The 71,012-nt window shown below is 50.8% G+C and overlaps 1 protein-coding gene across 1 annotated transcript; it reads right to left on the bottom strand.

Annotated features, from left to right (window-relative positions):
• Window positions 1–17,194: 17,194 nt before the first annotated feature.
• On the bottom strand, window positions 17,195–65,450 carry TLL2 (tolloid like 2). Its single transcript, XM_074999403.1, has 19 exons — window positions 65,332–65,450; window positions 62,642–62,759; window positions 60,437–60,615; window positions 58,686–58,791; window positions 54,776–54,900; window positions 50,536–50,651; window positions 47,457–47,559; window positions 42,159–42,275; window positions 38,231–38,376; window positions 36,130–36,325; window positions 34,137–34,262; window positions 32,983–33,143; window positions 32,652–32,654; window positions 31,683–31,863; window positions 30,140–30,265; window positions 27,953–28,080; window positions 25,353–25,566; window positions 21,520–21,770; window positions 17,195–17,682 (listed from the first exon to the last, which is right to left on the bottom strand). Exons 2-19 carry the CDS (start codon window positions 62,728–62,730, stop codon window positions 17,548–17,550), a joined length of 2,502 nt encoding a protein of 833 aa, XP_074855504.1. The 5' UTR covers window positions 62,731–62,759; window positions 65,332–65,450; the 3' UTR covers window positions 17,195–17,547.
• Between the last annotated feature and the right edge of the window lie 5,562 nt (window positions 65,451–71,012).

Raw genomic sequence — 71,012 nt, 5'->3', positions numbered from 1 at the left:
ATACTGTATAACCACCCCTGCTAGCAGAGCCCTCCCTTTCTCTTTCATGAAAAACAATCCCATTCCCGACAGATCCCATTGTGCTGGCACAACCAAACCCTGGCCTTGCTTTACGTTAGGAGGAAGCTGCATACTGAACACGGTGGCTCTGTCTCTTGCTGTTCAGGGGCAGTTCCCAGACATACACACGGGCAGACTCACAGACAGACTTACTCTCTCAACTATATGGTGGATTGGCTCATTCCCAAAGGGGACCTGGAACTGAGTCCAAGACAAGATGCAGAACAGCATCATTGGAGGGAACGCAAGCAGGAAGGGACAGCTGGGGAGATTACCTAGCACAGGACATGTCCTCACACCTGCAATCGGTTTTTATCACAACTCCACTGACCGGGCCCAGTAAAAGGACTCCTTGCCTCAGACTCAGGAATGCTTCCCCTCCGGCACTGCCTCTGCGGTACAACGCTAGTACACCCAGCTGTGTGTCTCTGCTTCCCCAGCCCACTGCCAGGGACGAAGGTTATAGCAAAAGCCTCTAAATCGCCTGGACTTTGCAATACACATGTGCTTACAAGCTGCCCCACTCAGCCACAGCCAGACAAGCTCCACCACAGACAACAGTCCCTACTGAGTCAGGGCAAGTGTGCATTTAAGTCCAGAGGTTTGTGACAGACCTGTTCTAGTGGATAACCCTGCCTCACTTTGCTCACTGAGAGAATAAATATGGAACGGCAATGCCCCATTGCCATCACTGTTCTACATGGAGGAGCACTGGGCGATTTAAAATGGATGGAAGTTTTCGCAAGTCCATTCTGCTCTACCCCTGTCCCGCCTCTCCCCGCCTGCCAGTCCCACAGGACTGGAGCCCACTGGGACTGAAGACTGGCTGGAGGAGGCATCGCGGCCCTACCCTCTCAGGAATAAAAGACACACATGCAAGATTCATTGTTACGGGCTGGGGACTGACTGGCTCAGCAGCAGTAGGATGGAAAGGGACCTAGGGGCTATGGTGGATGAAAGGCTGGATATGAGTAAACAGTGTGCCCTTGCAGCCAAGAAAGTTAACGGCATACTGGGGTGCATTAGGAGGAGCATTTCGAGCAGATCTAGAGAAGTAGTTATTCCTCTTTATTCGGCACTGGTGAGGCCACATCTGGAATATTGCGTCCAGTTTTGGGCCCCCTAGTATAAAAAGGATGTGGATTTGCTACAGCAGGTTCAGCAAAGGGCAACAAAAAGATTAAGGGGCTGGAGCACAAGACCTATGAGGAGAGGCTGAGGGATGTGGGCTTGTTTAGTTTACAGAAGAGAAGACTTAGAGGTGATTTAATAGCAGCCTTCAACTTCCTGAAGGGGAGCTCTAAAGAGGAGGGTGAGAAACTGTTCTCAGTGGTGTCAGATGGCAGAACGAGGAGTAATGGTCTGAAGTTGAAGAGGGAAAGATGTAGGTTAGACATCAGGAAAAACTTCTTCACCAGGCGGGTGGTGAAGCACTGGAATCCGTTGCCTAGAGAGGTGGTGGATTCTCCATCCCTTGAGGTTTTTAAGTCCCAGCTGGACAAGGTCCTGGCTGGGATGACTTAGTGGGGGTTGATCCTGCTTGAAGCAGGGGGCTGGACTAGATGACCTCCTTAGGTCCCTTCGAGCCCTATGATTCTGTGATTCTAGGCACCCAGGGATATACTAATATTACAAGTATCAGCGAGGAAGCGGCGTTAGTCTGGATCTTCAAAAACAACAAGAAGTCCTGTGGCACCTTATAGGCTAACAGGGCAAAGACCCACATCGTCAGACCAGCTTTTGCCCATGCAAGCTTATGCGCCAAAATATCTGTTAGCCTACAAGGTGCCTTCTTGTTGTTTTTCAATATTACAAGGTAACCTCTCCAGGGATTAAAAACCATCCAGCCCTCTGCCAGCCCTTCAAGAATTTCTCCACACCTTCACTCCTGCAGGACACCTGCTTGCATCTGTCGCAAATAACCCAGCAGTGAATACGTCACCTTCTCTTCACCCAGCTACTTACAGTTCCATTGGGCCAGGCAGCCACGGACGCTTTTAAATTCTATAAGGAAATATATGAAATACAAAGAGCTTGGTATTAAGAAAGTGAGATGGGCCTGGTAATCCTGTCCGTCTATCCTGCAACTGCTGGCGATGGACTGGGGGAAAAAAAATACACCCTCGAGTTATTAGGAGAGAAATGTTAGAAGAAGCCATGCGCAGAGGATAAGGCCGGTCTGAGATTCACACCAGAGTGATAATAGCTGGGGACAAAATAGCATCCTTTGCTCAACATGCCCTCACCCACACCATCTGAGTGAAGTCGGGCCTTGCATCGGAGCGTGCCACAGGCAGGGGAAATAGCCCTGGTGTCTAAGCTCTGGGAACAAGCATACGTCTGTCTAAGGGCTTGTCTACACTTACAGCTTTGTCTTGGTGTTAGCAGTAATAGCGGCGCTGCATGGCCACAGCTGGAGCGCCGGGGGGAAACTCTCCCAGTGCTCCGGGTAAACCCCCTCTGTGATATGGGAGGTGCTGCCACCCATCCCAAGAGCCGGTGTCCTGCACAAGAGGCTCCCAAGTCACGCAGCCGTACAGATCCCAGCTCTGCTGTCAGCAGCACTTGGCCACGAGCTTCCCCCTCCAGGGGCGGAACACATTTTATGTGCATCGGGGGATGTGCAAATGGGCACTGCCAACAGAAGCACCCGCTGCTGGCTGCAGGCGCTCTGCTAAGGAGCCAGGCAACACCTGAATGTCTCCTGGGTGACTGCCCAGGGAGTGCTGGGTACCACCGCAGACGGGAGGTGAGGTGTGGGGCGGCTACAGCCACGTGGCTGGGAAGCGCTGGCTGCCTGGGGGGGCCCTAGCTCCTGAGATTAGCAGCATCAGATGCGCCTCCTTTGGCCATGGCGTCTCCCGGGAGCAGAGCCCTGCGGATCAGCCCGCACTCATGTCCAGCTGCAGATAGCTGGATCTGTGGCTAACCATTCATGTCCCTGCTGGGGGGTCTCTCCTCCTCCCCCCGCCAGGTCTCTGCCAGTCTGACCTGGGAGAAAATCCCTTCCCCACCCCCAATATGGTGATCAGTTAGAATCCAAGCAGGAGGGCAAGACCTGCCCTGCCCCTCCCAGCTAGATACAGGGGGAGAATTCTCTGTACTAACTCCACACCCTCCCTGTCCAGAGTCCCATCACATCACCATCTGAAACACATTTCTGCTCCCAATGCCCCTGGAAGGTGGGACAGGCCTCTTAGCATCATTGCATGTGTGGGGAAACTGAGGCATAGAGCAATCAAGCAGCTTGCTGGAGGTCGCTGAGGAAGCCTATGGCAGCCCAAGGCATTGAACCTGGATTTCCTATGCCCGAAACTAGCAAGTGTAACAACCTGGCCCCTGCGTCTTGTTCACGTCAATCGAATAAAACGCGTTAATGATGTGAATTGTTTCCCAGCCTGGAGGGAGAGGTAGCCATAGGCGCTGCCATCTGCCTAGCACGCTGCTGCTGATGATGAAGCGGAGGGCCAGCTGTGCTCAGGCCAAAGGCCGTGAGCCGTCCCATGGCCAGGGGTTTCTGCATAATCACTGTTGCCATTTCTACTGGGTGGACTTGTCGGCACCAGTCAGAAATCAGGGCCTTGCTGTGCTAGGAGTGGTACAAATGAGTGACATCCAGATAGTACCTGCCCCAAGGGCATTCAATGCAAGCTGGCACTGCAGCAATGGCCAGACAGGTCTTTTCAGCTAAGTGTGATGCAGCTAGGGGTGGGGGTGCGGGTATCGACGAGGAGACGGGCAGCTGCCATCAAGAGCTGGTGAAACGAGCGCAGACTCTTTCCACACCTGTGTCAGAAATATCCCCTCTCTCTCTACCCCGGCTGCCTGGACCCTGAGCTACCTTACAGGTCCCAAGCCTCTGGCCAGGTGACCCATAGCTTCCCATGGGAAGCTAAACTGAGGGGAAAACTGGATGAGGAGAGTCGGCAGTTTTTCAAAGGGACATTATTACGGGCCCAAAAGCAAGCTATCCCGCTGCGTAGGAAAGATAGAAAACATGGCAAAAGACTGCCTTGTCTTAACCAAGAGATCTTGCATGATCTCAAACTAAAAACGGAATTGTATAAGAAATGGAAACTAGGACAAATTACAAAGGACGAATGTAGGCAAAGAACACGAGCATGTAGGAGCAAGATTAAAAAGACTAAGGCACAAAATGAGCTCAAGCTAGCTACAAGCATAAAGGGAAACAAGAAGGCTTTTTACAAATACATTGGTAACAAGAGGAAGACCAAGGAGAGGGTAGGGCCATTGGTCAGTGAGGAGGGAGAAACAGTAACAGGGAATTTGGAAATGGCAGAGATGTTTAATGATTTCTTTTTTTCGGTCTTCACTGAGAAATCTGAAGGAATGCCTGACATAGAGAATGCTAGTGAAAAAGGGGTAGGTTTAGAAGTTGAAATACGAAAAGAACAAATTAAAATTTACTTAGAAAAATTAGATGTCTGCAAAGCACCAGGGCCTGATGAAACGCATCCTAGAATCCTCAAGGAGCTGATAGAAGAGGTATCTGAGCCTTTAGCAATCATTTTTGGAAAATCATCGGAGACAGGAGAGATTCCAGAAGACTGGAAAAGGGCAAATATAGTACCCATTTATAAAAAGGGGAACAAGAATAACCCAGGAAACTACAGGCCAGTCATCTTAACTTCTGTGCCAGGAAAGATAATGGAGCAGGTCATTAAAGAAATCATCTGCAAGCAATTGGAAGGTGGTAAGGCGATAGGGAACAGCCAGCATGGTTTTGTTAAAAACAGATCATGTCAAACCAATCTAATAGCTTTCTTTGATAGAATGAGCCTTGTGGATAAGGGAGAAGCGGTGGATGTGGTACACCTAGACTTCAGTAAAGCATTTGACACGGTCTCACATAATATACTTATCAATAAACTACGCAAATACAACTTAGATGGGGCTACTATAAGGTGGGTGAACAACTGGCTGGATAACTGTACCCAGAGAGTAGTTATTAATGGTTTTCAATCCTGCTGGAAAAGTATAACTAGTGGGGTTCGGCAGGGGTCTGTTTTAGGACCGGTTCTGTTCAATATCTTCATTAACGATTTAGATATTGACATAGAAAGTACACTTTTTAAGTTTGCAGATGATACCAAGCTGGGAGGGGTTGCAACTTCTTTGGAGGTTAGGGTCATAATTCAAAAGGATCTGGATAAACTGGAGAAATGGGCTGAGGTAAACAGGATGAAGTTTAATAAGGACAAATGCAAAGTGCTCCACTTAGGAAGGAACAATCAGTGTCACACATACAGAATGGGAAAGGACTGCCTAGGAATGAGTACAGCAGAAAGAGATCTAGGGGTTATAGTGGACCACAAGCTAAATATGAGTCAACAGTGTGATGCTGTTGCAAAAAAAGCAAACATGATTCTAGGATGCATTAACAGGTGTGTTGTGAACAAGACAGGAGAAGTCATTCTCCCGCTTTACTCTGCGCTGGTTAGGCCTCAGCTGGAGTATCGTGTCCAGTTCTGGGCACCGCAGTTCAAGAAAGATGTGGAGAAATTAGAGAGGGTCCAGAGGAGAGCAACGAGAATGATCAAAGGTCTAGAGAACATGACCTATGAAGAAAGGCTGAAAGAATTGGGCTTGTTTAGTTTGGAAAAGAGAAGATTGAGGGGGGACATGATAGCAGTTTTCAGGTATCTAAAAGGGTGTCATAAGGCAGAGGGAGGGAACTTGTTCTTCCTTGCCTCTGAGGATAGAACAAGAGGCAATGGACTTCAACTGCAGCAGGGGAGGTTCAGGTTGGACATTAGGAAAAAGTTCCTAACTGTCAGGGTGATCAAACACTGGAACGAATTGCGAAGGGAGGTGGTAGAATCTCCATCACTGGAGATATTTAAGAAGAGGTTAGATAGATGGCTTTCAGGGATGGTCTAGAAAGTGCTTGGTCCTGCCATGAGGGCAGGGGCTGGACTCAATGGCCTCTCGAGGTCCCTTCCAGTCCTACTCTTCCATGATTCTATGCACATTCAGTTCTGGATTTCTACACCTCTCTCTTCTTTGAGGCTCAGTTAATTTACTTCACTTCCTCTTTCTCAGGGACTCAATCACTCTGGACTTTATGGGCTTTGCAAACGTTTCCAGGAACTCGGAGCATAGATCAGGTACAGGGTGTGTTATGATTATGAGGCTTAGCCAGCAGCCTGGGAGTAAAAGGGTTAACCTTCTTAGCCAGGTGGGGTTGGCCTATAGGAATGTAGGTAAAAAAAATTTTTGGCTCCTTTCTTTTTCGTTTTCTGTTTGTTTTTTTAGCCATGAGGGAGAAAGACACAGAATATCTCTTTCCAAGAATAGGCCCTCCAATCTTTTGTAAGAGGGGAAAGTTTAGATAGATTCGTTAGGCTTTATTGTTTTATGGTTTGGGAAGTGGGATTTAATGTTTGTACACTTTCTAGAAATGTTTTTTTACTTTTCTTGTAACTAAGTTTTAGGCCTATGGTGGAGACTTTCCATGCGTTTTACTTTGTAACTCTTCCATCTAGTCATAAGGCTTGCAACACAAATATTGTTGTAATAATAAAAGTTCTTTCTTTTTCTTTTTATTAACCTGGCATTGGTTAATGTTTGTGTCCTGGTTTTTACTTTTGGGGCTAAGATTTCCCAAGTAGTCTCTCCCTGGTTTCCTTATTACTACTTGGGTGGTGGCAGCAAATTTTATCCCCAAAATCTAAGGTTTTTAGGATTTTGGGGGGAAAATTTATACCAAAACCTGGTAAATATGGTTTTGGAGGTACGTTTGCTGGCCCCCAACTTCTGCATTTAGCTTACTAGAGTGGGGAAGGAGCCACGACAGGGTGTATGCAATTGACACAGGCTCCTGTGTCTACTGGTTTAGGAAGTTTAGGAAAGATGAGCCTTGGACTGGATTGAATCAAATCCAATCGAATCGAATCTCAGGAGCCACGATTCAGCTCCTTGCTGTGCCACAGGCTCCTTGGGCAAGTCACTTCGTTGCTTCATGCCTCCGTTTCGCAGCAGGAAAAGGATGCTATTCCCATCCTTTGTTTGTGTCAGGGGTCAGCAACCCCTGGCACAGGTGCCAAGAGTGACACGCCAGCTGATTCTCATCAGCACACGAGGCAAAAGCTCAACCTCTTTCCTCGTTCCCCATGCAGCCAGAACCAGGCCGCTTGTTATTAACGAAAGATCAGCTAATGCTATGGACCACCACCTAAAAAGGAAACCTCTGCATCTTAATTAATTTATTAACGAAGCTGTTGTAAGTAGGGCCATTAGTGACTTCAAAAAGGATCACCGGCATTTGGAGTGTCAAAAGGTCCCATTCTGGCACTCCGCCTTGGAAGAGTTGCTTGGTCTAGGTTATCTATTGAAAGTGTACGCTCTGGGTCTATATGGAGTCTGCCACACTATACGGAGTAACTAGTTGATGCTAGTAACACAAACACAGGGAGCTGAGTGAGTTAGAGACGTGGTGCATGTAGAGAGAAATTCTGGTTTGTAGGGAGAGGAAGGAGCTGAAAAACAGTGAAACAAACCCAGGAAGAAGCAACTAGCAGGGCTGGTCCAATTGATCAAGTGAAGTTCAGTTTCGCAGGCATCCAACACCCATTTTGCTGCACTTGTCCGGCTCTATAGCTGGCAAAATCCTGTTTGGTGAATGCCTTGTTCTGTGAATGCAGCTGGAATTTACTGCTTGCCACATTAAACCTGATTGGTGCTGCCATTTGATCGGCATTAGGGTTAAGTTCTCCATCGTGTGGGCAAATGATTCCTTTTCTGCCTCTCCTTTCCGTCTTTAAACAAGAACCCTGCGTGATTCAATGGCATTCACCCTGCAGGGGCGAAAGCCTCTCAGGGCAGCTGGAACTCTACGATCCCAGGGACCCAATATTCATCCCTGCGAGAAATCCACAGAAGTCATCACACACGGCCCTGCGGGAGAGGCGCATAGCTCTGGAGAGGAACTCACAACAGTGAGATGCACAGCTCCGAAGCAGACATCAGTTACAGGAAGAAAAACCACCGAGCAGGCTGAGAAGCACAGTGGCCTGTCTCTGGCAGCTCCGCTAGTGGGCTTACAGAAAGATCCGTCACTCCCTTGCAGAACTAAAAGGACAGCTGCCAAGTAACAGCTGCCTAACAAGGCAGGTGGTTTTATTAGATCTTTAAGCTATCAGAGTCTTCCCATGCCAGGAAATCTCTTTTCTGAAAAAAACAAACAAAATGAGGGACTATGGGAGAGAATTCAATTGTCTGGCTTCAGGCCAGGAGCAAGGGGCAAACTCTACCGAGGGCTCTGCACAAGCAGTCAGGCACACCTCTCTTGTATTCTCTCTTTCCCTGTCTGCACCTGTTAGATCCCCAGCAGCAGAAAGCCCCCCAGGGAGAAGCAGAGCTATTCTTACTCACCGGCTGTGATATGTTCATGCTGACTGGCTGAGTCTGAAGTTAGCGCTCCTCTTGTGTGGAGTGTATTGCTCTGGTGCAAAGCCAGTCGCAGCTCTAGGCAGGAAACAATGAATGGCATTCATCTAAGCCAGAGACAACCTGGCTTTATCCCAAAGCAGCTGAGCCCAGCAGTTCCTTAACCAGGCTGCCGGGCAGAACACCTGAATGGCTGGGTCTCTGCGGTACGGTGGGAATCTCTTTCCTGCCTGTCTTGCTGCTGCCTGGCCATGCTCCTCCTCAATTTATTAGCACCCAGCCCCTTAGGAATTCTGCCTTAAAAAAATAAAACACTTGCTCCATCTCCTGCCCTTGTACTTTTATGGTGAACATGTTTTATTTCATAGAATCATAGAACACTAGGACTGGAAGGGACCTCGGGAGGCCATCGAGTCCAGCCCCCTGCCCCAATGGCAGGACCAAGTACTGTCTAAACCATCCCTGATAGACATCTATCTAACCTGTTCTTAAATATCTCCAGCAATGGAGATTCCACAACCTCCCTTGGCAATTTATTCCACTGTTTGACCACCCTGACAGTTAGGAACTTTTTCCTAATGTCCAACCTAAACCTCCCTTGCTGCAGTTTAAGCCCATCGCCTCTTGTTCTATCCTTGGAGGCCAAGAAGAACAAGTTTTCTCCCTCCTCCTTATGATACCCTTTTAGATACCTGAAAACTGCTATCATGTCTCCCCTCAATCTTCTCTTTTCCAAACTAAACAAGCCCAGTTCTTTCAGCCTTTCTTCATAGGTCACATTCTCTAGACCTTTAATCATTCTTGTCGCTCTTTTCTGGACCCTCTCCAGTTTCTCCACATCTTTCTTGAAATGCGGTGCCCAGAACTGGACACAATACTCCAGCTGAGGCCTAACCAGTGCAGAGCAGAGCGGGAGAATGACTTCTCGTGTCTTGTTCACAACATACCTGTTAGTGCATCCCAGAATCATGTTTGTTCCATTGTTCATTTGGTTTACTTATTTACTTGTTTTGTTTCCAGTATTAACTTTATGGTGAATGTGCACATCATCTGACTTTTATTATAGAATCGTAGCACACTAGAACAGGAAAGGAACTCCAGAGGTCATCACACCGAGTCTCCTGCCCTCACGACAGGACCACACACCATCGAGAGCGTCGAGAGTGTGTTTTGTGCATTGCAAATGAGAACACAGGACCCTATGCGAAAGCCAAAGCCTTTACCCAAAGGCAATGTTAGGAATCATGGCCTAGTAGGTGTCTCCTTCAGGGTGCCTCATTGTTTATCATCATAGGGTTGCTCCTCAGTTCCCACTTCTCTGGAAACTGAACAGTTTCCAATAGAAAAACAAAAAGCAGTCCAGTAGCACTTTAAAGACTAACAAAATAATTTATAAGGTGGTGAGCTTTCATGGGACAGACCCACTTCTTCAGGCCCTAGCCAGACCAGAACAGGCTCAATATTTCAATAGCTGACAGTTGAAATGTGGAGACAGGTCCAGGAATTGCCTGTGCTGCGTGCACAAAGTTGGGATGATGGAAGCTGAGGGCATAGTACTACCCATGTTACAAACCAACCTGAATTAGAACAGGAAGTGAAGATCATCATAGTATATATTGCCTACTTTCACTTCCCCTTCTAAATCAGGTTATAACAAATGAAATAAAGGGGAAGTTGATAGTACAGCTGTGAATCAGAAGCTGTAAATTGTAGAAAATTGAGACGGGGAGACAAGAGAAACAAGGAGAAAACTATGGCCGGCAGAGTGAAAGACAATAAGGAGTTTATAAATGTCTGAGGAACAAAAAAGAATCCTGACAAAAATATTGGTGTCTGCAGTTCAAGAAGGACGTGGATACATTAGAGATGGGTCAGAGAAGAGCCATGAGAATGGTTAAACAGTACTAGATGGAAATAGTAATGCAGAAAATAAAAAAACGTTCAATAAATATTTATTTTCTAGGGAAAAAAAGATGATTATATGGTCATATCATATGGTAATATTGCTTTTTTCCATTCCACTAGTATCTTGGGAAGCTGTTAAATAGCAACTATAAAAGTTAGATATTTTAAAATCAGCATGTCCAGATAACTTGCATCCAAGAGTTTTTAAAGAGCTGTCTCAGGAGTTTTCTGGAAGATTAGTATTGAATCTTGAGTAGGAGCAGAGAGGTTATTTTACTTCTGTTTAGCACTGGTGTGACTGCTGCTGTAATAATGTACCCCATTTCAGAGTCTGCAATTCCAGAAGGAAAAGGATAAATTAGAGATGGTTCAGAGAAGAGCAATGAGAATGATTAAATAATTAGAACACACATCTTATAGTGAAAGACTCAAAGAGATGAATTCTTTTAGCTAAGCAAAAAGAAGGGCAGGGCAACAACTTGAACCCAATTTATAAACTACCTACACAGGGAACAAATATTTGAAAAAAATGTTTGATTGTTCATCAGTTTTGCAGAGAATGGTCTAACATGATCCAATGGCTGAAAGTTGCAATCTAGACAAATTCAAATGTGGGCACATATTTTGAACACTGAAGGTAATTACCTATTGGAACACCTTACCAAGGGACACTGGTTACTAGACAGGATTGTCAGGGATGCAACCCCTGGCAGTCCCCAGGACTCTGACTGCTGGATGTTGGGAGTGGAGGTTCTGAAATACATCCTATACACACAGGGAGCCTATTTTGAAAGTGCCATTGGATGCATTATGACTTATTTCAAAATAGGCACTATTAAGTGTTTTAACAGCACCTATTTTGAAAGAGCTATATCTGAATAAGCGCTATTCCAGGTACAACAAGGGTTATCAATTTCAAAATTACTCAACCGCTACTTTGAAATTATTTTGAAATAGTGGCTGCATCGTGAAGATGCTAGGGTAGTTATTTCAAAACAACAGCTGTTGTTTTGCAGTAACTATGTTGTGGAGCCCTCCCCTGATGGAGCTGTTAAGAGGGCAAACTTAGTCAAAGTTATAGCAATCAGAGAGCAAGAGAAGGACCCAGGTGCTACATATACTCATTGCAATGGCTAGATTTTCAATTTGGCACATCCCGATTCTTAAAAATAAGAAGTCCTGTGGCACCCTATGGACTAACAGATATTTTGGAGCACAAGTTTTGCTTATGCATCTGTTGAAGCAGGTCTTTGCCCACAAAAGCTTATGGATCCAAAATATCTGTTAGTCGAAAAGGTGCCACAGGACTTCCTGTGTTCGAAGATACAGACTAACACAGCCACCTCTCTGATACTTAAAAATTAGAGAGATTCTTGAAATTGTTGACAGAATCACACAAATAATTTAAAACTCACCCGAACGAGAGGCTGCATGTTAAGTTCCTTAACAGGGGAGATGGACTCTGAGTGGGGAAAGCCTCGCTTCACTTCCTGAGCACTGCCTTGCACGCTGCAAGGGGTACCACACGAGTTGTCCCGGTAGGAGCAAAATCAAAACAGAGAGCAGTCAAGTAGCACTTTAAAGACTAGCAAAATAGTTTATTAGGTGAGCTTTCGTGGGACAGACCCACTGCTTCAGACCATAGCCAGACCAGAACAGACTCAATATTTAAGGCACAGAGAACCAAAAACAGTAAGCAAGGAGGACAAATCAGAAAAAGATAATCAAGGTGAGCAAATCAGAGAGTGGAGGGGTGGGGGGGGGGGAGGTCAAGAATTAGATTAAGCCAAGTATGCAGACGAGTCCCTGTAGTGACTCAGAAAGTGCCCGTCCTGGTTTAAACCACGTGTTAGTTTGAATATAAAAGCCAGCTCCGCTGTTTGTCTTTGAAGAATAGTGCAAAAGTTCTTTTCCAGTAACACACATACCTTTAGGTCGTTAACAGAATGCCCCATTCTGGAGTGTTTTGATGTCTGTTTTGTGCCCGTTGACCCTTTGTCTAAGGGAGTTAGAAGTCTGTCCAATATACAAAGCATCTGGGCATTGTTGGCACATGATGGCATATCTGATGTTAGTGGAGGAGCATGAGAAAGTGCCCGTGATTCTGTGAGTAACCTGGTTAGGTCCAGTGATGGCATTTCCAGAGAAGATATGTGGACAAAGCTGGCAGCGGGCTTTGTTGCAGGGAAAGGTTCCAGGACTGGTACTCCTGGGGTATAGACTGTGACTGTTAGTGAGGATCCTCATAAGGCTGGGAGGTTGTCTGTAGGAGAGAACAGGCCTGTCACCTAGGGCCTTCTGGAGTGTGGCATCGAGAAATTCATGCCTCTTGGCACTGAAAACTGGGACCAAAATCTATGGGTCGCCATTTGGCTAATGGGAAAACCTCATTAACTGGTCCTGCTGTGATAGCATTTAAGGCCTGATGGGAGACCAGTCACCAGCAGCAAGAAGGTGACAGTGCAGTAGAACTAAAATAAGAACATTCACTACCAAACTGGCGTATGCGCCTCTGCCCTCTCCTGGATGGAATCAGAACTGCTAGGCTGGAGATCTAATGTATCCAAGAGGAAGCCGTGTTAGTCTGTATCTTTGAGAACAACAAGAAGTCCCGTGGCACCTTATAGACTAACAGATATTTTGGAGCTCTGCAGATCCAATGGAGATCCTCTCTGAGGCCAGGTCTACACTGTGGGAGAAAATTGATTTAAGAGACGCAGCTCCAGATACGTGAAAAGAAAAGAGGCGAGTGAGGGGCGATATGACAGAGGTACATAAAATCATGAATGGTGTGGAGAAAGTGAACACAGAAAAGTTATTTACTTGTTCCCATAATATAAGAACTAGGGGACACCAAATGAGATTAATGGGTAGCAGGTTCAAAACTAATAAAAGAAAGTTTTTCTTCACACAGCGCACAGTCAACCTGTGGAACTCCTTGCCAGAGGATGCTGTGAAGGCCAGGACTCTAACAGAGTTTAAAAAAGAGCTCAGTAAATATTTGGAGGTTAGGTCCATAGATGGCTATTAGCAAGGGGTAAGGTATGGTGCTGAGCCTTTTGTCAAAGGCGGGAGACGGATGGCAGGAGACAAATCGCTTGATCATTGTCTTCAGTTCACCTCCTCTGGGGCACCTGGCATTGGCTACTCTCGGCAGACAGGATACTGGGCTGGATGGACCTTTGGTCTGACCCAGTATGGCCGTTCTTATGTTCTTATAAGATATGCAGCTCCAGTGGGAGGCTGACCGGGCAAAGAGCACCAGAGCTGATGGCAGAGCCCTTGCTTGTTCAACCCCCACGCGGCACTCTAAGTCAAACCCCGACAGATCAACCGCCACTGCATCGATCTTCTGGCAAGTGTAGCTGCACCCTCAGCTCAGCTGGTATTTTGGAGCAGAAGGACTCGTGTTCTTTCCCTGCCGTTCCTGCAAAGTGTCACACGAACATGACACAGCCTGTGCACCATGGCGATGGCTGGAGATAAGTGGAGGCAGAGGAGGAACCAGGTCCTTTGGAAATGGAGCGGGACAGAAGGCAGCTGGCTAATAAAGCCAGGAGGAAAACTCTGTCGTTCTGAGGGCGCCTTGCCTTCTCCCCGCCGTTCCCTGTCTCAGCACATCGCAGGGAAACATCCTCCACTGACAATAGCTTAGCCATCTCCACCCAGAGCTCCAGGTGGCTGGATTCTGGCTGAGCTGCTTTGGGTAATCACCCCCCTCCCCACCACCATCAAAGCCGCTCACTCCTGGGCCTCAACCTTGATTGGATCCAAAACGACCGGGCAAGAGGCATAGCGGTGCATCTTCCTCTATTGCCAATGCTTCGGAGAGAAAGCAGCTGTGGTTTGGATCCGCTGCCTCACTCCTCCGGTGAGCCCCTCTAACGGGATCCACCCTCTCACGAGCACCCTTCTGTGGCAAAGGGGTGCCATGTGAGATCTTTGCCTGATTGTCTCCAGGGCTTGAGGGCGAGGATCTGACTAGCCCTGTCCACGGTTTTGCCAGTTCTTGCGTTCGGCTTGTGGCCAGTCTTCCGCGCTTGCCCAGATCTAGCTCACAATCAGAGCTGTCCAAAGTGCTGCTGGTCTCTCAGTAGAGCTCCTGTGGGGAACTGACTGGGCACAGCCCGGCCGCTTCTTGTTATATCGGCCTTCTAGGTCCCGACCGGCTGCTAGAGAGACAGCCATTCTGTCCTGCCAGCAGCACCTCCTTTCTGTTCCTTTCACTGGGACGTGGTGCAGCCAGCCCCCAGCCTCCTGTTGGGCACCCGGGCTTAGGTCACACCATCACAGCCCCACCCTTTACGCCACTGTCAGCCACCTTCATTAATTCAAACAATGAAGAAATACATTGAACCTGCGCGTTAAGCTCTGTTTCAGAAGCTGAAGACAGGACGTCGCAAAAGGTGCAGCCCAAGCCCAAGGCACGTCCATGGGGAATGAAACAAATGCTGCCAGAGCGACCGCTGTAGTACAGAAAATGGCACATTCCGAGAGGTAATTCTAGGCACAAATACACTTCCCCATGGACTTTTTAAAAACTGACTTTATTTCAGGAAATTTAAAACTACACAAAGACCAAAATATGGCTACATTTTAAAGAGTCAGGTGTTTTTTTTTTAAAAAAAAAAAGGAAACCTTTTAGGCATTTAGGATTATTGACTGTGAGCCCAGTCAAGACAGGAGAGGAATTTCTGCACGCATCCTTGGAGAAAGCACAGAGTAAAACAGTGGCTAATAAGCAGTAACACAACACACCTAGCTACTTGAACGCTAACAAATCTAGCAAATCAGGCAAACCACACTGCAAACTTTTGCCGTGAATCAGAAGACGCCATCAAATGGCCAGGACAAATCAGAAATGCTGCAAAAATGTGGAACGATAATACTTAATTTCAAAGAAAGCTTCTAAGGTAACTTTTATTTTTTAACCCACCCGCAGATTTCACTCCTACCAGAGAGCTGCTAGCATCTGAATCACAGCCTGCAATGCAATGCAGGACTCTGATTCCATATTGCTGCAGAGTTTTATTATATTCCTGGCCCTGGACTCTTTATTCATGAATAGCTACCATTGATCTCAACGGGCCTTTGGTTTGAATGGAGGTGTCAGGATCAGGCTCCAAATCAGAGGTCATTTCAACAGGTTCCAGTGTACCATAGTGAGAGATCACATGGCTATCAAGAGTAAAAAAAAAAAAAGCATCTCTAAGAAAACAAGCACCACGCAATATGGTTTCAAATGGCCTGTAGGAAAGCTACAGTCAATGCTATAGTATTGTTCACTCTATCTGACCTTGTAAGGCCTAGACTACTGGTCTTTGACATGCATTTATTTTATATTTTTATATATATAGTATATATATTACTTTGATTTTCCTGTTTTCAGCAAGAAAATATTCTCATGCATTAGCTTCTCCTCAGTATTCACAATACTTGGATGCCTCTTTCATCGAAGAACTTTTCCTGGGATGGCATTTTGTTTATAACACATTTGGAAACAAACCTGTCCCCCAAGGACCCTTTTGTGCCTGGCATTTAACACCAGGCTGCACTGGCTATAGTTTACCCCTCTTGACAGGGTGACTCGCTGTAGCCGAACAGTACGCTGGTTATGTAAACATATTAATCTTTTGATTATAAATACTTTGTTAAAGCTAACGTACCACAGCTTTTTGCTTGTAATGCCCACGTGTGTATCTTAAAGAAATGCCGTAAAGGTTCAAACACAGCACATTGCTTTGCAATGGTTGGTTAAAAGGCTCCCTTGCTCTCCGAAAGGCATGCCCAACAGTTCGTTCGTCCTCCATGGGTTGATGCTGGTTAAACCAGGGGCTGCTATGCCAAAAATTCGTCTTAAATTTATCAGCCTTAGATCTCAAAGAGCTTTAAAGCAGCATCCGGCACAGCAAAATTCATTGGCCTGCTAACGTTATGCGGCAACATAGGTGGAAAGAGAAGCCAGCTGATGGCCTGCTTCTCAGCCAACATGTTCAAGTCCAACACGAGCTCAGAGCATCCATCTCCCCGACACAGTGACAGAGTTCTGCAGAGCTCAGCGTTACTTTGCGCTTTGAGTTCTCAGTCCCAGGTCGCTTGGGACACTGGCAGGGCAGGGGCTGAGTTGCTCTTGCATTTTCCTGGCTTGTATTTCAAGAGAGCCCAGAAAACTGCCTGGATCCTGGGACAAGTTCGTCACGCAAATAGGGGTGCTTGGGCAGTGCCCCAAGTGGGAGGAGAAGTAGAGGCCTCAAAGGCAGGTGTGGTATTATGAGGAAACAAGAATTTAACGGCAGAGGGAGGGCAGGAAATCCATGCAATAAAACACTCTGGCCTACGCAGGGATTGAGCAAGCACAGCTGAGGCAGGAACGTTCCTCTTTAAGAACTCAGGGAGCAGTCGCCTGACCAGGACAACAAAACCACCTGCGAGCAGCTGGTGCCAGGAACGTGCAAGCTTGATACACTTCCAATTTTTCACTCCCAGTTAATTCCACGGCAGTTGCTGGCAGTTACGACCTTTGTCCTTTACCGTTGCTGCAGAATGCTGCTGTACTGGCTCGGACCCTGCTGGGTTCCTGGCACTGCAGAACACGGTTCAATTAACTAGCAGTCTTCCAGCAAACCCTGCATCACCTTGACGCAGAGGCTGAAAAAACTAAACAATAAATAAGAAATGAACCTGGCTCCCTGGTGTCGCAGCTCTGTGGGCTGCCACTGATTGCACAGAGCAGTGCGAGCTTACAGGGATGCATTAGGAGGCCCTGTGCTGGTTTAAGGCCTTCTCCTTTGGCGGCTCTGGGCATCGTCTGTTCCACAGAATGCTGCATTAAAACGGCCACCATGCCTGATGCTGAGTCGGTGCTGCATCCTGGCTGGGAGGATGCAATCGATCAATTTCTTCCAGTTCAAATTGGTTCTTCGTTCCGCCCAGTGGCCAGATGGGCACTAAATATGAGGTCGATGCCCTGGCAGTCATGATCAGGAGAAAAGACTGGGTGGTGGGTATGTTAGCCAGAGAAAGCCAGGCTAGTTTTAAAGGCAAGGCTTCTGGACTGCGTTCAGTTTTAGTTACGGCAGGACACTGCACACTGCTTCAGCCCAGGAGTTTACAAACACTACCAGGTCGACGTTTCGGTCCTTCGCCGGGGAATGTCTCGGAGCCACATCGAAGCTACTTTCTCATGTGCAGGGCATCCTGAAACTTCGTACTTGTGTATCGGGCGTGGAAGCCTCTCTTATTGATGGTGTCATCCGTATGGAATTGGATCATGATCGAATCCCCCGCCGAGTAGGTTTCTTCCAGAGGCTGCGGGAGAGCAAACAGAATGAAAGTCAGACTGCAGGACAGGTCGCTGTTCTCAGCGTGAGCAGAAGGCCTGGGGTCAAAGCCCGCGTGCTCACGCAGCAGGTCTGACAAGCAAGCATGAGAGCCGAACGCAGCACGCATCATGGCTTTCCGCCCGGCTGGCATTTCTCAGGCACTTTATAAGAAGTATGAGGAGGAATCTTATTTGCCTACTGGCAGGAAGCCTCAGTGCCAACTTCCATTGGTCAAGAGGCTGATGGCTTGTACCGACCACAGAGTGTCTTGCGGGGGGGTGCTGATCCATACCCACTCCATGTAGGCTCTGTCCCTCTCTTGGGGTTGCTGTACCCCCTAATGTGCCACCTACAGCTGCAGATAATCCAGCATCCTTCAGCTCAGGCAGCAGAGCCTCATGCTCTTAAAGCAGGTGGCTCCAGCTTCAGTCCCGTTGCCGACCGCCCTCCCTGGGGTAAGGTTGGGGGTACTGCCATGCTCACACCCAGGAAAAATGAATCACAGGCTGAGAAATCGGGTGTCTCCCCCCTTGATATCTAGTCTTTTGTATACTTTTATCCTGTACTATACCGATTTCACTGGGGAAGCCAGAGGTTCTTGACCTGAGAGGGCCTGACCTGAAAGGGAGTTGCAAGATGGTCACAAGGTTATTTTAATAGTAACAGAGAGGGAGCCGTGCTAGTCTATACACTATCAAAACAAAAAGCAGTCAAGTAGCACTTTAAAGACTAGCAAAGTAGTTTATTAGGTGAGCTTTCGTGGGACAGACCCACTTCTTCAGACCATAGCCAGACCAGACCAGACTCAATATTTAAGGCACAGAGAACCAAAAACAGTAAGCAAGGAGGACAAATTAGAAAACAAATGATCAAGGTGAGCAAATCAGAGAGTGGAGGGGCTGGGGGTAAGGTCAAGAATTAGATTAAGCCAAGTATGCAACCGAGCCCCTATAGTGACTCAGAAAATTCCCATCCCGGTTCTAAAACAGGTGTTAACATGCCGAATTTGAATATAAAAGCCAGCTCGGCTGTTTCCCTTTGAAGAGCGGTGCGAAAGTTTCTTTTTCAGTAACACACAAACCACTGCAATTAATTATTAAAGACCGACAACCTATCCTTAATCAGGATGCCACACGCCAGAAGGCCCTGGGTGACACGCCTGTTCTCTCCTACAGACAACCTCCCAACCTTATGAGGATCCTCGCCAACAGCCACAGTCTATACCCCAGGAATACCAGTCCTGGAACCTTTCCCTGCAACAAAGCCCGCTGCCAGCTTTGTCCACATATCTTCTCTGGAAATACCATCACTGGACCTAACCAGGTTACTCACAGAATCACGGGCACTTTCTCGTGCTCCTCTACTAACATTATATATGCCATCACGTGCCAACAATGCCCAGATGCTTTGTATATTGGACAGACTTCTAACTCCCTTAGACAAAGGGTCAATGGGCACAAAACAGACATCAAAACACGCCAGATCCACAAACCAGTTAGTCAACATTTTAATGGAATGGGGCATTCTGTCAATGACCTAAAGGTATGTGTGTTACTGAAAAAGAACTTTCGCACCGTTCTTCAAAGAGAAGCAGCCGAGCTGGCTTTTATATTCAAATTCGGCATATTAACATGTGGTTTAGAACCGGGATGGGAATTTTCTGAGTCACTATAGGGGTTCGTCGGCATACTTGGCTTAACCTAATTCTTGACCTTCCCCCCAGCCCCTCCACTCTCTGATTTGCTCACCTTGATCATTTTTTTCTGATTTGTCCTCCTTGCTCACCGTTTTTGGTTCTCTGTGCCTTAAATATTGAGCCTGTTCTGGTATGCCTGCGGTCTGAAAAAGTGGGTCTGTTCCATGAAAGCTCACCTAATAAACTACTTTGCAAGTCTTTAAAGTGCTACTTGACTGCTTTTTGTTTTGAAGGTTATTTTAAGGGGGTCACAGTACTGTCACCCTTATTTCTGTGCTTCCTTCATAGCTGGACGTCCAGAGACTGGCAGCTGCTGATGGAGAGCTCAGCTGTGAAGTCAGCAGTGCCGATATAAGGATGGCAATGCTGCACCATCCCAGGCCATCCTTCCGTCTGCGCTGCTGGTGGTAGTGGCCCCGTTGTTAGCAGCCGCTGCTCTCCAGCTGCCCAGCTCTGAAGGCAGCACCACAGCAGTAAGGCCAGCAGTGCCACAATCCTCAGTACAGTAATTTCTCAATCCCCACACAGCTGGGCTTTGGGTCGGGACCCCTCCAATTCCAGCACCCCGACATTTCTCATTTCAATAGCCGGAACCATGAAAGCTACAGTTTTGAAAAACCCCAGGCTGTGAAATTGACCAAAGCAGACTGTGACTTTGGTCAGCCCCTAGGTGTGATGGTACAAATGCTGGCCCTGGATGTGGATGACACTTGCACCGCTGCTTCCCAGGTGACTCGGCTCCTCTCTGCAGAGAAGCTCTCCAGAGGCAGCTGTTATTTCAGCCCCAGGACCTCCGCAGCCCTTGGCATGACTGCAAAGGTGGGCAAAGAGGGGTTTCTGGCAGTGACACAGATGCCCCAGGCTCTGGGAACGGTCATAAATTCCAACGTTCCACTGAGGCTGCTGAGCAGCCCTTTGTGAACTCTCTGTGTTCCATCCCTGTAACCCCACTAAAGCCAGCGCTGCTGCCTCTGCATGGCCAACAGCCTCTCTTTGGCAAAGTCACTGCACGTGCAGCTCTGCAGACCTCTGCAATCCTGCCTCCGGCCTGCAGCTTCCCTGCTAGTTTTCTTCAGGCAAAAGGTGTCTTTTCGCCTGGTGCCCACATGCCCCTCTGCTCCTAGGGAGCTGTCTGTCCTTGTCAAGCTGCGTGTGCTGATTGCTAGCTGCCTCATTTAAAAGGCACACGTGGGAGGGTTTGCCATGCTGTATTTTAAGGAAGCTATTAAAATATAACCGATCAAACCTTCCCAACTGCATTTTAAAGGGGCCCAGCACAGGGACAGGGCAGCATGGTGTGATGTTATCTGATTAAAACATGAACATAAAAGCCAATGACTGTATTACACTGATCTTTTAACCGATATGCCCTCTTCTTTTTTAATGGAGTTCACTTTTGTTACTAAGACCTGGCGATCAGCTTGTCTTTGCGATAAGATGGGACATATTCATTAATTAACCTGGGCGGTACCATGTCCGATTCCTTGGGATTGGTAGAGCTTTCTTCATTGATGAATAAGATCGTCACTGATCCCCGTCATATCTGACTCGGGAGGCCTGAGGCTGAGCTGCTGTAAGGGAACTGTGTTGTTGGCTTCAGGGGAACCAGGAAGGTGTCACAGAAACTGTTTAGCTGCATTGGGAAAAGCTAAGAACCGGAGTAACCACCAGCTTTCCGCAGTGCCCGCCCCCATTCTTTGCACCTCAGACCAATGGAATGATCTCAGATGCTTCTCGGGGACCCCACTCACACGGGGCATAAAAGCACTAGATAACAATCAGCGCACTTTCGTTGGGAGCCAACGGCGGGTGGATGAGACTTCAAGAGCGTTCACACTGTTGTTCCACTGGATGGGTCAGCAGAAGGGGGGACCAAACCCCACAACCTCCTTCTACCTGGAGCTGGCTCGTCTACCTCCAGATGCTGTCCAGTCGCCCTCAAGGGGGAGAGACCCATCCTGGGTGAGCATGGCTTACTCATGCCAGCAAATTCCCTCCTTTCCCCTCTTATCACTGAGCGGCCTCAGCGTGCTTTGGTGCCTTACTCTGCTACAAAGGAGCCAAGGATTAAATGGGCCACCAGAGCCTAAGCTCCTTGCTCCTAGGTGGTGCCTCCCTGTGGCTTACCCCTGAGCCACAGAAGCGGCCCAGCCGGGGTGCGGTGCTGTCGTAGCCATCGTAGATTTCCATGTAGTCATAGCCACAGTTGGCCTCCTCCTCCAGTTCAAAGGTCTGAAATATGAGCTCCACTCCATAGCCATCTTCCGCCACAATCACCCACTCGCAGCTGGCCTGGCCTGGGTAATTGTTATCCCCGAACTGGGCATGGGAATACAGCTCCTTCGTCTGGACTTCAGCCTTCAGACGCCCGCCGCACTCTGGAACAAAGAGACAGCACATGCACAGTCCTTACCATGCCTCCGCTCCACCCGGACAAGACCTCTCCTCCGGCCACCCGGCAGGTAGATGGGGCGCCTCCGTTGCAGCGAGGGGAAACAGACTCTCCAGGCAGGAGACAAATCCTCCAGTTGTTTGGCGCCCTCTGAATCAAGGCCAGAAATCTAAGCGGTTATTATGCTCAGATCAGTTCCATTTGGCTCAACAGAGAGACCAGTAGGTGCAGACCTCTGGTCTGTGCAGGTCATCACAATGAGCCCTTCCAGCCGTAGAAGTGAGGGACTGGTCTACCTGGGGAAAACTACCACCACAGCGACATGGGTGTAAATATTCCGGCAAAACCATGGTGCTAAGACTCCCCATGGGGCACCCACCTTGAATCAGAGTGCCTTTTCCTCCTTTTATGTCGCTTGGAAAGTCAGATAAGCTAAATTGGAGGGGGTGGGGGTGAAACACCATTATTCCAGGAGAAGGGAGCCCACATGTAGATTACTGCTAGTTATAGCTAAGTCTAGTGACCAGAGGTGGCTGCTCACCGACCAACAGCTGGAAGAACCCCTCCCTGAAACCTGATGCGCAGAACCTAGCCCCGCCCCCTCACCTGACCAGAAGGCAGGGGCGGGACTATCGGTATAAAAGCCCCAGCCAGAAGCCCACTTGGGGCCCGGCCACCAGAGAAGACAGGCACTGAACCTGAGCTCCCAGGCTGGGAGAACAGTGCAGCCCTGCAGGAGGCTAAGTACTGGCCCAGACTGCCAGGCCTCACCAAAGAGGCGCTATGGGCTGGGACAGAGACCCTGCTCTACCAATGCATGGAGGAGCCTACCCTGGGCCCTGCTGAGTTATGAGCTGCAGGGGAGAGTCTGGAAGTGGCCGGGGGAATAGCTAAGTCAGTGTGTTGCGATGTGGCTCCCCAGTGAAGGCGTCTCTGCTGATACCAGGGCCCTGGTCTGGGGTGCAGTGGAGCGGTAGGGCCTGCCCCCTGCCACCCCAAACCTGTGGGTGTCAGTCTCCCCCTCTCGCTGTCCTAGGCCCATGCCTGGGTTTGCTGGCCCTCTGCCTTGCGAGGAGGCCTTACCTGAACCGCTGTTTGTTTTTGCCCTGCCCTGCTCGATTTTACCGCGTGCCTGTCTCCACTGCAAACACCATTAGCTCCACTTCGGGAGCGCCGATCTCGAGATCACAAAATCACAGCTACCGTCCAGCTCGAATTCAGACGTTCGATTAAAGGCCGGTGTGGAGGCACCACGTCTTAAACGCAAACGCATTAGCCTCCAGAGGGATGCCGTACGTAACCCATAATGCCCCCTCAATGCTCCGCTCTGGCTGGTGCTCTCCCGTAACGGGAAGAGCCTGGATTTCCAAGCAGGAGCCGGGAGCCTTCAGCTGTGGGCTCATGTTAGTATGACAGCCCGAGAAATGGCTTCTTTCTTCCTATGCTATTAGCGCTGTGCGTGTACCTACCCATTCAAATATCCCCTGCAGGGAGTTCCCAGCTCTGTCTGTACACTTGTTATTTTTTTTCTGCGCTGCCCAGCACCAGCCCCTGCCCCTGCCCCGCCGTATCACGCGGCAGCTAGGCTGTGCTGGGGGTGGGGCTTGCATAGCCCACCGAGAAACTTCTTCTTAGCAGTTTGTGTGTGTGTCCTTTTCCCTGCCGCACAGTCTGGGTCCTTCCCATGCTCAGGCACATCACACGGGTAGCCCCCAACACAACCCTGTGAAAGGATAAGCCTGCTGCTCGGGGCTGGCAATGCTGCCAGGCGTGTGTTTAGGGCTCCAAGGGCGGGAAGGATAGTCCGGGCTTTGCTGCTGCCATGGGGAAGTCTTCCCCAGTGGCTAAGAGGCTTGCTGCCACCGGGGAAGGACCACCTCAACCGGTCCTCCACTGAACACCCCCGCTTCACCCGTACCGGAGTTTGCTGCAGCCGGGGGAAACCAAAACTTCTTTTTTCCTGCACTTTTCCCATCCTTTTTCTTCCCACTTTAAAAAACAGTCCAGGCTCCTGCATTATTTTCCAGGATCACGTGCATGCAACAAAGGGAGATGGGACAGACGGCCCATTGAGAACACAGGTGTTGCACCCATGTGAGCAATACTATAGGAGGGGAAACCAAAAATGCTTTTTCTCCTATACTTTTCCATCAGCTTTCTTCTCACTTGACAAAGCAGTTTGGGCTGCTGTATTATTCGCAGGGGTCACATGCACTTTGGGCTTGTTTAGTTTGCAGAAAAGACTGAGGGGTGATTTACTAGCAGCTTTCAAACTTCCTGAAGGGGAGCTCTAAAGAGGATGGCGAGAGGCTGTTCTCAGTGGTGGCAGATGGCAGAGCAGGGAGCAATGGTCTGAAGTTACAGAAGGAGAGGAGTCGGTTGGATATTGGGAAAAACTACTTCCCCAGGAGGGTGGAAAAGCACTGGAATGCGTTGCCTAGACAGGTGGTGGATTCTCCATCCCTCGAGGTCTTTAAGTCCCAGCTTGACCAGGTCCTGGCTGGGATGACTTAGTGGGAGTTGATCCTGCTTGAAGCAGGGGGCTGGACTAGATGACCTCCTGAGGTCCCTTCCAGCCCTAGGATTCTATGATGGGAGGTGGGATACTCAGTGGATGGCCAGTTGAGAACACGGTCACTGCATGGAAGCCTAAAAGTGCACTGAAAAGCCAAAGACCCTTTCCAATACCAATAGAGTGAATGGAGAAACCAAAAATTCCTTTTTCACATACTTTCCTACCCTCCTACTTCTCTCTTTAACATCCAAGTCCGGGCCCCGGCATTATTTTCAGGGATCACATGCATGCAATGACAGGACATGGGACAAATGGATGACCACTCGAGAATACAGTCACTGCATCCGTGTTGGCAACATAATGTGGAGGGAAACCAAAAATTATTTCTTCCTGAACTTTTCTATCCTCTTTCTTGTCACTTTGAGGGTGTCTGCATTATTTCCAGGGATCAGCATAGTTTCAGGCTTCGGGACGGGAATGAGGAAAATGCAATGGGGGAAGATGACGTCAAGACCAGTGAGCAATACCCAGAATGCTACAGGGAGGAGGGAACTGTGGTATGGCTTCCCACAATGCACTACTGCAATAGTCCATGGTAGCCAATGTGTGTGTGGCAGCAACGTCTCGACTTTGTAGGGAGCACGGTGTGAAGTGAAGCTGGTCAAATTCGAACTTATAAATTCTAGAATTAGAAATTCGATATAAATAAATTCACATTTATCTCAGTGTAGACCCAGCCTAAGCTATTAATTCTCCCCATGTAGACCACATCTAGGAGGCTCAAGAGAGGACACTAGGTGAGTCCCCTGCAGATGGGGGACGGCTGGCTGTGGGGTACAAGGCAGCGTATGCTCCAGTGACGACTTAGTGCAGTCTGTTTTTGCTGCTTAATACTCAGATTTAGGTCATTTCTTTGGGAACAGCTTTGCTGTGATCTGTCTAATGTTATGTGACTGGGCACTGTGTGATTTTGAGAGCCTGTCTTGCTTGGGAAATCTACACAATCATCATTGCATTGCTCCCAGCGTCCATGGAGGAGAAAACCCACCCTACCTGTGCTATGCTTTGCCTGGAAGCCTTTTCTCTGCACAGAAGCATCAGAGTAAAACCGGAGGAACATCTTATTGGTAGACGCCACCACCGGATCCGGTTTCTTGCTGCCACAGAAGCGGCCGAGGACGGGCGACCTGCCGTTGGGGCCGTCGTACATTTCCAGGTGGTCGTAGGCACACTCCTGGTGCTGCTCAATCTCAAACTCGTTGAACGTCTACAAGACCGGCATCAAGAGCGCATGTTAGGCCTCTGAACACATGAAAGACACTGACACTCCTCTGGCCGGGTTTAACCTACGGTGGCTTACAAAGCAGGGTACAAACCACTACCAAGATGGTACCGTGTTCCCCACCCAGTCAAGCCCATACAAGAGCCTTTTCTGGAAAGAGCATAAGGAGAATGTGCCTGGGTATCTATTCAGGATTTCTCTTTAGCTCCCTCATTCAGCGTGCAGCCTACGGCCTTCCACACACCAACCAAATCCTGGCCAAACAGAAAAGGGTGACTTTCTTCCTGGGGGTTTCTGCGGTTCTCACTCCACAGCAGCACCGCAAATGCAGCCGGGGCTTTGCCAGCGGCGTTCGCTTTACAGCTAGGGCGAGGAGGGGCAGATCGAGGTGCAAATTGTCGGACATTGCCCCACAGTTTGCCTGCCCCACCGGAGAGATCTACAGCCTCCTTCTCCAGAGCCTGTCGCTGTCTATTGTCACTTTAGATCCAAAGCGCGGCCCGACCCCAGCTGCAGACGGGGCCCCCAGCAGCTCCGCATCAGGCCCCAGGGGTCTCAGGCTGAACATCAGAAATAGAGTCACACTCAGTTAGGGCTAAGTGAGCCACCCAGCCACACCCTGGGGCTTCACTTCAGGGCAGGGATAGAATCCACTTCACTGGGGTGACATTCACTCTCTCCCCTCTTCCCCCTGGGAAACCAATACTGAGTCCATGCCACACAGCAGAACAGCCGGTTCCCCTGCCCGGGCCTGGCTCTCATCTAGGCCATCTGTGGCAGACTCATTGATGCAGCCCAGGGCAGAGGTTCCCAACCTTTTTACGAGAACGGACCCCCAATGACCCCCCGCAAACCATTCGTTGACCCCCATCAAAGCCAATTCCGGCCACTGTGCACGCTGCATTCAATGAGAAAGGAAATCATGGAGCAATTCTCGGCCAGCACTTCATATCATGGCTGGAAGAGAATTCGTTTCAAAATAATAAGGGATTGTAACTTTGAAATATATTGAAAACTTAATTTATCTTTTCATTTACCTTTCCCCCCTGCCCCGCGGACGCCCTGCAACACCCTCCTGGACCCCCGGTGGTCTGCAGAGCCCAGGTTGGGAACCACTGGCCGACGTCGCTAGACGTGCCGGGCTGGGCTGGAGCCACATTCTCCCCGCTCCTCTAATGTGGTCTTATCCCCACTGAGCCCCGTTTTCAGCTGTTCCAGCATCCATGGGACATGAAGCCTTGATCTGCATCCTCAGCACGGTGCAGCAGCGCCTGGCTTGCGTGCCAGAGGCAGTCCAGGACTCGACGTGTGTAGTTTTGGTGCCTTGACATGGCATGTTCCCTGCCAGGCAAGGCAGCTCCTCTCTCCTACAAATCCCAGCAGGAGCAGATGCGGGGATGTTTCAGGAGTTAAGCCCCTCTGTGATGAGAGGGGCTCAAGTCCTACAGCCGGGGGGACACGAAGGGGACAGCCACGCTGCCAGAAGAGACTCAGAGCCCCGAATTAACCAACTCAGGCTCATGCTGCAGAGGGTACGGGCATGTCTGCCGAGGCGGGAGCCCGGCCTCCAAAACCCGGGCGGGGGCATGGGGCGGGTAGCAGAGCCCCAGCCCCAGCAGGAACATCTGTGATGTCCATCTGCACCCCACAGAGGGAGCCTGAGTCTGATGGGCCAGGCTCAGACTCGCTGCCGTGGGCTGGGGCATCCTCTCAGAGCAGACACAGCCGTGCGTAGCTGGGCCGATCGGCCCTTCAGATGGGGATGTCAATATCAGATAGAACAGACAACTGGCTAGATGATGAAAATTATATTGGTTAACCGGTTACCTGTTAAGCGAGGGGCAGCTGGAGGAGGGCTGGGGTCCTGCCAGCCAGACACAGTAGGGGCTGCTCCAGGCTGCCCGGCCTGCCGCAGACAAGGCTGGGGCCGTTCTGGTGCAGCCAGGGCCCTGCTGGCCCACTAGGGCTGGGGCTACTCCAGGCATCCTGGGGCACTGAAGCCCAAGCCACACCAGCCAGTGGGCCCGCTGTGGCTTGGGCGCCTCCCACCCAAACAGCTGGCGGGATATGGGTAAGGTCTGGTTAACCTGTAGGCAAGTCCAGTTCGCCTCATGCTCACTGGTAACCCAGCGCCCTTTCCCATTGCTGCCGACCTACAAAGGGGGGCTGGGCAGACGAGGATGGCACAGGGTACTCCGGGGAGAGCGGGGTGTGCCCCAGACATCTTCTTCCCAACACCTCTGTGGCAGCCCTAGCACCCAGCACAGGCAGCCGCGCTGCTGCTTCCAGTGCCACAGTCTGACCCGTGGGTGCTTGCCAGTGGAGGAGCAGAGGGCTTCTCGCCCCGCCCCACCTCCCCGCTGTCACTCACGATTTTCACACGGTGGCCAGGAGTGGCAGAGACGTTCCAGGTGCATTCCTTCCGGCTGGGGTACTTATCGGGCCAGTTGGGACTCGCCAGGGTTCCCTCTGCACTGCTCACCTTGTGCTCACAGCCAGCTGGAGAGAGAGAGAGAGAGAGTGAGGTCACCCAGTCCAGTCTCCCTAGTTGAAGCACGCCAGAGGCAGCTCCCAAGCCAAGCAGGAGAAGGAGTCAGCTGTTGGATGCTCTTTATAACTGCTGCGTAGCACTAAGCCCTGGAGAGGGCTCTCAGCCCCCCCGGACACAACCTAGGGCACCTGCGTCTTTCAGCACGACTTCTACTGCTGGAGCTACCACCTCCCTCTCTGCTCACCACAGCTGCAGCAGGCTCCTCAGTGAATGAGCACCACTCTGCACAGGGGCGAGGGGGTTACGGCTCCCCCTGCACGGGCCGGGGCCAGGGGGGTTACGGCTCCCCCTGCACAGGCTGGGGCCGGGGTGGGGGGTTACAGCTCCCCCTGCACGGGCTGGGGCCGGGGTGGGGGGTTACAGCTCCCCCTGCACGGGCCGGGGCCAGGGGGGTTACGGCTCCCCCTGCACAGGCCGGGGCCAGGGGGGTTACAGCTCCCCCTGCACGGGCCGGGGATACAACTCTCCCTGAACGGGCTGGGGGGTTCCGGCTCTCCCTGCATGGGCCAGGCGCAGGGGGGTTCCGGCTCTATCTCCTGCATTGTAAGGAAGAGACCATTTGCCGTCTCGCATTCTGAAGATCCCCCCAGAACTCGCACACGTTCTGCTCCCACCCTGGGCAGAATTCTCTCCCCCAGAGCAGGTTCTCGCCCCACCTCCCCCTCACTCTGCAGGCACGGCTTGCCCCAGCCCAGCTGGAGCACAGGAAGGTGTTGGGTGAACGCTGGGATTGGGAGGACTCGTCTCACAAGCGATCGGGTCCGCTCACAAGCGGACGCTGCGCTCGGGGAATTTGCCCACGTTGCCCAGTGCCGCGGGCATGGGCTGTCTGCCGGTTGCCTTGTGTTTGCATGAGCTGGTTTCACAGGCAACAGTGGAGTTTCGTGTTCCTCAGCTGGCTGCTCGGGGCCTGCGTGAACGGAGGGAGTGCTCTCCAGCACAGAGCGCGGCCCCTGTCCACAAACCCCGAGCCGCGCTCTGCGGCTCGGCTCAGGAGACACGCCGAGCTGCCGTGTGCTCTAAGGGCAGGCCGCCTGGGCTGGGCTGTCTCTGCTTTACCCTGCTGGAGCAAAACAGAAGACTCCAGTCTCTGCAGGTCTTTCACCAGCCCGAGATTTGCTCCTTAGAGATGGTGTATTCCTGCGGTGTGAGTCACCGGCCCATGCCTGCCCAGCCCTCTGACCTCACTGAGGACCACCGGCTTTCACCGCTGACCCTTTTGCTTGGGCGCAGTGGGAACTCTGGATCAGTTCCTTTTGCCAGACAGTTCTCCGGACGGGAGAAATACCCGAGGAGACGCACGTCGGAGGTGCCGCCTCCCGGGGCCTGGTGGAAACACACCACCACAACAGCATTAACTGTAAACCATTGATCCTCTCCAGTCCGCTGAAAGTGAATGAGTGTGACGGGGGCACAGGAAAGAGCTAGTCTACCTGGGCTCATTAACTGCCAGCACCAATATACACAGCTCCATAAGCATGAGTGGACCTCAGTGTTTCCTCCCCGTGCCTCCCTCTCCCTCGTGTTCTGGGTTTGGACCACCTCCCTCTGTCTACACAGCACAGCTCCTGGCCCAGCTCAACACACCTTGGCCTGCACTGCCTTGCTGTGTGACTGCTGCAGCTCGGGCTCTAAGCGTTGGGAGGGGAGCGCCTGCCCCGAGCCCAAACTGCAACTTCAAAAGTGTTTCTGCACAGCCGTTTTGACAGCGCTGGTGTGTGCCCTGTGACCTCAGGTCCGTGGAGCTGGCCTGGGGAGCTCTGCGTAGCGCTACCTAAATCAGCGCTGAAATTCAATGGGAGCCAAGCCCTGATCACCTGGTGAGGATGTTTGCTATTGTTGCATCTACATTATGCTCTGCGAAGAGGTTTTTGTTCCCCTCCTTACCCAGGGTGAATATTTTCTGTGCTTGTTGGATATTTTCACGCCACATTATTACTTACGTTGCTTCGGGACAACCCCTCAATGGGCTTGGAAATAGACCAAGACTTCTGTAGCAGTACTCACCCTCTTTGCAATCGTGGGCGTTTTCATGCAGCATGAACCCATTCCTGCACCGGCAGACGTAGCTCCCAAACGTGTTGACGCATTCGTGCTGACATCCGCCGTTGTCCTTGGCACATTCATCTTTATCTGGGGAGAGTCAAACGCAGGGCACTTAATCCTCTGGCAAGAGAGAGGGAACTGGATCCAGCCATTGCCAGGAACTTTCTCTGCTCAGGCAGAGAACTAACCAACCTCTCCATCTCTGGAGCAAGACCAGCTGCTTTGCTCTTGCCCCGATCTCCCGCCGCACACCGCTCCCCAGCAAATAGCTTGGGGCTAGCACACAAAGTATATTTTAAATGTCCCCCTAGGTTTAAAACTCAGCCCCACAATAACCAAACTAGAATAGCTGATAAAATACCCCACAGACCTGACAGGCAAAACCCCACGTTATACTGCTAACTCTGCTTCATGCTCTCTGGAGCCCTTTCTCACCTGTTACAGGAGACCAAGATCAAGGGCCCATGCGGGATAAAAGAAAGACGGACCTTTTCCTGGTTGTTCTGGTTCTGAGAGAGTTATGAATTTGTAAGCACAAGGAAAAACCGGAGTGGTGAGATTGGAAGTCCTGACCCCTACCAGCACTCAAGGCTGCAGCTGAGGTGCTGACCTCCAGGATGCTTTCTAGCATGTATGCAAAAGTTCTTGTGTTGTTCTTACTCTTTTTTTCAAACACGCCTTCAAGAAGGAAGCAAAGGACAGGTGTTGGCCTGGTCTGGCTTGTGGGACTATCACTGGGTAGGCAGGAAACTGCACAGTCTGGAAAATACCTAATCAGGAGGGAGATATGCAGAGTCTCTGCCCAAGACGTGTGACATCTCTCGGGCCCGGGGAGCCTAGGCTTGGTGGAGTGTGGCAGGAGAATACAGGTGCACTTGCCATGAACTGGGCCAGAATAAATAACCTCTGGAACTCTCTGCCACAAGGTGTCATTGAGGCCAAGAGCTCAAATACGAGGCCTGGACCCTTATAAGATAATATCCAAGAGTTAGTGTGGTAAGGACTGAAGGGTCTAAACCCTCCTGCTTCAGGGCTAAACTCCACCTCTAACTTCTGGGGGTCAAGGTGAAACCTCCACTAAGGGAAGCTCACCCCAAGCCCTGTCTGCTGTGCTCTGGTGCCGGCTGCTGTCTGAGACAGGACACTGGGTGATCTGCTGCCCTGTTGAGTCTTCAGGCGGGGACGTCTTTCCAAAAGACATTCTCTAGCTTTAAACGCAAGTTCTGGGCTTGAGGCAGAAATTGCTGGCAGAGGTTGTCCGGCCTTACAAATCAAAGGCTCCCCCAGGGCAACTCCTGCACCACTAGGGCTGTGCCACGGAAATGGATCGTGCAGAACTCACAACAAAGGCTTTCCTGCCGCAGCAGGCAGCCCCTCACCACTGATGCCACCCTGGCCAGAGTTGTGCCCGGCCCTGCACATTCACACAAAGCACACGGCGCTCCCACAAGCACAGGACAACCGGTACCGAGAGCTTTCCTCCCCCAGCGACGCGGCCACGTACCAGAGAAGAAGTGGACTTTGAATCCCTTCTTGGATACCGCATTGTCCGACTTGAACTCCAGCCTCAGGTTGTTGCTATAGGAGGTGATCACTTCCGGCTGTTCTGAGCCGCAGAATTTGCCATGGAGTTTGGAATCGGAAGCCAGCCCGCTGCGAACCTCCACATAGTCGTATTTACAAACCTGCCGAGGGACAGTCAGATTCCACAGCGGGGGGGTGGGGCAGACGCACATCGCGCTGCAGGTGTTGGGTACACAACAGCGAGAGTCCGGTCCCTGAGTGACACCATGCAGAGATGCTCCTGCCGGTCCCAAGTCACGTACTGCCATTGACTTCTTCCCTTCCTGCCCCTCGTCACCTGCTTGCCTCTATCAGGCTGGTTTTAGTTACATTTCGTTTATTTCTGTACCACACCCACCCGGTCCCCATCCCCATCCCCACCTGAGCACCTCACCGTCTTCCCTGGGCTTGTCTCCACACCACCGCTCTGTGAAGTAGGGAAACGCTACCAATCCCCATGTACGTTATCCCCTCAATGCCCAGTAATCCTCCCGGGAAAGAACCTCTAGCAAAGACACTCATAACGGTTGCAGCTGGAGAACACCTAGGAGACCTACTGTTATAGATACAAGCCCATTTGTAACAGAGATCACGCCGTAGCAATCCACTCCCCATCGATTCATAATCTGTACCAGGGAAAACAGATTCCGTTCTCCAAAGAACGTCCCACTACCGACTGCCGCTTGCTTGTTAAATCAAGGACTGAGAAGCAGTGGCAAGCCCCCAGACCAAGCGATAACACCAGGTCTGCTGTCAGTAGCCAGCTCAGACAATAACTGCACCTATTAAATCACAGAATCATGGAACACTAGACCTGGAAGGGACCTTGAGAGGTCATCAAGTCCAGTCCCCTGCACTCACGTTAAGATCAAACACCGTCTAGACCATCCCTGGCAGGTGTTTGTCAGACCTGCTCTTACATATCTCCAGTGATGGAGATCCCACAACCTCCCCCGGCAATTTATTCCAGCGTTTGACCACTCTTGACAGTTAGAAAGTTTTTCCTAATGTCCAGCCTACACCTCCTTTGCACCAATTTAAGTGCATTGTTTCTTACCCTATCCTCAGAGGTTAAGGAGAAGATTTTTCCCCCTTCTCATAACACCTTTTCGGGTACTTGAAAGCTGTTAGCAGGTCCCCTCTCAGTCTTCTCTTTTCCAAACTCAACAACCCTAATTTTTTCAACTGTCCCTCATAGGTCAGGTTTTCTAGACCTTTAAATACCTGGACCGGCTACGTACATCATTGCCTTCCAACTCAAAGACTTCAAACTGCAGAGAGATCCGGTACTGGGCTGGAACAACCACTTGCCAGACACAGTTTTTGTTCGTGGGATATTCCTTGGGCCAACCTGGGCTTGTGATGGTCCCATTGAGCTTGGAGATGACCCCTCCGCAGGCAGCTGGAGAGGGGACAAGCAAACATGAGGTTTACTTGCTTCTGTCCAGATGGAGAAAAGGCTACAACATGTTGTTCAACAGGAAACAACTCAGCGCTAACTTGGGGCCATAGCAAGGAGAAAATGGAAAATCGCTTTGGGCCACTTCCTCGGCTAGTAAAAACCAGCAGAGCTGCACTGAAGTTGCTAGACTGTTTCCGTTCTACACCAGCTGAGGATCTTGCCCTTAGCACGACAGTGGCCTGTCAGGAGTGGCTCTCTATTAGATTTTGCACCTCACGTTCAGTGACAACCAATTAACTTGAGGTTCTTAACGTGACTGTGGAGGCCAACGTGGGAATGCCTCGTGCATTTGTTCCAGGCGACAAAGAATTCTTTATCCCAGACAGCTGCCTAGAACAAATGTATGTAGCCTTCATCAAGCGCGTGAAGTGTGCCCAAGGTAGATTTTACAGCCAGAGACGTTGCTCGCCCCTCAGCGGAAGTGGCAATCAGTTACCTAGAGGCTGAAAAACCAACCCGCTGGGCCTTTGGTAGCTGAGAGTCTATATCTACATCAGGAGAAGCTCAACTGCCGCCTAGCGAAGATAAAACCAGAGTGTCTTTGGCGACTCCCGCTCTGTCACTAGTGGTCCATTTTCTTTAAACCTGCACTGGATATTTGCTTTGTCTTCACTGCGAAGGGGGCGGGCGCGTGGTTTTACATCAGGCCCCTCCAGACAGTTCGAGATGTAGAACACTACTGGGGACAAGGCAAAGGTAGCTTTGATCTTCATGCAACCAACCAAGGTCAGGCTTACACCCCCGCCCAACCTGGCGTTGACCCCAGCTAGCTCTATCATGGTAAAAACCGTCTATGCCTTGTCCCCTGTAAGGTTTTACACAGAGCAGGGCTGCTGGGCGGGGGAGAGAAAGAGCCAGAGAAAGGGTGGGGCGGGAACCATTTTCAACCCAGGTTGACTTCGCTGTCCTCAGCTTGCTCGGCAGGCTACTGACCCTCACAGCTCTTCTTGTCGCCCATCAGCTCGTAGCCCGGTTCACAGGCACACTTGTAGCTGCCGAGAGTGTTCACACAGCGCTGTTCACACCCCCCGTTGTCCGGCCGAGAACACTCATCCACCTCTGCAGGGAAAGAAAAGCAAAGCAACGCTCCAAGCTCTCCTAACGACGCGACCTCCCCAGCCCCCTTTTCGCAGGCAGCACTCGGGGTCACAGGGGAGGTGGCGGCACACAATCCGCACAGCCAGCATCCGGCCAGACAGCAGGCACCGAAGTGACGCTTCCAGGCAACCTCGCTGGAAGATGAACTCTAATGCTCAACGTTGGGTTTATGGGCCTCTAACCCCGTTCCCTGGTACAGGTTACTGGTGCATTAACTCGGTGGGGACAGCCCCACCCCTGTGATCTCTTTGGGAGCCTCGCCCCCACACCGGGAAAAGGCCGTAAAACCACACTGAAAAGAGACCCCTGCCCTGCTTTCATTTACAGGCTCGCTGCTAGGAAACCCCCCTCATTCCATAGGTCAGCCATTCCCAAAGGGTCATCCATGGCTGGGCTGCTCGTGCCTGTCCCAGCTGTTAAACTGCAGTAAAAGACAGGGAAACAAGTCACCTTTTCGACTTACTACTCATCCATCTCAGCGACAGCAGCAGTTGCCGCAGAGACAAATGAGAATTGGGAGAGGCAGGAGCCATAAGATGGTCTCGTTATGAGAAGGTCCACAGTGGAAAAGTTTGCAAGCCCCCTGCTGATTAATACTGGGCCATACCGGATGTGACAGACTCCAGACCCCTGCTCCTTCAGTGCCGCGCTACGGCAGAATGCCCTTGTGGGCTATGACTCAATGCCTGATTTCCTACTCCATGGAAAAACTCGAGGGGAGGTGGGGTTAAATCATGTGCGCGAGACAAATCTAAGGTCAAGCATCACCACTTATGGTCACCGAAGGTCCTGCAGCCACTTTCAGAGACTCCTAGGACTATAGAGTTAGACAGGACCACATGTACCATCAACTCCAACCCTCTGCCAAGATCCAGAACCTGTGTCTAAAAGATGGGCATGTAAGCGCCAGGTTCCTGGTCATTACAGTCACTAAGAATGTGCCTTGATGGTTTTCATTGGAGAACTATTTCTCTACTGGCTGTGTATTGTTTAGGAACAGCAATACTCCGCTCCAGAGATGGCTGCATTTCAGTACAGGTGAGTCTGTATAGTGCTTTGGGATCCTCCTTCCAGAGAAAAGATTCTATGTAAACCTAAGACTGCCACAGCATCATTCATATTTTGTGTGCATCATAAATTGTCTACATCATTGAGCACCACTCCATCGGCATAGCAGGGAGTAGCATAAACTAGAATCATCCCAGCGGTCAACAATTTCCAGCTTGAAGACAAAGTATTCCCCATTTTGGGGGCTTCATCCCCTACCTGTTGGACCAGCCCAGAAGACTTAGCCCTGAGGGTTGACCCTGCATAGATTTGTGGTTTATTTATCCTCAATGTTGAAAATGTGGTGCCCCACACAGATTTCAGCCCATTCTTCTACTCAAGACTTTCAGCCTGTTGGCTGCTTTGTACATTTCAGGTTTCTTCCAAACAATGCAACACGCCCCTTTCATTCCTGCCTGTTGCAAAATTCGTGAAGACAAAGGCTGCCTTCAGAGGTGACTCGCTGAGAACTGCAATGACAAGTGGGCAGGAAGCTATGGGCCCCATCAGCTACGCTTAAAACGGAGAGGGGAAGGCAGCCACTTTCCCCTTTTGTAGGGCGCTATGGAGTCTTCACCTCTAGTCTGTACTAACCCAAGCAGGTTGCAACCCCAGCTGAGATAGAGGCAATACATTGATTTTCGCCTCTAGGCCACATTGCTAAAATCTGTGGCCTGCACTTGGCCCCTGGCCCATTCCTTGGAGCGGAGCCTAAGGCATCTCTTATTGAGAGGTTTCACTTTTAATGAAGCCAGGTTGGGGTCTGATACATCAGCCATACCTTTAAAGAAATTGGCTGCAAACCCTGCTTTATTGATGGACCCATCAGAGGCAAACTTCATCCACACTTTATTGGAGCTGGATTTGATGTCTTCTGGTTTCTCATACCCGCAAAAGTGTCCAATCAAAGGGCTGTCCTCAGTGGGGCCATCTCGGATTTCCAGGTAGTCATAGGCACAGCTGTCGTGCCTCTCAATCTGCAGAGAGAAAGGGAACATGCCAACAGAGGTCACCCACTTCGCTCAGCCCCATCAGACTCTGCTTAGCTTTTAAAGGATCTCCAAGCACCTGTGGATTCGGTACAGTCAGGGTGAGGCTCCTTGGCTCACCTGGAGCAGGGCCTTGGAGAGCAGGGAGCTGCAGGATTATTGGGAGGAGAACAGGGTGGGGGCAGATTTGTGGCGGATCATCTGAAAAACACGCACTAGTGCAGCAATTGTAGTTACGTCAAGGGTGCCTGGAGTATGTGGGCAGGGCCCTGACTAGCACTCCTCTGAATCAAAATTAAACAAGCAAGTGGAACAGAACCGTGGCCTCGAGGTTACTGAGCCCCTGCCACTCCGCACAGCATGTGCTTGGCTGGAAGCTTGCAAGGCCTGTTTAGTTGAAGGTGTGATTCACGATTCATGACCTAGCTACAGATTTGTCACAGTTCAGCTCCCAGGAGACAGCACAAAAAGAACCTCACCATGACGGGTCCCTTGTGCTTCCTCCAATTTATCCAGGTCACTCTGGATTCTCTCTCTACCCTTCAACATATCTACCTCTCCTCCTAGTTTTGTGTCATCCGCAAACTTGCGGAGGGTGCAATCCAGTCCCTTATCCAGGTATTTAATAAAGACGTTGAATAACACCGGCCCCAGAACCGAGCCTTGCGGCATTCTGCTTGAAACCAACCGCCATCCAGATATTGAGCCATTAACCACTACCCGTTGGGCCCGACCATCAAGCCAGCTTTCTATCCATCTTATAGTCCAAGGCTCCAATCCGTATCTCCCTAATTTATGGACAAGAATGTTGTGGGAGACCATATCAAAAGCCTTGCTGAAGTCAAGGTATTTCACATCCACTGACTTCCCCATGTCCACAGAGTTTTTTACCTCGTCATAGAAGCTAATCAGATTGGTAAATCCCATCTCGTTTCTCTTTTCAGGTTTAAATAATCCTAGTTGCCGCACACACATCTGATGTAATCTCAGCCTCAGCCTCTCAACACTCTTCCATTTGCCCTCTCCAAATTTCTACTATTCTACGAACACTTGGCTGGTGACACAGGGAACAATCTGCCCTGAGGTCTTTAGGGCGCCAATAAGATTTGAGAGGTGTGTTCATGGGTGGTTAGCATTGTTCCCTCTAAACTTTTTCACCCATGCGTGGAATAAATTTAAATGTGCACCAAGACCTCTCAAATGTGCACCACCCATAGAAACAAAACCTAGCAGTCAGCACTTTGCATTTGAATCTCTCCTGAGCAGCTGCACAAGCACACAGGTTACAAGGATCTTGATAGATCTCTGCAGGTTTAGCTGGAGAATGGCCTGGGCATTCTACAGTCTGAGGGCAGAAATCCTCTCTCGACACTCCCAGCAGGCAGAGTGCCCTGATAGGTAGTGCAGGGGATTGGGTGCCAGGACTGCTGGGCTGTATCCTGGCTTTGCCACGACGTGTGTGAATTTCTTCACCATTACCTCGTACTCCTCGTTGATTAATTGGCCGTTGAATCCTTCACTTGGCACCTTATACTTTGACGGTGACGTCTTTGAGGCAGGGCCTGTCTTCATATGTGTACAGACAGACCCTAGCACCGGGACCCCACAGGCTACCATGATACACAGCCATTAACACACTGGGAAGCAGTTTGCAAATGAAAGCATAACAGGGAGATTATCTGAAGAAGCAGCAAAACTGTCAATACCCAGTACGTGCTTTTCACTGATGGAAGTGGAGGCAGGAGGGGATGGAAATAATTATCTAAAACAACCATTCACAGGTGACAGTCCCCAGTTTTTACAAAGTGTACTTTCTTTGCCTTGCTTTCTTTATACAGTCTCATCACCCACCGCATTCGTTTGGTTTAGGAGCTCACAGCTCAGACCTCTCACCTCAAATGCCTGGAACGTGAGTCCCACATGAAACCCCTCGGAGACAGTAACCCTCCAGATGCACTCTTTGGAAGGCCGGTAGTCCTCTGGGTAATTGGGAGACTGGATCTGGCCAGCATCTTTGTGAATATCTCCACCACAAATTGCTTTGAGGGGGGAAAAAAAATCACACGGCAGATGGATGGGATTACACATTGTTTCCTCACTGAACGTCTGCTCTCAGCACGTCCGCTCCCCTTTGGCATGTATTCTAACAACACTCCTTCTACGTGACCCTTCAACAGGTACAGGTTGAACCTCACTCGACTGACACTCTCTGGTCCGGCAACATCCATGATCCAGCATCATTTTAGTTAGCCAGATTTTCACTTAGTGTGGGTGTGGCCAAGTTTCCTGGGGTGATGTGAAGTTTGTTTCCAGCCACCAGCCCTGGCTCTCAGCATTCTGTGCTGTTACTTGGCTGTAATTTACCCCTAAGAGCCCAGGAAGCAATGGAAGCGTTGGTAACGCTGCTAGACAATATTGACCTCCTGTGCTTCGGCAAATTCTTTGGTTCGGCACTGGTCAGGTTCCAAGGATGCCAGACCAGAGAGGTTCGATCTGTATTAAAAGCCAAACATGAGTTCTCTGAGCACTTGCTGTCTTGCTGCATCTATCTATCTCTGGGGTGGGAACTTTGGTTATTAGGCTTGGAACACCACTAATAAATAAATTGCAGAGATCGTACATGAAATTAACATTAAAAGCCGGCACGAGAAAAACAAAATGAAATCCTGCCCCTAGGTGGCACTGTTTGCATGCTCTCTGATTTGCTCACCTTGATAATTTTTTTCTGATTTGTAACAGCAACGAAGGGTCCTGTGGCACCTTATAGACTAACAGAAAAGTTTTGAGCATGAGCTTTCGTGAGCACAGACTCACTTCATCAGATGCTGGTCTTGGAAATCTGCAGGGCCAGGTATAAATAAGCCTGAGCAAGGCTGGGGATAACAAGGCTAGCTCAGTCAGCAAGGGTGAGGCTTACTACCAGCAGTTGATCTGGAGGTGTGAACACCAAGGGAGGGGAAGCTGCTTCTGTATTTAGCCAGCCATTCGCAGTCTTTCTTTAAGCCTGAGCTGAGGGCGTCGACTTTGCAGATGAATTGTAGCTCAGACGTTTCTCTTTGGAGTCTGGTCCTGAAATTTCTTTGCTGTAGGATAGCTACTTTAAAGACTGCTACTGTGTGGCCTGGAAGATTGAAGTGCTCTCCTACGGGTTTTTGTATATTGCCATTTCTGATGTCTGATTTGTGTGTGTTTATTCTTTTACGTGGAGACTGTCCAGTTTGTCTGATGTATATAGCAGAGGGGCATTGCTGGCACATGATGGCATAAATTATATTGGTAGATGTGTAGCTGAATGAACCCACGATGGTGTGGCTGATCTGGTTAGGTCCTGTAATGGTGTTGCTGGTGTAGATATGTGGGCAGAGCTGGCAACGAGGTTTGTTGCATGGATGGGTCCCTGAGTTAGAGTGACTGTGGTGCGGTGTATAGTTGCTGGTTAGGATTTGCTTCAGGTTGGCAGGTTGTCTGTGGGCAAGGACTGGTCTGCCTCCCAAGGCCTGTGAAAGTGGGGGATCATTGTCCAGGATGGGTTGTAAATCCCCGATGACGCGCTGTAGAGGTTTTGGTTCTCTGTGCCTTGAATAGTGAGTCTGTTCTGGTCTGGCCATGGTCTGAAGAAGTGGGTCTGTCCCACAAAAGCTCCTCACCTAATAAATTATTTTGTTAGTCTTTAAAGTGCTACTTGACTGCTTTTTTGTTTTGTTTGCAACCAATGTGAGTTCATGGAAGAGAGTCCTGGGAAGATGTAGACCCAGACCAATCTGTATGAATTGCATCCCAGCTGCTCTGTAGATTTAGAATCCAGGCAGTCATTTCTCTGCAGGCCAGAAGTTGGGCACGACAGAGACAGGAATGTGCACTGCAAGTGGAGAGCTGGGATTTGGAAAAAACAGGCCACAAAAAAGGAAGTTGCGGTACAGGTTGAATCTCAGCTCTACGGGTGCAAGACCCGCTAACGGACAGGAAAAGGCTCAGACCTATTCTGGAATGTAAGCTTTCAGAGACGTTGCATTACCCACTCAATTGCACAGACCCATGTTCCCAGCTTCCAGCCTCCAAAACTTCTATTTAACAACCCGTCCAGCAAACCTATCATTCACATAAAGCCCAGGGCCCATCTGCCCAGAATGCTCCATTTTTCCAATGGATCCTTCTCCAATCTGGGAAGGGGCGTCCTCCCCCAACAGCTGATGCTGCAGTTCCCCTTCAGCCTCTGGAGTTCAACAGCTACCACAGTCTGCTGGCTGGTGCCGGCAGGGAAATGGGAACTCTGCCTTGTTTGCAAACTAGGGAGGGAAGCAAAATGAAACCCTCCTTGTGTGGAAAAATCTACATTTTTCCATCTCCAAGTGACTAAAACGGACCTCTTTGTATTCATATTTTTCTAAATAGCCAACAAACCATCCTTCAGGTGTTTTTAACCCCCTTCTGAAAACAGTGAGGGAATTTTCCCCTGTACTTTCAAGAACATTTTCAGCATTTTCTGTAGGTGTTTGGAAGGCGGCCTGTGCAAAATGAGGTGGAGAAATGGATATGGAAAACTGTACTTTTTTAACAAAGGACATATTTCAATAAAAAGACACTTCTGCTCCAAAAATTTAATCCACCTCCATTGTACACCCACAAGCCCACAGTAGGGGCCAGACAAACTAGTGCTCTCCAACACATACGGAGCGCTTCTCCCCCCCAGCCGCAAAGGGGCTTGGCCCTGAAAGGAGCTGAATCAATAGGTGTCTGAAACAACAACAATCAGTGGATGCTCCTAAGCTCCATGCACAGCCAGGAGGAGGTGTTTGTTCCTTCACGTTTTAGAATCCTTCGAGCCTCTCCTCTCGAACAGCCCCACAGACAACAGACCTAACGTGGCACCCCAAGGCACAACACGCCTCTAGACCTGTGGGGGAGAGCCAGGGTATCAGGCAAGTCCCTGCTCTTACTAGAAACATTAGGCAGCACAGAAAGGCGTTCAGGAATTCACCCAAGAAGCTTCTCCTTCAGGGATCTCTCCTGGTCAGGCTGGAAGACAATGGGCTATGTGCATCCTTTGGCTTCAGGGAGGGTAGGAATTTCAGTGCCTGGTGCTTACCACCAGCCTGGCTGACAACCACTGCAGGCCCAGGAGCAGGGTGTGGGCAGGCCTGGTTCCACGCACCCCAAAGGGTGTGCGCCTTGGGCAGAAAGGGCAGGACCACTGACAGCCAGTTCTTAGCACCTGGGACACTGGTGTACAGTGCTGGGACCCCGCTCCAGGCCCCAACAGTGGCGTGGAATGGCAGAGTGGTGCTCCTGCACCATTTCAAAGGGGCCCAGAGCTTCAAGCCACTGCCGCTGCTACTGCCAGAGCCATACTTCTTGGCGGTCAGCTCCCTGCTCTGGACCCATTTGCTGTGTTCCCACTTGGAGTGTCTGATGTTTGAATCACTAGGCAGCATGACGACAAGTATCAGAGGTGGCCGAGTTAGTCTGTATCTTCAAAAGCAACAAGAAGTCCCGTGGCACCTTGTAGACTAAGACATATTTGGGAGCATGAGCTTTCATGGGCAAAAACCACAAAGGGGGGGTCCTTTCTTTGTCCCCGAAAAATCATGCTCCCAAATATCTTTTAGTCTACAAGGTGCCACATGACTTCTTGTTGTGTATGCAGCAGGATGTAGGCCTCCCAGTGAAGGACCGATGTTCTCACTCTTCTTTTCCATCCCTGTGCAGAATAAATTTTGTTATGTGCCCCAAAGCATGTGCAGGTGCGCACCACAAGCACCGATTCTCGCCTGGGCGGCCACCTAAGACCTCAGCTTAACAGGACCACTGCTAAGGACCATACCTTCATACACCCCAAAGAAACCTTTGCCCAGGATATTGCTGCTGCTCCGGAACTCGATCCACAGCCTGCTGTCCGTGGAGATCAGAGGCTCGGGGACTTTATCCCCACAGAATCTCCCTGGAAGGCAGGAAACAGACACTCAGGATCTCACTGATGATTGGCAAAAGGGGTCCATGATCGTGAGTGTGGCAAATGGAGAGATGGGCAAGTCACCCGCAGTTTGGAAGCGCAGACAGTTACTCATGAAAGCAATCAGAGGCATGGAAAAGGCTTTGTGCTGCAACTCCAAGTTCAGAATTTTTAAAAAGGGGTCACTGGTATTCACCTAGAACAGGGGGTTAAATATCATCTGGGAACAAAAGCCAGCCACCCTTTGCTTGGCACCTCATTTTACCCCAGCAAAGCCAGAGCATCTTAAAAAGAATCTAGGTGAGAGCAGTTGGGACTTTCACCTCACGTATTAGCGGCAAAGAGTTTGGAGTGAAGGCCGAAACCCAGGAGCCCTGGCATTTTACCTACCATCGTTCTTATTGAGTTGTACATCCCAGAGCCCCAGTCATGCCCTAGTGCCCTTTGGTTTAGGCACTGCACAGACACTGAACAAAAAGATGGCATTCATTAGCATGAACTGCAGTGCAGTTACACTGAAACTAGGACAGCTGCTAAATGCTGTACCTGCAGATGGCAGACATGTGTCCTGCGCCCAGACACTTCCAGGCTCGCTAGGTGTGATAGACAAAGGATGTGAGAACGGTGAATTAATCGAGATGGGAAAGGGCAGAGCACGCTCCTGGATAGCTTTGAAAATCTCAGCCTTGTTGGCCAAAAAAGGGCACAGGTCCTCCTGAAGATGGGGTGTGCGGAAAATCCCTCCACCAGGCAGTGATCCAGCCTTAAAGGGTGAGTGAGAGATTAACAAGACAAGGACTTTTCATCTCAGAAAAGAGGAGATGAAGGGGCTGATATGACCGAAATCTAGAACATCCTGAGTGGTGTGGAGAGGGGAGAATAAGGAAAAGTTATTTACCTGTTCCCATAACCCCAGAACTAAGGCACACCAAATGAAGGTAATAGGTAGCAGGGTGAACGCCAACAACAGGTGTACACTCAACCTGTGGAACTCCTGGCTAGAGGATGTCGAAAAGACCAGTGCCTTAACAGGGGTCAAAAAAGAGCTAGATAAGTTCATGGGGGTTAAGTCCATCAGTGGCTACTAGGCAGGATGGGCAGGGAAGGTGTCCCTAGCCTCTGTCTGACAGAAGCTGGAAATGCGTAACAGGTAATGGATCACTTAATGATAACCTGGTGGCTTCACTCCCTTTGGGGTACCCGGCATTGGTCACTGAGCTAGATGCACCTTTGGTCTGACCGAGTGTGGCCATTCTTATGTAAAACCATCAGGAATTATTATTAATCTGCTTGCGCTGGTGGATTGCACTTTACAGTGGTACAGTGTCTGTGGACAACCACACTCCCTTGCCAGGGGAGGGTTTTACAGCCTGTTCCAGCCAGAAGGCTCCTCAAGGCACGGTACGAACCAAAAATAAGCGCTGGGAGTAACTAATGCAACACTATCTGCTGCATGAAATAGGAGTTTGCTCCTCATTTTGAGGAGCAACTAAATCCCTGCTTAACCAATTGACTCCGCAGGGGAAATTTGGCAAAGGCTGAATGTAATTACCTATGCTGGAGTTCGGCCAGCACCTGGGGGTTCAGATTGCAGGCGTTGCAAAAAAAGACAGACAGATCGATCGATCAGTCCGGGTATCTATATTAACCTCCGATGACTTGAGGTCTAATCCAGGCAGGTCAGGCGTCATGGCGGTGTAACAAAAGGTGGAGACAAAACTCGCTGAAGTTTTCCAAGGCGTGGGAAGGAGATACTAGCCAAAAGTGTCCAGGCTGCAAAGTTATTTAGTTCCAGGGTCACTGAGCAACTGCCTCTTGGGTTTGGAATTGAAGTTCAACAAGGATGTCAAGGGGAGGAAATGCAGATGAGGAAGGCAGAATAAGTGAGCTCCTTGGAGTGCGATAAAGGGCCCATTCATAAAAAGTTATGCACCATTTAAGGCTGGATTTTCACACACTTCCCTGGGAAAATATGCAGTGCACATTTTTTCCAGGCCAAATACATGCTTTCACAATTCACGCTAATCCTCTGCCCCACCCCCCTGCCGGACCGCCACCAGCCTGCCTCTTCCTGACTAATTTCATGGCCCCGGCCCCTCTCGGGGGCCATGACAGCTCACACAAGCCACTTGTTCCAAACGGAAAGGTTTGCAAATCCCACTGTATTAAGGGATTTTTTTTTGTCTGAAGCACTTCAAATATTGGACAGAAAAGCTGCAGTGACGTAAGGCCAGGCTGCAGGAAGGACAATTCCCGAGGTGCGTGCTCATGCACAGCGAGCTGTGACAATGGCACTCGGACCCGGGTGCTACTCACCCCACACCTCGGCTCCTCGGTACAGCACCAGAGAAAGGGCAGAGGATCACAGCCTTGTCCAGCTGCTCCCTTTGCCAGGTCCCTACACTAAGCAAAGTGCTCTCCTACCTATCAAAGCAAGTTCATGGCCCGGTCCTGCTCTGCCCATGTGCAGAGTCATGGGCGTATGTGATTAGCAGGCGGGAAACACCTGGGAACCCAGCCTGGCCTTGCTGATGGGGCTCATGGCCAGATCTGGTACTGCGGAGTCAGAGGAGGAAGGAAGTACCTCTCACACCAACTGAGAGTTATGAACCTGTCTACGCAGATGCACCCTCCTCCCTCTTCCCACCTGGTGCGTCGGAGGGGAAGGAAGCCAGGCTATGCCCACTGGCTGTCTTTGCACGCCCTTCTGCAGAACCTTGCTCCCTGCCGGTATGAGTCTTAATATTTCGCCCTCCTCTTCCACTCAAAGTACCTCACCAGTATGAGCCCAGGACGCTGGGCACGGTGTGGGATTCCAGATGCCTGGCATCACTGGGGAGTCAGTACCACCTACTTCCAGGAGAACACCAGCCTAGCAGCCCATTCCCTTGTTGGGTCAGACAGCACCATGCTGCTAACCTCAGTGGGGCATCACAGGCTTACGACTGCCAGGAATTAGACTGTAACCATCGCTGCCCTGTGCCACTGCAGGGATCTGCACCACCCTACAGATGGCAAGCAACTTGTCTAAGACCAAAGAGAGTGGCAGAACCCCGACTAGAAACATGGAGTCCTGACACCTCCTCGGAGCGGCAGACAGCCCTGTGGCCTCTACAGCCCTCCAGGCCTCTTCCAGACCCCTCTGTCCCCACAGCAGGGGCTGCATGCCCAGCCCAGGCTGGAGGAAATAGGTGAGCCCCTTGGAGCTGGGGACACTGGCATTTTCCCATGGGGCCTCAGTCCAGCCTGACAGGCAGTGCAGAGGCAGGGTCATATCCAGGCTCATTCACCCAGGCCTGGGGAACTTGGGGGCGATTACAGGGGCTCTGCCAGGGATGTGTACCAACACAGCCAGCAAAGAGCCCCTCAGACCTATGACACACAGACAGGGTGAAAGAATCTTAAATTTCACACCAGCGCTGTTCTGTGGCAATGGCCCTGGGGAGGGCTGTGCGGGGTGTGCGTGTGTGTGGTTGCAGTGGGAGAACACCTGTACGCAGCACTTCCTTGGTTAAAAGGAAGACGAGTCAGTACTCAGTCAGCTCCCTCCCTCTCCCCGCACCAGCCAGTCCCATGGCCAGGGCTGCCCAGGTGCCAGTATTACCAACCGGAAAGTACCAGGACAGAAAAGCACTGCCTGTGAGAAATATCAAGGGGGGCGGGGCTCAGGGCAGGGCACTGGGATGGAGCCAGAGGAGCTCAGGGCAGGGCACTGGGATGGAGCCGGCGGGGGGACTCAGGGCAGGGCACTGGGATGGAGCCGGCGGGGGGGCTCAGGGCAGGGCACTGGGATGGAGCTGGAGGGGCTCAGGGCAGGGCACTGGGATGGAGGTGTGGGGGGAGCTCAGGGCAGGGCACTGGGGTGCGTATGTAAGAAGTCAGGGCAGGAGGCTTGGGGCTGTAGTGGGGGTTCCGAAGTCAGGCAGCCTGGGGCTGTCATGGGGAGCTCAGGGCTGGGAATGTGGCCATGACGCTGCCAGGCAGTCAGACCCCTGGGGCTGGCTGGGCAGCAGCAACGGCACTGCCCAGGGTGGCAGCAGCTCTGGAGCCCTGCCCCGTCGGCCAGTCTGCGACCAGAGCGCCCCACTGGCACCCTTTCCCTGCGCGCGCACCCAGCCAAACGCAGACAACGCTGCCTCGGGCCCCAGCCCTGCGCCATCAGCAACAGTTCCAGCCACCCGGGGTCAGCACACTGACTCCCTGCGAGGTCCTGTCTTGCTGTGGGACCCATCCGAAAGGGTTCCCGGGAGAAGCTGCGTAGTTCGGCACCCGACACGCGACTCCTCATAGGGACCTGACTCCCAGACTCAGCACTTGCTGCAAACCAGCTCCTCCCTTCACCGGCCCTCGCTGAGCAGCCGATACCTCAGAGCCCAACCCACTGCCCCATAGAAACACAAGCCTAGAGGGGTGGGTTGGGAACTCTGTTACAACACAGCTCGGTCCCATCCATGCTGCGAGGTTGATCCGAGTTTTACACGAGTGCCAACGGCCCACGAGCCATGAAATCAGAGCTCCTCTAACTGCCCTGGCCTTTGAGAGGTTTCAGTCTCCGCCCTCAAGCTTGGCCAGGCTGCTGTCTCCTCCCGTGCCCGCAGGCCTGCTGCTTGGTGCTGAGGTCCAGTTTTCAATCTGTTAATTGCTTGCTAAGTGTTGTGAGCGGAGGTGGGATTGGGCAGCCCAGACACTGAGAGATTTGCTCTAAACCCATGCGCTGCACCGTTTCGCGACCAACAGCTAACTGCCATGAGGCACGGGGGTTCTGGCTCCCCGTCCCATGGCAGCTTCCTGGCCCCCATGCTGCTGTGGGGCCAGCAGAAGGTGGTGGAGGAGGGCGGTCCTGGCCCCAAGATGCTATGGGGCTGGTGAGTTCTGGCAGCCTCACATCTGGGAGCCGGCTGAGGCACTGAGCCCAGCTGGAAGCCCCAGCCATGGGAACCCTGGTGAGCAGATTCAGCAGAGCTGGCTTCTGTTCCCATCTCTGCCACTGACTCACTCTGGGACCTTGGTCAAATCCCTTCCCTTTGGTACCTCAGCTCTCCAGCTAGACAATGACAGAATATCACTTCCCTTCTTCACAAGGAAGAAAGGCATGAGCCACAGGTACCTTTCTGCTCAGCAGCAGACTTCCCATAGCCCATCTCTTCAAAAAATGCAACAGCAACTCACCTAATAAGGGAGCTTTCCTCCAGTAGCCATCCCGCACCTCCACATAATCATACCAGCACAGGCGGCTTTTAAACAAGTCCATCGACGTGAAATTTAAAAGGATCTGCAAACAGATGACGCACGATTACCTTTGCCCAAGACGTTATTTCCACACTACAGGTTAGATTCCATAGGTAGTGTTATTCTGCACACGAGGTTTAGATAGTAAAGGATGGAACAACTTTATTTTTGTAATACATTTAATAAAAAGGAAGAACTTTAACCGGATGGGTTCTGTAAAGCCATAGAATACGAGACAGAAGCCAGCACGGGTCACTGGGGGGATTAGGGAAAAGGTCACACAAACTGACTACATGGTGGTTAAAGAAAAAGGCTGCTATTATGTAAACTAGGACCAATTTAGATTTTGTAACAAAATAAAAAATGGGACCAGAGGTTTGCCTAATATGAATAAGTGGGAAAATAAAAACACTGACATTTTCTGCCGGAAAATTTTGGCTTTGCTGAATTTTTTTCGTTTTCTGCAAAGAAAATCAAAATGAAATATTTTGTTTCCAGCTGAGTTAGCCCATATCAGAACATTCGGGATTGTCAAACTAATTAAAATGTTCCATTTCCAGTCAATTCACCCTTTATCTATGTCTGCATCCCCTGCTGTGGTGAATCATGGGAATTGTAGTTTGGTTTACTCACAACTCCATTCTCTCCTTTCGGGCTGGTTTTCCTGGCCGGACTACATTCCCCACAACAGACCACAGACTCTGTGAGCCACCGTGATGCATCATGAATAGTAACAAAGAGGAAGCTGTGCTAGTCTATACACTATCAAAACAAAAAGCAGTCAAGTAGCACTTTAAAAGACTAGCAAAATGGTTTATTATTAGGTGAGCTTTCGTGGGACAGACCCACTTCTTCAGACCATAGCCAGACCAGAACAGACTCAATATTTAAGGCACAGAGAACCAAAAACAGTAAGCAAGGAGGACAAATCAGAAAAAGATAATCAAGGTGAGCAAATCAGAGAGTGGAGGGGTGAGGGGGAAAGGTCAAGAATTAGATTGAGCCAAGTATGCAGACAAGCCCCTATAGTGACTCAGAAAGTTCCCACTCTCTGATTTGCTCACCTTGATTATCTTTTTCTGATTTGTCCTCCTTGCTTACCGCTTTTGGTTCTCTGTGCCTTAAATATTGAGTCTGTTCTGGTCTGGCTATGGTCTGAAGAAGTGGGTCTGTCCCACGAAAGCTCACCTAATAATAAACCATTTTGCTAGTCTTTAAAGTGCTACTTGACTGCTTTTTGTGATGCATCATGGGAGATATAGTCCATCCAGAAAGCCTGGCCCATAGAGGAGAACAGAAGCAGGAAGTATCCAAACTACAATGGTCACAAGTTATCACGATGGCAGAGACAGACACTGGTTAACTCCAAAACAGAGCCACAACAGAATGTCTCCATTTGCTTAAACAAACCAAAAATGATTTGTGGATATTCAGGAATGTCTCGACATTTTCTTTTTGTTTAAAAATGTCTCTCCTTTTCCACACTGAAATGCTTCGGAGCTCCTCCTTCTATACAATGTTTCAGTAGTTCAGCTTCTTGTCTAAAATTGGGACAAGAAAAATGTAGAAATACTGGATTTCCCCAGGGAACATAAATTCTGAGTTTTAATCGGCTCTGAAAGTAGGATTGTTTTCCTTTGAGCCTGTGTCCTTGAGTGCTTTACAAGGCATGAATTAAGCTTCAGACAACAGTGGCTGGTAGGTAAGGATTATCAAAGGTCCAAATGCTCCCCAGAATCTATTGGGAGGCCCACAGGTACACAGCAAATGGCACCAGTCCCCCTACACAGGGCTCTCCTCTGAAAGAAGAGAAGATCAGTGCAGAATGTTGTATGGGTGGACCTGAACTCCCTCATGTTGTATAAAGCCTCCACTCGGTCCAGTATGATGGAGATGTAAGTTCTGTAACTTTCAGTCATTGCTGGTTTTAAGTCCCGTCACTTTCTGTGAGCCTTGTAACAGTAGCTTTGTTTTACAGATGTAGCTTTGTTCTATGTGGTTGTGTTTTGTTTCATGAGCTTTGTTTTGTGGCAGCATCTGGGTCTATAGTATTATAAGTTTGCAAGAAATTGTTTACAGATACCATAAAGTCATATAAAAAATCCTGGCTGTTCCTTTCATAAAACAAATATCTCTCCTTGTGAAGTCAACTTTCCTTTGTGTGGGTGAAGAAAGTGTGATGGTAGGGGGCGTGCACAATGGAATCAGCCACTGAAGCCAGCCTGTCTGGACAACCCGAAGCACCGTGATGGCAAGAAAATAATAGGAGCTGAGCCCTGCAAAGGAATCCACCCAGGAAAGAGAAAGAGCCCCATCAAGTGAAGATCCACGTTCCATCGGCTGCTGGTCGCTGATGACTCCTGGTCACACAGCATCCTGGGGGAGTGAGCCAGGACAATTGATCCTGGAAGATTAAAAGATGAATGCAAAGGCATAGGAGTGCTCTTTCTGCTGCTTCTTACCATCACCACTCTGCAGGAGTTAGTCTCAGATGGCTGGGAAAGGCAGGAGAAGGGCCCTGGGCCTCTCCCCTTCTCCCCAGGATGGATGGTACTGATTGCTCCTCGGTGCTACAGCTGACAAGAGCAAGCCGACAGGGGTCATACCAAGAGCTCGCCACCCCGGATTCATGACCGCAGCCAGACACACTGGATCTGCTATGCTTTGGCTCCCTCCGCTGACCCTATGCGACTCTTCACCTGCGTGAGTTCACATGTGTAAGTGATGCGTGCAGGAGGATGAGTGTCTGTGGGCGTGTGCTTGAAAGGAAGTTCCCCTTTTCCTTTAATCCAATACAACATGGGTGAGCGTAACCCTGGGGTGGTCGCTAACGTAAAAATCAGCTAACACCACAGAGACGCCTGTTCGTGGAGGTCAGTGCACCGTGACCAATGGCTCCGCTTACCTGTGCAAGACTTCACCCGATAAGCCTCCACTTCTCAGGATGGTGCAATCATCCCAGCAAGCCACTAATGCAACCCTCAGGCAAAGCACAGGTACAATTTGCCATCTGACCTACCTTCTCTCCGGGGGTCACAGATATTCTCCACACGCAATGGGAGTAGGAAGGATAGCCATTTGGAAAACCAGGAGCAGAGAAATTCCCCGATGTGTCCTGCAAGGTCTCCCCGCAAGCTGTGTGATTGAAAGAGAGCGGTGAAGAGTTACCATTGGGAAGCAGCTGTTCAGTTTATCGAGCTGTTTTTCATCTTCTGTCACAAGCACCCGCTCACAAGTTAGACAGCCTTCTGCCACCAGGTCCCTGACTCGAAGCCAGCCTCATTCACCAGACAGCACTGGCCATTGCCATCTGTTTGTGCAGTGGCCTCTGCCAGGTTCCTCAGCATCCATGGGATAAGAAAGATTTATCCATCTGGGGATGCTGAGAAAATAAATCATTACAAGGGTTAACCTCTCCCCTCTGCACCACACATTTTTGTATGTATTTTTTAATTATTTGAACCATGGCATCTCTTTTCTTCCCTCCCCACCAAATGCAAAATTATTAAAACCAAAGCCCGCACCGGAAAAAATAATCTTCCTTCATTACAACCTGCTCAATAAAGTTCTCCTTAGTTACCATTGTGAATAGGCTTTTTCGGGTTAAGGCCCTGTGACAATAGCTAGCTGAGCCACAGAGCACCCTCAGTTCATCAAGTCAGCGCTGAGTTGTAGCAAGATTCTGGGTAAGATTTTAATGTCAAAGCTCTGCTCCACTCTCCACCCCAGGCTGTTTCCTCAGTTGCAGCAGGTGAAACATAGATCCCAGGAAGTTTTTAGGGAACCGGAGCCAGGAAGGAAGGGCTGGAATGTGGAATGACCTATAAATGCGCAGAGCAGGTGACAACCGAGCGGGGCAGGCGACAACGCATTTCAAAGCAGGGTTCAAACGCCACATGAGAACACACACAGCACGGAGCAGATCTCAGACCGCGCCTCAGCTGCTCTGGGTTGCTTTGGATTGACGAAACCCTTGTGCCCACTCCTGTCCTAAAGTAGGGCTGACCCTTGCCTGGTTTCCCCAGCAACCGCGAGGCAGCCCCCAAGAATCCTTCATTAAACAGGGGCGCTTTGAAAGATTTGACAAGATGCAACATCTGCCTCCATTTCTCATGCAAATGCCACGAACGCTACTCTGCCTGGCACCCCTGACACTGCGGGTTGCTTGCTGATTTTTCAGCCTTGATCACAACGAGAGGGGTGGGCTGGAACCTGGAGGTGAAGAGAGACAGTCCCCATTCAGGACACTTAATATATGAAAATATGTCATCACACAGGCCAGAAATCCTAATTACTCTACAGTACTTTGACCCACTACTTAATCAGCCTAACAGGAAAGATGTCGTTCAGGCACAGCCATGAGGCTGGACAAAGAGGTGTCTTCGTACTATTAAATGGCTCATAAGGAGGTTTAAAGGTGAAGATACCGGCATGGCAAAGGCACAGAGGACAAGTAGAGAAACACAGCAGGTGAGGCTGTATATTTTATTAGAACAGCCTCTGGTGGTGAAAGAGACAAGCTTAAAGACAAGAGAAGCTGGTCTAATAAATGCTATTCCCACCCACCTTGTCTCCAGAGACTGGCATGGCTACCAGACCCCCTCCCACCGCAAACAACAAGCAGTCCCGTGGCATCTTACAGACTAACACGTTTATTAGGCCAGCAGTTTGTGGGTAAAACCCAGTTCATCATATGGAAATGGAGTGGAAAAACAGAATCCAGGTTTTATATGGGAGCAGGGCGGGGGAGATAACATTATCTGCGACTCCAGGTTGAACCTTTCAAATCTGACATCCTCGGGACTTGACTGGTGCTGAACCAGAGAATTTAACAACCACAGGAGGTCAATATTGTCTAGCAGCATCGCCTACACTTCCACTGCTTCCTGGGCTCTTAGAAGATGTAGGGCATTTACAGCTAAATAACAGCACAGAACAGAGACAGCCAGGACCGTGGCTGGAAACAAACTTTATGGGACCACAGGAAACTTGGCCACACCCATGAAAAGTGGACATCCATCTATTTAAAATCATGCCAGACCACAGATGCTGCCAGATCAGAGTGTGCTGGATTAGAGAGGTTCAACCTGTAGTAAGATCAGTTAATGAAGCAAATTAAGTTGGATGTGTCCCATTCCTGTATTCATCAAAGGTGGAGAAATTGTCCTTGTAATGCAGAAGTCAGGTAAGATTGCTATCAAGGCCAAGGTTAAAGTTCCAGGCTCCAGTCAGTACATTTGTGTGTGCTCGGAGCAGGGGCCACAGGTCTGAAGCCACACTCCTTGTAGTACTCGGTCTTGCTCTAGCAGTGTGACGAGGGGGAAAGGAGGGGGTCTCCTACCAGCTGTTAGGAAATACCAAACCGGATTCTGAAACCTCCAGCCTGCTCTCCAGGCCTAATGGAAAGAGCTGTCAGTGCTGGGCAAACAGGAGCCTTGTTGCAACTGCAAAGGGACATCCGTCCGCTCTTTTTAATTTCTAAGTGCTCTGCTGCGGAAGTCGTCTACTCCGCCTGGGCCTCTCTCATGTGTCTCTCTGGTGAGTCTGTCTTCCCCCTTCCACAGACAGGCAGAGCAAAGCATGTAGGGAAAACCAGCTCCTCGGGGCTGTGGAAGGAGCTGGCCTCCCCGCTGGCACAACAGCTCTGCAAGGTCTGCCAGCTCGCAGGGCCAAAGGCAGGCAGTGATCCCCAGGCTAGATTTAAAAACAGTCTCATAGGTGGAAGGGTCTGACCTCCTACTGCCAGAGCCTGAAGTCAGAGTAGGCAAAGTCAACCCTCAATTCTGCACCCATCTGAGCCTTCCTGGTGGTACCATCTCTGGAGGCTGCTCTGGCTCTGCAGCCTGTGGTGATGGGAACCGGGGCGGTGGCTGCACCACAGAGTTTGACTGAGTCCTGCCACTGTTCTAAGAAGAGCAAGTCTCCACAAGAACAGCGGAAAGCACCTTGAATCATCATCAATTGCCACAAGCCAGGCGGGATGACCGTTTGCAGAGGCCTCCCAAGTTGTCAGGCCGACCCACTACGCGGCTGACAGATCGACAGGGCTTTTCCGAGCGGGGGGCAAAAAAAGCAACTGCTCGACCACAAGTCGCCGCTGTGGAGAGATAATTACAGGGCACACATATCGTATGGCTATAATTACAGGGGATAAAGAAACCGATTGCTCTCAGCTAAACCACAGTGCAGCTTGCAGGGGAATTCGTCTTAGGCTGGGTGCTTACCAGCGAATGCTATTCTGTTACAGTCTCATTAAAGGGGAGTCGAGCGTTACTTCCTACAAGGCAAACATTCCCAGAAAGTCTGTTTGCTTATTAGTGAGTAAAGGGTGGGAGGGTAGGTGAGCCAGTGGGGGAAGCAGGGTGTTTGTGTATTTGTGTAGCGGGCGTACGTGGGGTCCCCTTCCCCCTTTACAAGCGATAAGCACATGCTTGCAAAAGGCGTGAACTCAGAGCGGAGGTTAATATCCCAGCAGCAAGAGCCCACTGGGGGGGCTTTAGCACGGCAGGGCAACGCAATAGGCAAGTTTGACATTGTGCCTTTTATCCCTTGCTATTTGGGACAGGCAGCACGTTACCCAGCAGCTTGTTTACCAGCACGGAGGGATGCGTTCCCAGGGACAGTGCACACAAAAGAGTTCTACCTCCTCTCACACTGGGACCCTGAAAGATCCAAAAATTGCCTCCTTCTAAATCGCCAGCAGGGCTACTTGTGAGCAGAAAAGCCCCTTGGCCTGCTATCGGGGGAAACTGGAAAGCGCCGTGGGGGTTGAAAAGAGCAGGCTTTTAAACAAGCTGGGCTTAGTCTCCCATTCACTTACATGCCCAGGAGGAGTCACAGCTCCCGTTTTCACCACCAGGTTAGCCCCCCAGCTTGGCCCCAACTAAACACACTGTTGAAGATTTGTCCCTGCTTAGATAAGAGACTCTGAGCAGGGTGAAGCATGAGTGTCCTCTACTCAAAACTGGTGGGAGAGGACAGCTTGGCTTTTAGCTCTCTTTTCAGCCAAGCATGCTGGGAAGGGAAGGCGTCTAGGAACCTACCAAATGCAGGTGCAGCCACCTCCCTGTCATTGCTGGGGCAACGAGAAAAGAGACCTGAGCCATGGAAACCACCAGGCCATCTGACAAACAGCTTATACGAGTTCACTTCTACCAGGTTGAAGCACTTGGAGGTCCACCTCCTCAGAGCTCTTTCTTCGAAGGTGGATCATTAACGTGCCATTGAGCGGTGTATAGAACAGAGCGGGAGCCATTTACCTGGGCACTTGTACAACTTCCTCGCCTGAGCAATGTCGCCCTGACTCAGCCGAATGCGCTGACCGATGGTTGGCCGGACCCCGTTGTCATCGCGACGGGGAAGGATGGTGTCCAGGAAGACCCCTCTGGAGAGAGAGACAGACAGACAGCGGTGCAGATGTGTTGAGGACAATCGCGGTGAAGCATGAGAATCCTGTGACTCCCTGAGAGCAGGAAGGGGGGGGAACAGAATCGGACTGGACAACATATTTCATGAGAACCTGGTACTTTGACATTTATGCTCTCCCAACACCTGAGAGCTTCCAAATGTACCGGCAGCTCTGCCGATCCTGTAAATTCCTCTCTGGGACGAGCAGAGGCCGTGGCTGTCTCCACTGCAGCACAAGCACTTTATTCACCATAAATCAGAGAAGGCAACAAAATACCCTACTGCAAGGCTCACATCAGGACGAGCAATAGCACGGATGGGTCAGCGTGGGGCGTCCTTGGCACTGAGATGCTATTGTACTTGCAGTGATGATCATTGCTGACAGGAACAACTATAGACCTGAGACACTAAAACCAAAACACTCCTCTGCTGGCGTCTAAGCCATCCCCAAGCCTGGTCTCTTTGAACTGGCCAAGCCTCTGAGCCTATGTCTACACTAGGAAAAGTAAGTTGATTGCCGATATGCAGCTCTAGCTACAGCAATTGCATAGCTAGGATCAACACATCTGCAAACGACTTACTTGGCCAACCGCACTGAAGAAAACAAAACAGCAGAAATGTAGCGCTTTAAAGACTAACAAAATGATTTATTCGGTGATGCGATTGATCTGAAGAGGTGGGTCTGTCCCACGAAAGCTCATTTCTCTCACTGAAGAAGAGCAATGGGAGAGTTTCTGCAATCCACTTCCCTTTCTCCTCATGTCTCGTGTGAAATCAAACCAACCCCAGAAGATTGACCCCGAAGGGTGATCTTCTGGGGTACTGTAGACATACGAGATCTTGTTTTAACTCAGGATTTAAGCAAGCACTTGACTTCCAGCATGCAACTAGCTCACTGAAATCCATGTGCCTATGGTGCAATGGTCTTAAATGAAAAAGCTACTTCAATGTAACATTAAAGGGATGTTAAATAATAAAGGGACCAAAATAATTAGGGGGCTGGAGCATGAGACCTATGAAGAAAGGTTGAGGGAATTGGGACTGTTTAGTCTGCAGAAGAGAAGACTGAGGGGGGACTTGATAACAGCCTTCAACTTACTGAAGGGAGGCTGCAAAGAGGCTGGAGAGAGGCTGTTCACAGTGGTCCCAGATGGCAGAACACAGAACAACGGTCTCAAGTTGAGGTTGGGAAGGTCCAGGTTGAACATTAGGAAAACCTTTTTCGCTAGGAGGGTGGTGAAGCATTGGAATGGTCTCCCCAGGGAAGTAGTGGAGTCTCCATCCCTGGAGGTGTTTAAGTCTCGCCTCGACAAAGCCCTGGCTGGGCTGATCTCTTAAGCAGGGGGCTGGACTCAATGGCTTTTTCAGGTCTCTTCCAGCTCTACTGTTCTATGATTCTATGATTCATTGATGCCTGGTGATTACAGCCCTGGCCTGGGCCTAACGGGACCTGAGTTCTATTGGGACCTGAGTCTCACGGGACCCGTGCCCCAGCCTGCTGGGTGACCTTGGACAAGTCACGCCATTGCCCAGTGCCTCAGTTTCCCCATCTGTAAAAGGAGGATAAGACCATTTTAGTAAAGTGGCTTAAGATCCATAGGTGAAAAGTGCAGCGCGAGTAGTAAAGGAGAGGAGAGAAAGTTAGAAAACCGAAGTTTAGGGTCTTAAAATTAAATTAGTTCTGCCAGGCTCCACACGAGCATGGTTTTACATCACCCCAAAGTATAGCCTGGGCCTCACAGTACGGCCTACCATGGCCTGTTTGAACCGAGATTGCCAGTCCCTTGGGATGTGGCTTGTCCTCCCACGGCAAAGACAACCATCGGGAGGAGAGCAGGGGGAAAGGCAGGACTGGGAGCAATAAGATTATTGCTTTGCAGTGCAGCCAGGCCCTGACCCAAGGCAGTGTTATGGCACGTGCTTCTCTTCAAGCACAGAATCAGAGACCCAGAAGATGGTACCTCGAAAGGTCATCAAGTCCAGTCCCCTGCATTCATGGCAGGGCCCAGGGCCATCCAGAGGAAATTCCACTTGGCTTGGATCCAAAAGACCACACCTTCCAGTCAGTCCCAGTTCTTCTCCCAACTTCGTTCTAAGCTCGTCAATACCCTCGTTGAGCAAGCTCCTGCTTCAGGAGATAATCTGGCATAGACGTCTCCCCCTTTACAAACAGAGCTGCACAACATCGCTTCAGCAGAGCGCAGAATAAATCCCTGCCGTCTCATTGCACAGACCAAAGGCACATCCACTCAGCTGCACTGACTTGGGCGTGAACCTGCCCCGTGCGAGTGCTGGGCTCTGGCGTTTAAATGGGACCCCCCACTCTCAAAGTGCTTTGACAAACAGATTAATAAGATCTACATAAACACAAAGCACAGCAGCTCAGGAGTCCTATATCCCAATCCCTTTCTTGAACCACTAGGCCACACTCCCCTCCCAGACCTGAACCCAAAACTCCTGATCCTCCTTCCCCTGCCCATTCTCCTGCAGTCTAGCAAGTGGTGTATAACCCCTTGGTAAAAAGCGAGGCAGCTCTCCACTCGCTACAGCAAACGTCCAACAACCCTCCAATTGCTGGCATCCATTGCTGCTATCAGCTAACGCCTTGCTGTGTGTGGTCAAGTGGTGACACTCTTAGGATTCATGCCAATAGAGCTTGAAACAATACAGTGCTATAAAAGCCCAAGGAAGTTATTAACTAAACTTCAGAACTGAGGAGTATTCCCAATCCCAGCTGAGATCGATGAAGCTGTGGGTTTTCAGGACTTCTCGAAATCCAGTTCACTTGAACTATTAGACAATTCTGCAAGTGGTGGCCTAAATCGGCATCTGATTTCCCTTCTGTGAAATGGACGCACTACATCCCTACCTCCCAGGCTCAAGCCCAAAAGCATGTGAGGTACTTTACGTTCAGGAAAGGGTGTGAACGGCTTAAAGGCACACAAGCCACACACTGAAAAAAAGCCAAATCCTGAACTGCTGGGTGCTGCTCCATCTGTGTACTGATGGAGGAGGGTGGTGGCGGGGATATGAGAACGTAATTAAAGGCTGCGCTGTAATCAAGAGGGAGATCTTAATTCTTTGACTGTGCAACTTTGTGGTTAAGCTTATGTCCAGAACACAGAAAGGTGTCTTGGACAACTCACTAGGATGATCACCCAAGGGGCTGAGATGGAAGCTGCATACGGACAGCCCAAGCAAAGACGGACCCTTCTTTGCAGTCCTAGGTGCTAAGTAGCTGGAGCAGGAACTCGGCCAGGAACCTCAGCTCTATCACAGCAAGTCAGTGACCAACATCATGGTAGGTCACTCTCCATACAAGCTTCAATCTCACCAAATCTGTGCATCCAGGTCCTTCAGCTGCTTCTGAGAGAACCCGACACCAGTTCAGGTCTAACTCAATGACAACAGGTGGTTAAAAAGTCGGCTATCTTTGCATACAATTGTGCACCATACAACCAAGCCTTCTGGCATGCCAGCTGCATTCAAATCTCCCCCAGGTGGAAGCAAAGGAATCTCTCCTTATCATAGCGCTCCAGAAAGGGCAGATCATCTCTGCTGACATAAACATATGGCTCAGGAAATTTGAGCTTGCGGGGGGAAAATCCTGCAGCCCAATACGTTCCTCGCCCGAAATCATTGCTTACACCATGCTCATGCGCCCTAAACTCTCACGTCTCCTGCTAGCGGCTGCGCTGCCTGGGTAACCCCAGCCACAGGCAAGTTATAAAGTAATAAAGAGAAATAACCTTGGATTCCGACCTTGAGAAGGTGTTCCTGGCATAGTGCATAATGCTGTCAAAGTCATAGGTCTCTCCCAGCGAGTTCACTTCCCCGGCTTCCATCTTCAGGAAGTTGTACTCCTGCCCTGTGACACAAGGCGGAGTTAAAAAGGAAAGGGCTCCTTGGAACGCTGAGAGGCTTGCTCGAAAGAGAGCAAATAAGCGGTGCTGTGCAAAGGAATCATTTTCAGTTCAGCGGGTGAAAGGACGACAACCCTCTTTACCAGAAGGGATTTTGGATTGCCTACACAGCATCCTCTCCTGAGGAGCAGCTATCCAGACAGCAAACTCAGAGGGCTTTTTGCACTTCAAACCTCTTACCCCTACCCAAGCAATAATCAGGACCCAAGTGTCGAAAGTGAATGGGACAATTAGAGGCAACAGACTAAGAGACTGGCTGGTGGACTATGCCTTTGGAATCAGTTTGCTGAAAGTAATCTTATACTTCCGCTGCTGCTCATTACTCACTGGAGTAAATTAAGTCATCAACAAGACAGACAGAACCTTCCCCTGGTGGGAGAAGCCCAAAGGACAGGCTATGAACTCGGGTGACTACAGGATAAGCTTTGATTTCTTTGTTTTCCACTAAGAGGAGTCCATCTGATCTTTAAAATCATCTCTGGCCTCATACAGGATTTCAAGCTTTCTCTGGACCTGTAAATAAATAAAACCTGCAAAATATTTTCATTTGGGAGCTACTCAAAATAAAAGTTTCCATTTTTTTTTGGTCTGCACTGTGGTAGCCATGTTGGTGGGACAAAGTGGGTGAGGCTAACATCCGTGTTGCACTAGCTTCCATTAGTAACAGAGAGAAACTTTTGAGTTTACTCAGAAGAGCTCTGCGAGCCCAAAAACATCTCTCTTTAACCAACAGAATAGGAGAGATGAGCTCAATAAGAGAGATCATCTCACCCACCTGGTGTCGTAAAATTTTGGGCAAAATGAAAAAGCTGGAAATAAAATTGGCTTGGGTGGAATGAAATATTCCATTTTGCTAACCTGTTTAAAAATTAAATCAAGGATAAATTTGAACCAAATTCTGAATAAAAGCAAAATGTTACGTTTAAAAACACATTCCAAGAAAAACGTTTATTTTTGCCGAAACAAGCTGACAAATTGGACGCGAATTTGAGGCATTCTTCAGTTGACCTAAATCTACGGAATTCAGCGAAATAATACTGCCTGAAGTTTCTCACAGCTCTGGGCATTCCCGGATGGTTTATGTAAAACGTCTTATACCTGCTGAAATGGGCAAAAGGCCTAAAGTGAAGAACAAGTCTCTCTCATCAACCCCGCCTTTCGGTATCGGCTTCAAAATGCACGCGATCCTCTTTTCCCATAGATCCTTTTTTACCCCTAGAAACACGCTGGAAAAGCCAGTCACAGCCCAGCGCATGTCCTGTTGTGGTTGTTGCTATCCTGCTCCATCAAAAGAAAAACTTAAGGGAGCTCACAGTTTTGACTAGCTTACCCATCTCTAACCTGACAGACAAACCCAAGACAGCCATCAAGGGAAGCACCAGTACCATTTCTGAAGCCGGCAAAATAAGGACTGAGCTTCTCAGCTATCTTGTAAATGCCTTTAACATTAGTAAATATCTAGGGCTGAGAATTCCAGATACAACTAGTGATGGCAAAGGGGACTGGGTCTTCTCCTCTGAAAATCCCCCTCTTGGTGTCTGAAAATTGCCAGGCACTGGAACACGCTGGCCCCAGAGACTCGCTTTGTACCTTGCTGTATGTTTTCTCTGATGATCGTGACGTGCTGGTCCCGGTCGGGCCGCGTGTGCTCATGCCAAAACCCAACCACGTGGCCTAGTTCGTGGGCCACGATGCCAAACTTGTCACAGTTCTTGCCGATGGATATGGCCTGGGGACCTCCCCCACGGCGACCCACGTAGGAGCAGCAACTGGAAAACAGACCGGTAGAGGAGCATCTTTAATGGGTGCAACCACGCCGTATGGAGAGAAATAGAGCGTGCCTGTAAATTGGCAGGGCGTGCAGTAGTGCCCTGCTGAATGGAGTCGGACCAGCTGAAGAATTTAGGGTCACGTTGCCTTTAATTGGCTCAAGGTGCTCCAGAGAAGGCCTGGCTCACCTTACCGAGAGCTACCGCAAGCTCTCTCCCCATTCCTTTTTAGCTGGGGTAGCTTTTTGGAACAGAACAGCGCCAGGTCACCCTGTGCTGCACGCTCCAGGTTGAACCTCTCTCAGCCAGCACCCTCAGGACCTGACCAGTGCCAAACAAAAGAATTTGCCTTACGACAGGAGGTCAATATTGTCTAGCACATTACCAATGCTTACACTGCTTACCCCAGAAGACATTTGGGGTAAAGTAGAGCTAAATAAACTGGGAAACTTGGCCACACCCATGACACGTGGTTGTCCAGCGAACTAAGACCATGCCGGATGACGGAGTTTGCCGGATCAGAGAGCCTGACACATCTCTGTACTGACAGGCAGGCCTGCGAAGTCTCTGCCACATTGGCAGGCGTTCCGGCTCCATGGCCGGGGCAGCACGTCGGTGACGAGGAAACTGACATCGGTTCAAGATGTGGAACCTCCCCACCTGCCCGCTCAGTTGCTCAGACCTGCCTCTGCTCCGAACGCAGGCAGAGATTCAACCAGGGAGCGAAGGCAGCCAGGGTGCCCACATCCCTTTATCTGGGGGGGTCCCTAACATACACAGGGTACTTGGAACAAGGGCCCTGTCTCCATTTGGTGCTGGGGGAGTGATTCGCAGCTTGCATGGACATACTCCTGCTCGCTCTCACGGTAGCACGCTAAACGGTAGCGCACACAGAGGCAAGAAGGGCTAGCAGCCCTGAGAAACAACTCCCCTGTGTCCCATGGCTGCTCGCTTCAGCCTGCACCGCTGTGGCCATGCTAGTATTTTTAGCGCACTGCTTTGCTAAGCGCTAGAGTGAGTGCGTCTCAAAATGCCGGGACATACCACCCAAAGCCAAGGCAGATGTACAATGAACAGGGGAGGGGGCATGAATGGACATGAGCTGGCACATCCCTTGGCAATAGGTGTCCTGGTCTGAAAAGGAGGGGCTGGCGTTATTTAGGTGCCTGAAGATACAGGTGGGACCCACGTGGTGCTTACCAATGTGCCCCTTTGAATCAGGCACCTGAGTCTGACACACAGCTGTGCCAGGGAAAATAGGTACAACAGGTGGCAAGCGGGAGGGAATTCCAACCTCCTCCTGCTGCGTGTACCTCCACTGACAAGCTACTGCCCAAAGCCAGTGAGTGAGAAGCCCTAGAAATTAACTATTAACAGCGAGATGCTGCCCTGTTTAATTAGGTTGCCGGCACGCTGAGGGCAGGGGCTGTCTCTTTGTTGTGTGTTCGTACAGCGCCTGGCACTCCCAGCTGTTGGTCCAGCTGCATTAACAACAAAGAACAAAGCACCAACAGGAGCCCAACAGCAGAAATAATGAAAACGAAACCAGAGCCGCTGTCCATTTGACCAACGCAAGGGGTCGGTAGGAACGTGGCATTAAGGCACCGAACTGGGAGATCGGACGGGCTGCTCCCTGCCTCAGCCTCCCCGTGTGATCGAAGGTGGATCGCCGGCAGGGAGCTCTGTACAGGCCTGGAAACTTAACTCCTCTGTGATCCACTCTGCCTCCTGTAAAATGGAGGCAGGGCCTCCTTAGCGTGCACCCGGGGAGCAAGACAGCTGCCGCCCCACAGTGTGTTTTCAAGCGTCCCCTCCCTGAAGCACAAAACCTGGACGTCAGGCACTTGCAGCTGCGCTACAGTGACAGCCGGCGCCCGGAGCCTGATCAGCGAGCGGAAGCCCAGCTCTTGCCCTGCTTATGCCAGTGGCAAACAATCAATCGCCGTTACCGATGGCCCAGGACCCAGCCGGATGCCAGAGGGCCACGTGCTGGGCCGTGCCCCATGCTCAGGCCTGTGCTGCTTACCCGCAGGTTCTGTACGTGAACACGATGAAGCTCTCCTCGTCGGTCCTCTCCACAAAGGTCACGCAGGTGTGCTTCTCCCAGTGCCTCATGGCCTGCTTGAAAACCGCCCTTTGGCTGCCTGAACAAGCAGAACACACGTAAAGGGCCCCATTCTTCCACCGTTGCCACCCCACTGTGGCTGCCCAGCCCCTCTGAAAGCTGGGCCGTTAGCACTCAGGACAAAAACACAGGCCTGTTCCGCCTCTTCGCACTCGACGAGTTACTGCATCCCCACAACTAACGAGCAGGGTTAAGCATTAGCAGTCTATTTCGTGCATCTCTTAACCGGTGACGCAGATTCTCAGCATCTGCCATGAAGCCGTACGCTGGCCAAGGGGAGAGACCAAATGGCCCCCGCCGCAGGATACTTCGTCCTGTGTAGGACTACAGCCTGGCAGCGCCCGATCCCAGGCCCGCGTAGGCCAGGGAAGCAACAGCTGGGGTAATTACAGGCCAGTCCTGGGGGTAACCTCCCCTGGACCCCAGTGCACAGGGCAGAATCGTTGCTGAAGAAACGTCCTCAAACTCGGAGCAAAAAATACTGAAGGGAAAAAAAAAGCTGGAGGGGGCGATTTCTGAGGGCAGCCTGAAAGGGGCATATGAGACAGATGGTCTGGCCCAGGGGGAGCGGACAGCACCATGCACGCAGAGCCCTTCAGAGGAGCCAAGTGTAATTCTGTCCTTTTGCCCAGTGCATGAGGTCCGGTCCAGGCTGGCACTGATACCCACGGCGGGCAGAGAGGAGGTGGTTCTGCCCAGCCAGCTGGAGAGGATGGGACGATGAAACAACCTACAATGGCAGGAAGCTGATCCGTGACTGCCAGTGGCAAAGAACTCCTATAGCCAGCGATGGGACACCAGAAAGGGCCATCTCTGAGCTACCACCAAGAATCCTTTCCCAGGCAACCGGCCGGTGGGGCCGGCCCACGCGCTCGGGGTCTGCCGCATGTGGAGTCAGGAAGGAATATTCCACCCCACCTTCCTCTGCTGCAGGTGGCACAAGTCACTTGTAGGTTTAAACTAGCGTATTGGACGGATTCTCTGCGGCTGGAAGCCCTTCAAGCATGGGGGCAGGGACACCTCAGTGGTTTGCGCCCTGGCCTGCTAAGCCCAGGGCTGTGAGTTCAGCCCTGCAGGGGGCCACTTAGGGATCTGGGGCCCAATAGGAAAAAAGGGGGGATTGGGCTTGGTCCTGCCAAGAGGGCAGGGGACTGGACTTGATGACCTCCCAAGGTCCCCTCTAGCTCTGTGAGATGGGGACTTCTGTGACTCAGCCACTGGTGAGGGGCCTCCTGCAGCAGTGGGTAGGTGCTGTGCCCTGCATGGGTCATGTTACCCCATCACGGTGGTTGTTTCTGGCCTTAAAGTCTATGCCTGGGCAGGCATGCTGCACCGACCTGGAGGGACACAGCAGCTGTGGCAGCCCAGGAGAGCTGAAGCAGTTACGCCCACCTGATGGGCCACTGCCTCTGCACCACCCCTGCCTGTGAGCTTAGCCCCAGAGCGGTCATTGCACCCAGGCCAGGTGCCTTGCTGAAGACAAGGAGACCAAACCAGGGAGAAGTACTGGAAGGAGCAAAGGGTGGCCCCAGGAAGCGTAGTGCAGAGGGCTGGGGTGAAACGGGCCTGAATGCAATGAGTAACTTTACCCCAGGGCAAGCTCAGGCTAGAGCTGTCCCTAAGGAAGCCATTGATGTCTCCCAGAATCCTAGGGCTGGAAGGGACCTCAGGAGGTCACTGAGTCCAGCCCCCTGCCCAAAGCAGGATCAACCCCAACTAAACCATCCCAGGATCACATCAAGCCAGGACTTGAAAACCTCACTGCAGGTCTGTGCAGTGAAGGTGGGGCATCTATGGCATGGAAGGATCCCGCACTGCAGGAAATGTGCAGGGGGGGCTCCATTCCACTTCTCAGGGTGTACGGAAGCTGTGGTTTCACCCATCTTCACCCCCTTTCCCAGCCCTCAGGCTGCTCCAGCCAAGGGAGGTAACTGGGCAGCGCCTCTGCCGCGGCTTCCCCCAGGAACGCACAACACACCAGAAATGGTGGGGCCAAGGGGGCGTTTTAAGATGCCCTTGGCCAGTAACAAAACCACCACAAGCCACAGGGAAGCGTGGCCAGGCCTGGCTGCACTAAGGCAAAGCAGCCTCTCGCTGGAGGCAGGGCACCAGCGCCTCTCCGAGCAGCTCCTCTCAGCAGTGACACGGTTAGAAGGTGGAGCAACATAGGAGCTCTGTGCCCTTCCCCCACTCCATCCAGGGGTCCAGCTCAGAGCTCCTTCCTCCTCCTCCCCGCCCAGCGGCTCCATGGCTCACCATCCCAGTGACCGACCGTTTGCGGGAGCGTCACAAGGCACGGTGGTCTCAGGGCCCGCTGGCCTGAGGGCAGCCCAGTGCACGTGCCTTTCCATGACACCCGGCCCGCAAGGTCTCCAATCGTCCCGCACCGCAGAACAGGAGTTCTAAGGAGCATGGTGGCCATTCCCTACGAACGCCAGCAGCGGGTTTTTTTCCCAGCCATTTCCCCATGCAGCCAGTCCTCCCAGGGAAGGGGTCTCAGAGCTCAGGCTCCCCTGAGCCAGGGGTGGAGAAGACCTGCTAAGAAGGGCCCCACAAGCTGCAAACAGCCCAGCCATGGCTATGCTACTGACCAGTGAAATTTCCTCCAATGACGTAGGGTATGACCCCTCCTGGCCAGATTCTCTCTGCCCTGGATGTGGTGGCCCGGCGGATTCGGGGAGGGGCGTTCACAGCTGAGAGAGGCAGGTCTTTATACGCCTCCTCTGTCGGCCTCCTTGAGAGTGTGGCATTTCCCCCGACATCTGCAAGACAAAGTTCCAACACTGTTAAAGTCCTCTTGCTTCTCAGGGCAGCCCCAAGGTGTGACAGCGGGCCTTGGGGCACACGAAACAGAAGAAGTCAGACTGTCCCTGTGAACCAGGAGCCACACCTAGTCTGCCCTCGTTTCAATCAGGGCTATCACAAAGCTCATCCGGAGCACACAGTCATATCGTTCGACTTCCCCCAGCCTCCAGGCTAGCGCAGATGGGAAATAACCATTCTGCTGAGTCTTCTGTTGCAACCATCTCAGTGATGCGGACATCGAGTTTAAAGTGTGAGTAGAGATGGGACAAAACCAAAACCCCAGATCCCAGTCACCCCAAAGTTTGGCCTCAGCTGGGCTTCACCATCAACTGACATTCCCACCTCTGGCTCTCCTCTGGGTCGTTAATTGTCCAAACGATCGTCTCAGTCCTGTCCCAGCGCTATAGGCTAGACCGAGGGAGCTTCTGGGGGTGCAGAGAGGACGAGAGTGAAGGAAGGAGACTGCTGCTCATAGGGAGACAGCCCCTCATGCAAGGGTGGAGGACAAGGGCAGGATCATGGCCCATCCTCTCTGCACTTGCAGTCGTCACAGTAGCTCCTTGCCCAGGGTGCAGCAGTCAGGTGGCTGCCTGGTGTGGGAAGGGACAGAGAGTCCCATGGACGTCTTCTCCCAGCCACTGCCTCACACCAGCCCTGGGCTGCCACAAGGCTCAGAGACAACACCCAGGGCCCGTTACCACCCTTCTAGCTAAGCGAGTCGCCTTTCCCCAGAGTCTCCAGCTCAGGCCTGCAGTTTGCGTCGCATGGGAGAGAGGCTGCAGCTGTGTTTGTGCATTGGCTGGGAGAGCCACTGCGAGCTCTGCCCTCTCCCCGCAGATCCCAACGCACCTGGCTGGGGAAGCCACCGGCTCAGACCACACCGGGCAGCTCCTGTTCCTTTCTCTGCCGGCCACTCACAGCTTCTGCCCCATCCTCTTGGATTTGTGGCCAGGCCCTAGTGGCAGCTGCCCTTCCTCCTCAACATCTGGGTCCACAACGTCGCCACGCTCCCAGCAAAGAGCTGGGGCTGCTTATGGAAGCAGCTATGACTGACCAGACAATTTGCGGCTTTAAGCAGCTGACCCTCAGACCTAGGTATCCTTATCAAGGGCATTTGTGTTGGAGCCCAGTACAAGCCACGAAGAACCTCCACGTGACCTATGAGAAGAGGCTGAGGGATTTGGGATTATTTAGTTTGCAGAAGAGAAGAGTGAGGGGTGATTCGATAGCAGCCTTCAACTTCCTGAAGGGGAGACACAATGAAGAATTGGGGAGAGGCTGTTCTCAGTGGTGACAGATGGCAGAACAAGGAGCAATGGTCTGACGTTACAGAGGGAGAGGAGTAGGTTGGATACTAGGAAAAATTACTTCAGCAGGAGGGTGGTGAAGAACTGGAATGCGTTGCCTAAAGAGGTGGTGGAATCTCCATCCCTAAAGGTTTTTAAGACCCAGATTGACATAGTCCTGGCTGGGATGATTTAGTGGGGGTTGATCCTGCTTTGGACAGGGGGCTGGACTAGATGACCTCCTGAGGTCCTTTCCAGCCCAAGGATTCTATGAGTCCATGAATGAAGACAACTAGAAGTCCTGTGGCACCTTACAGACTAACAGATATTTTGGAGCATAAGCTTTCGTGGGCAAAGACCCGCTTCGTCATGAAGACAAAGGGCCTCTCTCCTTTTTCCTGACAGTGGTGGCTCTTCTTACTCAGTGAGACGTTAGCACCAGAGAGGAAAAGCTGTCTGTGGTTAGAAAGCTGGTCTCTCTCACCAGCCGACGTGCATCCAGTGAAAAATCTCTCACCCACCTTGTGTCTGTAACATCCTGAGGCCAACACGGTGACTGCAATGCCGCAAATTCTCTTACAGGAGTTCCCTGTGCTGTCTCAAATGAGTGTGGTGTACAGAGAGCGTGAAGGTGCTGCTGCAAACTGCTGGCTACCACACGCCACCCCAGAAGTAGCAGCATTTTCAGGGGCGGGGGGTGAGGAGACTCCCCCTATGCTGACTGTAGCTCATGAAGTGCTTTGGGACGAGAGTAGCCAGGAAAGGGTTCCGACCGCTTGCCAACCCCCACCGTGTGTCCTAGCCTCAACGTGGCTCGATATGGACACCTTGTGGGAAAGGCTGAGCCCAGTTTTAAGCATAAGTATCTGCACAGGCACCTCTGTCGCAGGAAGTGGCACACCAAGGCCCTACTCTGTCCCTGAATGGCTTGGCCTTGAGTTAGTGAATTTAATCCTGAGGCCTAGCAGCAAACACTGGGTTGTTCAGCAGGGTTTATGTGAAAGCTATAAAAGCTGGGGACTGAGCACAGGGCTGGAAGTCAGCTGGTGGTGGTGAATCCTATTCCCAGGAGACTTGGTGCGTGGCCCTGGGATGTTACACAAGGGTTCTGCCTCAGTTTTTCCACCTGTAAAGTGGGTAGAATGATTTGTAAATGCAAAGCACGTAGGACTTTCACCATCCCAGAGACCGAGTCCGAGTGCTGTATTTATCCAAGGATCAGACAGTCCGGGCAGCAGCAGCTCCCTGGGTTTTGCTTTCATTAGTGTCTGAGCTCTGACCTCAGGAAGGAACGAGCCACGGACATAGCACCTGCAAGTAAGACGGCTCTGAACCGTGCTTTGCAGCACAGTGCACGCGCTCAGCTAGCGTAGTAGGGGCAAGGTGTCTCTCAGGAACCACTCAGCCAGTGCAACCTGGCCGAGCTAGCCTGGACCAGCCCTGGGGAATCTCCACCTGGGTCAGGGAGTGGACACTGCTGGGCTGATACGCGCGCACACGTGGACATGGGACACAACAGCCTGACAGTGGATTAAAAAAGGAAAGAAAAGATACCCAAAGCTCTGGGCGGGGCACCACATTACCCGTTTTGACTGCTTTGCTACTACGACCGGTTGCAGTGGTGTTCTGGTCGGGCTCAGCAGATGGCTCCCCTAGGCCACCTGTAAAGAGAAGGGGGAGAGAGAGGGAGCCCATGGTGAGCACGCAGAGAAAGCAGATGCACCAAAATAACACCACATGCTGGATTCTCAGCGCCTAGGGGGTGGGAAGTGATCGATCCCCTCCCAAGTGAGGGGCCCTGGGGGCAGCAGACGGGCTCATGAGAGCTGGGTTCTACCCTCGGCTCAGCCTGCTCTGGGCAGGTGATGCTGCCGCTCTGTGCCCCAGTTTGCAATGGGGCGCCGCTCCCTCTTTGTACTGCGGACGCTGAGGAAAAGCGCTGACATGATGGAGAAATAAGGCACCCGTGTGGGTCTGGACCCACAGCGCTTCTAGATGAGCCTGAGTTGCTGAATGCAAAGAACGGCACAGTTCCCCTTTCCTTCCTGCAGGTCGCTTCTCTGTCTACTTCAACCCTTGGAGCCCAGCGAGGTCCTGCGACCAGAGATGTCGTCCCTCACTTCGGACCCTGCAACCACACTGGTCAGTTTCCCTGCGCGCTTCTCACAAGCCCAGCACCGCTGCCTGGATTGGATCTGCGTTGGTGCCACGGGTCTCAGATTGCTGCAGGGGAACAGCAGGCACACCTCAGGCCTGTCTCTAGCGGTTTCACCTCCCTGGAGCCCTGTTACCCAGGCAGCCCCCCGGCCACCACTCTGGATTACACTGAGGTCTTGGCTTCTACTGCAAGGAGCTCATCTGGACATGCTTTGGAGGAGGTAGGCATGGCTGGGGGTGGGACTTACTGGGTGCCAGGGTGGAGGGGCAGAAGGCACCTAACCTAGGCTTCCATCAGTGCACGCTGAGCATAGGGGGTGAGTCACAGGAGTGACCCAAAGCACAAACATTGCACGAGTGCAGCCCGTGTGTTACGCAGGTTTACCCCGTACCCTAAAACAGGGCCTGAGCTGCAAGCACCAGAAAGCACAGAGGAAAAGACACAGGGCCTAGAAAGACAGGCAGTAAATCACACGCTGCTTCCAGCTGGGAAGAGCTCAGCTCAGCGCATCCTGAGAAAGACGAGTTTTCAATTCGGGGGAAAGGAGGCTTCAGAAGTACTGAACCGAGCTGGGGTGAGTGTGGCTGACCAAGTGTGCAATGTGATATGATGGGGAGAAGGGAGAAACCTTGACGTACCCCCTAAGTGGCTTTAGTAGTATATCCAGTTCTGGATACTTTGTTATTAGAAGGATATTGACAAACACCTGGGAGTTCAGAGGAAAGAAAAAAAAATGTTCAGTGGGCTATACAGCTTTACTTATGAAGGAAGATTAAAGCAGATCAATACAGGTTGACAGAGAGATAAGCAGGTAGGACTTGATCTACAAACATCTGAAGAGTTTAAAGATCAAGAGGGGGGAGGAATCTTTTATTCATTTCATACAAACAGAAAAGGTAGATAAGAATATGAAATACTGTTGCTCAAAGACTGCACAACACCACAACTTTATGTCTTAGAATTCAGAACCTTGACACACTAACCACACCAAACCAGAATGAGACAAAGCAGGCTGCTCCCTAAACCCCAGGCACAACTCACTGCACCTCATTCTCGGCTGCCTTTCTGAAGCTCTCTCAGCTAGACCCAGATCACAGTCAACTGGATCAAACTGGAGCAATAAGCTTGTTTGTTAAATATTTCTGGATAGTTTTAGGACTTATGCTAAGGCATATAACTATGACCCATACTGCCAGCCTGCCTCGCACCAATGTCAAGCTTTACAGAGAAAACTTATTACCATGTGGACTGTCTATACCATCTGCTGTTGGAGCATGCAGAACCTGTTAGAAGCAGCGCCAAATACAGTGCGTGAAACCCAACTGGTTCCCTTTGAGGTAATTGGTACTGGTGTCTTCAACTAGCTAAGACAGGAGAACTAAAGGATGCAGGTGATCTTTGTACCCTGAACAACAGAGGTGGAGGTGGACAAAGGAAAGGAATGAAAGGTGGGTGCTCCCGAGGCGAAATGGGAGCAATTTTCTATTGGCTGCACACAAGGGAAGTGCAGAAGAAGATGGCTTGAGATCAGGCTTTGCAAGTGCAGATTCCCAGTCTCGGCAGAACATGCGTGCAGCTCTGGGTGACACATCAGCCTCTCTCTGGGCTGATTCATCTCTGTGTGACCAGCACATTGGGCCCGTTGATGGGAGCCAAGTTACAGACAATTAATACAATAACTGGACCCTCGGCAGTGCCCAACAATTCATGCCGAGGCTGTTCCTCTGCCGGCTCCCAGCAGCTGGACAAGCTCTCTAGCTGCTGTTGGGGCTGGAATTTCTTTCCCAAGTCCAAATGAGGTGGTAGGTCCGTGTCTGTTCACATGAACCCTTCCTGGACCACATCTCTCCTCTTCATGTTGCAATACCTGAATTCACCAGCACAGGACAAAGAGGTCTAGCTAGAAGCAGTGGGCTGAAGGGAAGACACCGAACATCAAGAAAAGCTTCCTGGCCGGGAGATACACTGGGCATAGAATTGTCTCCTAAGCAAAGGGGTGGAAGCTCCATCATTTGGGCCACTT

The sequence above is a fragment of the Carettochelys insculpta genome, chromosome 7 (genome assembly GCF_033958435.1).
Source record: "Carettochelys insculpta isolate YL-2023 chromosome 7, ASM3395843v1, whole genome shotgun sequence".
NCBI lineage: Eukaryota > Metazoa > Chordata > Testudines > Carettochelyidae > Carettochelys > Carettochelys insculpta.
This window is presented reverse-complemented; position numbering and strand designations above follow the sequence as displayed.

Coding starts and splice junctions, on each gene's coding strand:
- TLL2 (XM_074999403.1), bottom strand. CDS start 62,730: ATGAGGCACTGGGAGAAGCACACCTGCGTGACCTTTGTGGAGAGGACC. Junction 33,144..34,136: donor CGACAAGAAGAGCTGTGAGG/GTCAGTAGCCTG, acceptor TCCCCTCTCCAG/CTGCCTGCGGAGGGGTCATC. Junction 17,683..21,519: donor GCCGCTTCTGTGGCTCAGGG/GTAAGCCACAGG, acceptor GCTCTCCCGCAG/CCTCTGGAAGAAACCTACTC.